This window comes from Triticum aestivum, chromosome 1D (genome assembly GCF_018294505.1).
Source record: "Triticum aestivum cultivar Chinese Spring chromosome 1D, IWGSC CS RefSeq v2.1, whole genome shotgun sequence".
Classification (NCBI taxonomy): Eukaryota; Viridiplantae; Streptophyta; class Magnoliopsida; order Poales; family Poaceae; genus Triticum; species Triticum aestivum.
Window position 1 is genome coordinate 100,043,428 of NC_057796.1, and position 72,089 is coordinate 100,115,516.

The 72,089-nt window shown below is 47.0% G+C and overlaps 2 protein-coding genes across 2 annotated transcripts; both read left to right on the forward strand.

The window, feature by feature from the left end:
* Window positions 1-42,883: 42,883 nt before the first annotated feature.
* Window positions 42,884-48,223, forward strand: LOC123180562 (U1 small nuclear ribonucleoprotein A). The gene is made up of 5 exons (XM_044592629.1): window positions 42,884-43,114; window positions 43,683-43,855; window positions 44,562-44,655; window positions 45,499-45,590; window positions 47,773-48,223. Exons 1-5 carry the CDS (start codon window positions 43,012-43,014, stop codon window positions 48,058-48,060), a joined length of 750 nt encoding a protein of 249 aa, XP_044448564.1. The 5' UTR covers window positions 42,884-43,011; the 3' UTR covers window positions 48,061-48,223.
* Window positions 48,224-48,404: 181 nt separating this feature from the next.
* On the forward strand, window positions 48,405-51,098 carry LOC123180563 (mediator of RNA polymerase II transcription subunit 28). Its single transcript, XM_044592630.1, has 3 exons — window positions 48,405-48,709; window positions 49,143-49,255; window positions 50,642-51,098. The coding sequence occupies exons 1-3, from the start codon at window positions 48,517-48,519 to the stop codon at window positions 50,774-50,776; spliced, it is 441 nt and encodes a 146-aa protein (XP_044448565.1). The 5' UTR covers window positions 48,405-48,516; the 3' UTR covers window positions 50,777-51,098.
* Window positions 51,099-72,089: the final 20,991 nt, after the last annotated feature.

The following is a 72,089-nucleotide window of genomic DNA, read 5'->3' on the forward strand; positions in this document are numbered from 1 at the left end:
CAAATAACAAAGAGTCTCTTGTGTCCCCAACACACCCAATACAATGGTAAATTGTATAGGTGCACTAGTTCGGTGAAGAAATGGTGATACAAGTGCAATATGGATGGTAGGTATAGGTTTTTGTAATCTGAAAATATAAAAATAGCAAGGTAGCAAGTAGTAAAAGTGAGCATAAACGGTATTGCAATGCTAGGAAACAAGGCCTGGGGTTCATACTTTCACCAGTGCAAGTTCTCTCAACAATAATAAAATAATTAGGTCATATAACTATCCCTCAACATGCAACAAAGAGTCACTCCAAAGTCACTAATAGCGGAGAACAAATGAAGAGATTATTGTAGGGTACGAAACCACCTCAAAGTTATTCTTTCGGATCGATCTATTCAAGAGTTCGTACTAGAATAACACCTTAAGACACATATCAATCAACACCCTAATGTCACCTAGATACTCCAATGTCACCTCAAGTATCCGTGGGTATGATTATACGATATGCATCACACAATCTCAGATTCATCTATTCAACCAACACAAAGAACTTCAAAGAGTGCCCCAAAGTTTCTACCGGAGAGTCAAGACAAAAACGTGTGCCAACCCCTATGCATAAGTTCACAATGTTACGGAACCCGCAAGTTGATCACCAAAACATACATCAAGTAGATCACGTGAATATCCCATTGTCACCACAGATAAGCACATGCAAGACATACATCAAGTGTTCTCAAATCCTTAAAGACTCAATCCGATAAGATAACTTCAAAGGGAAAACTCAACCCATTACAAGAGAGTAGAGGAGGGGAAACATCATAAGATCCAACTATAATAGCAAAGCTCGCGATACATCAAGATCGTGCCAAATCAAGAACATGAGAGAGAGAGATCAAACACATAGCTACTGGTACATACCCTCAGCCCCGAGGGTGAACTACTCCCTCGTTGTCATGGAGAGCGCCGGGATGATGAAGATGGCCACCGGTGAGGGATCCCCCCTCCGGCAGGGTGCCGGAACAGGGTCCCGATTGGTTTTTGGTGGCTATAGAGGCTTGCGGCGGTGGAACTCCCGATCTATTGTGTTCCCCGATGTTTTTAGGGTATATGGACATATATGGGCGAAAGAAGTCGGTCAGGGGAGCCACGAGGGGCCCACGAGGGTGGGGGCGCGGCCAGGGGGTAGGGCACGCCTCCCTGCCTCGTGGCTTCCTCGAAGCTTCCCTGACGTCTACTCCAAGTCTCCTGGATTGCTTCCGTTCCAAAAATAACTCTCCCAAAGGTTTTATTCCGTTTGGACTCCGTTTGATATTCCTTTTCTTCGAAACACTGAAATAGGCAAGAAAACAGCAATTTGGGCTGGGACTCCGGTTAATAGGTTAGTCCCAAAAATAATATGAAAGTGTTTAGTAAAGCCCATAAACATCCAAAACAGATAATATAATAGCATGAATACTTCATAAATTATAGATATGTTGGAGACGTATCAGCATCCCCAAGCTTAATTCCTGCTCGTCCTCGAGTAGGTAAATGATAAAAGAAATAATTTATGAAGTGTGAATGCTAGCAAGTGCATAAGTTTGATCAATGATAGTTCCAATCACTTTTTCTAGCATTATTATATATCATAACAGTAGCTCATATCATAAAGCTTCTCATGATCAAGTAACAAGCTATTCACATGTTAAAGTATAGATCATAAACTTTCTTGAAAACTAACAAACAGTTCTCAGTCATCAAACAATTGCAATTCATCTTATTTTCAGGAAGGGTCTATGTAAGAGCTTTGATTTAGCAAATCCCACAAACTCAACTATCATATGGTCTTCCATGATTGCTACCACTCAAAGCATATTTTTAGAACAAATAGCATCCATCGAACACAGAGAAAGATAGGGGCTTAATGTTTCGCCTCCCAACTTATTTATCATATAGATAATTGTCAACAATAATAATTCATGATCAAATATATTTGAATGGCCATATATGCTTAGATCTTTCTCCACCACATGATGCTTTCCAACTAAAAAGTAGGTTGGAATGAGAAGGAATACTACTGACTCTTGCATAAAAGTAAAAGATGGGCCCTTCACGGAGGGAAGCAGGGATTTGCAGAGGTGCCAGAGCTCGAAGCTAAAACAGAGATGAAAATAATTTTGAGAGGTATGCATTCATTGTCAACATAACGATCAAGAGTTCCCAATGTCTTCCATACTAGATACATTATAGGCAGTTCCCAAACAGAAAGGTAAAGATATTACTCCCCCTCCACCAACAATCACACTCCACGGCTTGTCCGAAACAACGGGTGCCGTCCAACTATCAACAATCCTGGGGGAGTTTGTTTTAATTATTTGCGAATTTGTTTTTGGTCTTTTGATCATAGGACTGGGCAACCCAGTTACCAGCCATTTTTGCATGAATGATGAGCGGAGTCCACTCATCGTGAGAATAACCCACCTAGCATGGAAGATACTGACAGCCCCTAGTCGCTACATGAGCGATTCGGGCATACAAAACAGATTGTTATTTGAAGGTTTAGAGTTTGGCACATGCAAATTTACTTGGAACGGCAGGTAAATACCGCATATAGGTAGATATGGTGGACACTCGTGGAAGGAATTTGGATGCACAAGCAGTATTCCCGCTTAGTACAGATATTTTGGCTAGCAAAGGATTCTAAATAGCAAGCACCACATGTTAGAGGATCCATAATAATATAACTTCTATACAAATATACCCAAGCATAACTCATTATGTTGTCTTCCTTGTCCAACTTCAACTAATTTGCTCAGGTTTGAAAATAATTAATGGGGCTCGCAATCATAGAAGATGTCCAAGATAGTATATTTATATGTGAAATCTCTCTTCCTTCAATATTCTTTCATGAGTTGTTCAAGTGACCAATACAATGTTTGCTAACCTTCAAAAAATTTACCACCTCTACTTATTATATGTGAAGGCATTACTCCCCATGGGAAAGGCATATGAAACATATATAATTTCAGATTTATGATATTCAAATCATTCAACTATTACTCATAGGATATAAGTGAAACACACGAGTAAATGACAAACTACGCCAAAAAGATATAAGTGAAGATCAATGAGTAGTTAAATAATTATGTAGCTATGTGAAGACTCTCTCTCATTTAAGAATTTCAGATCTTGGGATATTATTCAAAAAGCAAGCAAAACAAAATAAAATGACATTTCAAGGATAGCACTCATCATGTGAAGAAGCAAAAACTTAGGCTCAACTGATACTAACCGATAATTGTTGAAGAAGAAAGGTGGGATGCCTACCGGGGCATCCCCAAGCTTAGATGCTTGAGACTTCTTGAAATATTATCTTGGGGTGCCTTGGGCATCCCCAAGCTTGAGCTTTTGTGTCTTCTTAATTCCTCTCATATCACGGTTTCCAAAATCTCGAAAGCTTCATCCACACCAAACTCAACAAGAACTCATGAGATAAGTTAGTATAAACCAATGCAAAAACCTTATCATTTTCTACTGTAACAAATCACTAAAATTATTATTCAACATTGCATACTAAATGCCTCTGCATATTTAATACTCCTATCCTCAAATAGAATCATTAAACAAGCAAACATATGCAAACAATGCAAACATAACAGCAATCTGCCAAAACAGTATAGTCTGTAAAGAATGCAAGATTCATCATACTTCCCTAAATCCAAACATTATGAAATTCTACCGCACTGTAGAAAATTTATCAGAGCTCAATATGCAAAAAGTTTCAACATTTTATCATATTCTGACTTTTCTAGGGAATTTTTGCAACAGAGGTAAACTTTCTGTTTTGAAACAGCAACATATATACTTGCAAAATAAGCATGGTAAAGGCTATCCTTGACATTTTTATTGAAAATAAAGATGCAAAACATTATTATAAATAACAGCAAGCAAATCCTAACAAAATAAATTGACGCTCCAAGCAAAACACATATCATGTGGTGAATAAAAATATAGCTCCAAGTAAAGTTACCGATGAACGAAGACGAAAGAGGGGATGCCATCCGGGGCATCCCCAAGCTTAGGCTCTTGGTTGTCCTTGAATATTACCTTGGGGTGCCTTGGTCATCCCCAAGCTTAGGATCTTGCCACTCCTTATTCCATAGTCCATCGAATCTTTACCCAAAACTTGAAAACTTCACAACACAAAACTCAACGGAAAATCTCATGAGCTCCGTTAGCAAAAGAAAACAAATGACCACTTAAAGGTACTGTAATGAACTCATTCTTTATTTATATTGGTGTTAAACCTACTGTATTCCAACTTCTCTATGGTTCATACCCTCCGATACTAGCCATAGATTCATCAAAATAAGCAAACAACACACGAAAAACAGAATCTGTCAAAAACAGAACAGTCTGTAGTAATCTGTATCTAACGCAAACTTCTGTAACTCAGAAAAATCTACCAAAATAGGAAGACCTAGATAATTTTTTTTATTGATCTACTGCAATTGGAATCAGTATTTTATCACGTTCTGGTAATTTTTAACAATTGTTTTCGTGAGCAGAAAGTTTCTGACTTTTTCAGCAAGATCAAATAACTATCATCCAAGAAGATCCTATAGGTTTTACTTGGCACTTTATTGAAACAAAAGATATAAAACATGATTACTACAGTAGCTTAATCATGTGAACACACAAAAACAGTAGGGGTAAATATTGGGTTGTCTCCCAACAAGCGCTTTTCTTTAATGCCTTTCTAGCTAGGCATGATGATTTCAATGATGCTCACATAAAAGATAAGAATTGAAACATAAAGAGAGCATCATGAAGAATATGACTAGCACATTTAAGTCTAACCCACTTGCTATGCATAGGGATTTTGTGATCAAACAACTTATGGGAACAATAATCAACTAGCATAGGAAAGCAAAACAAGCATAGCTTCAAGATTTTAAGCACATAGAGAGGAAACTTGATATTATTGCAATATGCAGAAGCATACGATCCTCTCTCATAATAATTTTCAGTAGCATCATGAATGAATTCAACAATATAACTATCACATAAAGCATTCTTTTCATGAGCCACAAGCATATAATTTTTACTACTCTCCACATAAGCAAATTTATTCTCATGAATAGTAGTGGGAGCAAACTCAACGAAATAACTATCATGTGATACTTAATTCACATAATCAATTTGAGCATTAAAATCATGATGACAAGTTTCATGGATATCATTACTCTTTATAGCATAAATTTCATCACAATAATCATCATAGATAGGAGGCATGCTATCATCATAATATAATAGCATGAATACTTCATAAATTATAGATACGTTGGAAACGTATCAATGAGAAAGATACACTCTACATAGTGTGTGTGCTTGGGAAAGAGAGATGCCGGGCCGGGAGACCTGGAGAGTGGGGGAAGAGATGTGTGCATGCCCGAGAGACAAAGTGATAAGAGACCTATATTGGGGTCCGGACTTTAGAAGAGAGGGGGTGTTAATGTGCTCGTGTGTTCGTGTCTGGGGGAGAGAACGGTGTGTGTGGGGGGTGGGCAGGGGGGCGACGGAGGGGCTGGGGGTGGGGGCGGTTGGCTTCAGATAATGAATTAGGTGTCTATATTTCAGGGACTTTAGCGTAATTGAGATATATATGGTAAATAGTGTGTGCACTCATGGTTGATCAATTTGTTTCACAGTTTGGACTATGAGATAACGATACTTTTGAACATGCGTGATATACCTTGATGTACCAGAATTACAAACCTAAGATTGGAATTTTGGAATTCGACTCCATCATTAGCTTTTATAATTCATTTAAACGGAGGTACATTTTTTAAGCCGGGATTTCGTGATTTCAAATTCATATATCAAACCTAGAGATATACACATACAGGCATGTTCAAACTTTATAATCATCCACTTTATTCATACACATACACATTTTTGCTTTTGTCATCATATTTAGGATAAAAACATTTGGAATTTCATTTGAATTGGACCTATGATGGTATTTACTTGTACTAGCTCAATGATCCATATTTGAATTGAATGGACAATCTAAGTTTCGAGTTGGAGACATTCAAAACTTGCACTTTTTTTGGGTGCAAAACAAATAAATTATCGGCCATGATATCATAGTCGGCCGTACAAGAGCAGAACACTTATTCAGGCGCCAAAAGCTTTCAAACTTCCCGCTCACATCAAAATATCTCGCGCCCGAAAGTTTAGCCCTGCGATATTCCTATTTTATCCCTGCCACATGAACGGAAAAGGACTGCTTTGGTAACTCCATTGTTTTCCCCTCTTTGCCCCCAACATTCTTCCCCAGAGCCCCTCCCCTTCCCCTCCCCGACCCCCCCCCCCCAACCACGGCAAGCCGCTGAATCTAGTCCTCCGCCGCAGCGGTGGACCTCTCACCCCGCCGGATCTACCTTCCGCACCTTGGAACCCCCAACTGCCAACTCGCCACTTCACCGGAGCCGCTTCACCGGCTGGCTTGTCCACCGCTCCAGATCTCCTTGACCGCCATCATGGTCCACCACACTGGATCTGCTTAACCGGTGCCCTACTCCACCACAGTGTAGGCCCTTCACTGACTCCCTCGTCCGCCCCATCGCTGGCCCTTCATACAAGCCCTCGTCCGCCGCAACAGATCCACCTCACCGAAAGCACTGTACACCGCGCCCGCTGAAGCCTTCGTCCACTGCACCGGACCCGCTCCACGGATGCCATATTCAACTCCACCGGCCCTGCTTTACTGACTCCGCAGCCTCATCAGGTTATTTCCATTTGTACTCCTTTGGTTTTTCTCTTCTTTATCGTGCAACTGTTCACTTAACACAGATGAGCTTTCTTGTATGTCGACAGGCGCCGCAACCGAAGCACCGGAGCCGCTTCAGCGACGGCGACAGTCGGCCCAAACTCAACCGCAACACAAGCACCATCGACGATCCTTAGCTATCAAGTATGATAACGATACCCATATGCCGCCGAGAATCAGGTACTATTATCCAATGGCCGGCGCCTACGTTCACTTTCTTAGCATAAGCACCGCACCTTTGAATTTCTTCAGGGATCATTCAATTTTTCATGAGACGCGTTATTCTGCTTGCACCTGTAGGGCCATACTTCTGGCAGTGAACATGTTACATGTGCTAAATTACATACTAGTGCACATATAGTTAATATGCTTTAGTTTTGTCCTAAGTATTACTGTACTTCCTAGATATCACTGCCTACTATTTTACTTCTTGCATGCTATATTTATGATAATGGTGTTGTTTTGATGCCACCTGTTGGTTCCATCAGACTGCTTCATGTTCTCTATGCTTAATTACACATCCGCAAACTAGCATGTGGTCCTGCTGCTTTTAGTTTGTTTTACCCTACATTTTCTGATGCTAGCTATTACATCACTGCTCCGAGCCTTTGTTCGTTACTTTTTTGTGTGTTCTTGATCTTCCCAAGTTGCATGACTAGTTAAAAACCAGCCAGTCTTTTTGGTATGAAAACCATTTGGGCGAGGGTAGTACTAGGATGGGTGACCTCCTGGGAAGTTCTCGTGAAAGGGTTTCATATCTAGCCTACTCCAACTTGTTTGGGATAATAGGCTTCATAAGTAAGGATTAATTATGGAGCTGCCAACCCCATCAAGCAAAATATTTGTTCTTTTGGGGCTGGCACCTTGAACAAGCATAAAAATATAGTGAAGCAGATATATTGTCGTGTAAGCACACACCCTTCTTTCATTAGTTTAGATGAACCATTGATGATCAATTCGAACCAGTGCATGCGATTAAAATTAATTTTACCTAAATAGAGGGTGCAGAATAAACTACAATAACTAGATTTGCAACCACGGGATGTTGAAGATATCTTCAAAGAACATTGCAATAGCAGCAAGGCTTCACAGCAACATATGGTAAGCCTGTGTGCTTTAGTACATGTGAAATGTAATGCGTGTGGGCTGCTTTCTTGGTTTGTGCCCTCAACCTGTAATCCTACAGAATTACAAATAGTTCAGTTGTCTACTTTGCTGTATTGCTTGATTCGAATGCTTGTTTGTTACTTGTTAGGCTATACCTGAGTTAGCCAATATGTCAGTAGTGCCTGCTGTACTATCGTAAAGAAATGCATGCCTAGTTCATTTGAGTCCTTAACTTTTCCTCTGAACTTCATCACAAGACTGTCTTCGTAGTTTATATGAGGCCACACTGTTAAGTGCTTTCTCAGATTATTTGAACTGCTTAGATGCCTTGGCAACTTAAATATAGCGGTGGTACACTCCCTTTCAAGTTTCATCTTACCATTTTAATTTATTTTCGGCTGATGCTGCTTTGAACCATTTAAATATAGCTTGCCATGCTCGACAATAATTCGTATGTCGTTTACCATGTAAGCTTACTGCCTTAATCATGCGATAACTATCTCTTACTTATGTCCAGCGGAAACCTTTCAGGATGCCGTTCACACTAGGACACAATTCACAACCCCAGAATCTATTTGTGGAAGCAGTGCGCCATCCATGTTACTAGATGGTAGCAGTTCAGAGGCAACACCGCCGGAGAGCAGTCTGAGCACAGATATTATAGTTCTTGAGGCTCTACTAGAGGCAGAAAGAGATGGTGTGGCTGCCATGAATGAGGTAATATTGATCTTGAGGCTAGAAATTATGCAATTAGCTGCACACATTATGCAAGCAACCCAAGAATTGGAGGAAGTAAGAATGCTGCATTTGAAGACGGAGGAGGTCCTGCTGTTTCTGCTATCTGAAGCCCAGGGTAATCCCAGTTCTTCTTTAGATACCAGTTGAAATTGTCAATAGATTATTGTACTTGCATGTTGTGTCATGTCTCTGAATGGATTATGTTGTAATACCCCCTATGTTGTCCATGTGTTGTAATGATCCGAATTTTTTAGGCGAGGTAATCCTCGGTACTTGTATGATTGACATAAGGTGAACTGTTTTTCGTGTGAGCATATTGTATTGGATGAAATAGTTGTTTGACTCAAAGGGTATCCAACCTACTGAATTCGAAAATCACGGCATTTATAAATCATAATCATATATAAAGGTGGAATAAATCTTTGTTGTGGTTTTGAAGAAATAAATAACAAAATAGAATTATCGGTGGATATTCATAATTGAATACAAATTGGATTTGAATTTAGTTCCCACGGCCCAGGGGAAACGTGAATGCTAATTCTCCAAGTTTTGAACGAAATGGCTAAACACCCACTATCATTTGTGGGCTGCCTGAAGCAAGTGTTTACGAGATGGAAAGTATTGTCTACCCCTGACACTTTGACATCCTTATCGACCGGATTTACACTGCTGTCGATAGGGGTAGACTAGTAACTTCAATCAGACATGACATGACCGCCTCTGAGCCCATTCCGACATGGTGGGCGCCAAACGTGGGCGGCAAAACACATTTGATTCAAGCTCGTCCGAAAGACATGTGTCTCTCCCTCCATGTAGGCAAATATTTTAAATAAGGCCAGATGTGTAACTTCCTTAGACGTGACACAACCGCCCTACCTGTCAGCCCCGTTCATACACCGTGGGCGCCAACCATGGGCAGCAAAACACCCTCTCCTCGCCCGAAATCGCTACCGGCAAATATTTGGGAGATGCGAGATTACCGTCCTATCCCCAACCGACGTGATGTCCGAAATTTTAAACGGGGGATAAGTTTGTAACTTTCCCACATTTCGGACAAGCACGTCCCAAAGTTTGAGATCCCCCCTCCCCCTTCATTTCTCCATTCATACACCATCGACGCCACAACAACCTCCCCATTGCGACCATCCTCCTCCGTCCGCCACCCCATCCTCCACCTTGCCGGAGCCGCTACCCCGTCATCCACTGCAAGAGATGGGCGTCTCTCATCCACGGCGCCGGACTAGGATCCTTTCATCGCGTCCTCTTGCTTCATCGGCGCCGTCATCCACCTTGCCGTTGCCGCTCCTATGACCGCCTCATCCATGGCAACAGGATTTATCCCCCGACCCGGCCGTCTGCCGTCTAAAGTCTTCTTCCCCGCCGCCGATAGCCATCGCACCCGTAGCACCCTCAATGTATCAGCAGGGGCCTACACCGCGTTGCAAGAGAGGTGGTACTCTTCCATATGTGCTTAAGTAATTGATCTCACCCGGAAAATAGATCGTAAATTGTTTACTGTACTTTTCTTGTCCGTACCAAATCGTAGTGGCTAGTTGAAAGCAAACATTGGTTGCGAAGTAGCTTTGTCTGGTTTGCACCTTCAGATCCGCCATGGCACGGTCACTATACTCGTAAAGCTTATGGTTTTCCCCCTTTATATTCACTACCATCATCGTAGGTGCTTCGTGTCGTGCTAGCACTGCTCCTCAAGACCTCAACCCATCAAGCAAAACAACATGCCACTCATAATTCCAAAGCTTAGGTGTTGAAATACGAATCTGATATGATGCTCATATTACTAAAACAGAGAACGTTTAATTGGTCACCTAATGTTCCTATATTCGTTTCGAAAAGCATGTGCGCCACCCACTGGTCCAGCTAGTTCCACTTTCCTGATTTTACTCTTGATGCTTAGGGTTTTCCCCTTTTATCTACTCTACTATGATCTGCGTAGGTGCTTTCTGTCGTACTAGCATGATTCCACCCATCAAGCTAAACAACACAGGGCTTAGTTGTTCAAATATGATTGTGATATGATACTGATATTAGTTAATAGACACATTTAATTGGTTACCTAAAGGTCCCACTTGAGTTTCCAAATGCATGTCGCGACATATAGAGAGACAGCAGAATTGCATTTCTTTGTCACTTGTTGACTGTACTTTCTTGTCCATACCAAATCTTAGTTGTTATTTCAAAGCAAAGATCGGTTGCTAACTACCCTTTGCGCGGTTTGCAGCTTCAGATCTGCCATCCCACTGCCACGGTCAACACTATACTCATCATGCTTACGGTTTCCCCATTTTATGATGACCACGATCAGCCTACGTGGTTCATGTCGTAATAGCACTTCTCCACCCATCGAGCTAAACAAGCTTACTTGTACAAAGTCAAATATGATATTAGGCTGATATTAGTAAAACTGAGAGATGTTTAATTGGTCAGCTAAATGTTCCTACTTTAGTTTCGAAATGCATGTGAGCCACATATGGAGAGACCGGAAGGAATACTATTTCTCTGTTGCGCTCTGGTTCATCATGGGTGGGCAACCGACATTGTATAGAAAGACTTGTAATATCTTCAATCTGCTTGCTCTTCTGCTCTTCTTTAAGATGATCCTCTTCTCTTCTTTAATAAGTATGTTCCTTGTTGGGAAGAGTAGCAGAGACATTTGCGGTCGACTGGTCAGGTCGAGTTGTTCTCCCTTAGTATATTTTGAATCTGTCAGGTCAGGCCGACTAGTTCTTCTTTACTATATGTTGAAGCTGTCATCTGCGAAGTATCATCACTTCTGGAGCTCTCATATTTTGAGTAGTAGGCCACATTATATTAATGCACACACCAAGTTACAGCATGCATGGCATCTCTCAGAAGAATTGCAGAGATAGCACAAAGGGGTTTACAGGGAGGCAGTATTGGATTAGAATCACTTCTGCATTACAAAGATAATCTCACTTGTTTTTATGTTTTCATGCATGTCAGGTACTGAACATTATCAAAATGAATATGAGAATGGGCGCACGAGAGGAATATTGCGGAACAATCCACTGGCTAACAAACTTGGCATGGTGGAGGATGGCCTATCTTATTCACCCATCAAGGTGCTTGCTCTAACTTGGCAAGGTTGTATTGGTCGCACATATTTTGCATCTGACCTCTTGCATTACTTCTACTTTGTTACACCATCTGCTTAGTTTAAGCATCATATATGAGTATATGCCATACCTATCCATTTTCTGTACCTATTCCATGTGTCGTCATACTATGTTTTTCCAGTCAAATGTTGTTCTTTCGTAATAGATGTCCAAAAGGAAGAGGGTGAGTGCAGATCCTCAAGGAGTACAAACTAGGTATTTGGAAAAGGTAGTGATACCTGATAAATCAGATAGATCAGCAGCCACAGAAAACACAGGCCCAACTGTACCACACTCTACCCCTACTCCACTGGCCAAACCCCTATTAGAACTGCTGACAGCCCAGCGTCAGGTACTGTCTATGATATCAATTCAAAATTTGAACTCCTAAATTTCTGCATGTGCCTTACCTTCTCTCTTGTATGAAAACTAATTTCAGATGAAGCTCCTTGCTCAAAGGATCATAGGATCTCACAACAATACTGGGCTCTGCATTGCTCTTGTCAGTACCTCTTGCCCTTTGTCAGCATACGTACACTCATTGCTGTTTGATTATGTAGCATCACTGTAAATGTTCGCTTCTTTATCCTCCCTTTGCTTGAAATTATAAGATCTATATTTACTCTTAGATAAATGTAGAATTAACACAATGGTTATGAAGTTTTGGATTGCTCATGTATGTACCTGTTGTCATGTACTCCCTCTGTATCGAATTAATTGTTGATCAATTGGATGTATTTAGAACTTAATAGTGCTAGATACATCCATTTGAGCGACAAGTAATAACGGACGGTGGTGGTATTACTGTACTTGCATCGCGAGATAGTTGATTGTCTAGCATTACTCTGCATCTTATCTGCCCTGCCCTCCACTTTCTCCAAATTATCATATCTACATTTACTCTTACCAAAATGTTGAATAAAGCCAATGCCACTGCACACGTTGATGTCTGCATTCCTCTTGTCAGTACCTTTTGCCTTGTAACCCTGTACTTAATTAATTGCTATTTGATTATGTATCATCAGTCTGCACCTGAGCTTCATTATCCTCTGTTTCTTCCAATATTATTTGATCTATATTTACTCTTTGCAAAATGTAGAAAAATGGCAACGCTTATAAAGAATTTTCTTTGGGGAATTTATTGAATTATCCTTCCATCAACATGGAGATGGGCTTTGTCCAGCCCGTGTTAACATGTAATGTAAGTTCATCCTTCTCAAGCCTTCAAACTTTGTTCTAGTATAGAGTTGGATAGGCATCATTTCCTCCACTGTTGTTTACTTTGCTGTTTACATCTGATTGGATGTTTGCAACAACTACCAGTTTTAAATTGTAGTTGTAAAAACATGTCCCTTATGCAGAACAGATCCATTTATTTGCTTATATAATTGTGAAACCTGTTACGTGTCTCCTTGTTTCTCTTTCAGAGTCGTATCTCTTATGCCATGCAGAACTTTAGGGAAGATAGTGAGCCAAATCATATTGAGGACAGCGAGATGACCCCAAGGTCCTGTCTTGATGAAGACAGTGAGTTGAAGCTACTCACAAGCAGGTGTGAGACAACCTCTGTGCAGTCGCTGCCTCAATCAATTCTACTGCTTCAGTCTCAACTTAAAGCGGAAAGGCTTGCTTCAGCTCAGCTCCGACTTGAAGTCAAAGATGCAAAGAAGATGTCAGAGGACTGCCATGCGCACTATCGTGCCATACAGCTAGGGATGGAGCATCTATCGTTGACACAACTGAGGTCTCATCAGCTTGTTCGGCTTCTTGCGGGGCCCGTCCTGTAAAGGCCTAGTGCCTTCTGAAGTCCTCTCAGTTTGTATATTCTTTTGTTGGCGCATTTATATGCACTTGTGGCGACCTTTGATGCCCAGTGTATGTAATCCGCGGTCATGTTGCGCTTTATTATCACCGGTAGTGAACTTTGATTCCCAGTGGATGTAATATGCCGTAATTTCTTTATTGTATAGTCTAGGTTTATTCTTTGGTCGGTATGCTATAATTTGGGCCAGAAGGTTCAGTGTATCTCAGTGTTGTCGGTCTTCAGGCCGGCCCGTTACTCATATGGGCGAAAACGTGGGCCTATAATCATCTTGGGCCATTAGCAGGTCTACCTATAGTAGTTTCCCGCCTTTAACAGGCCGAGTAAAGTTCTAGCCAGCTGGGCCAGAGAATACCATGGGCTTTTAACAGGCTAAAACCTAGATTGGGCCAGCGTTGGGCTGAAAAATTCACGGGCCAATACAGGCCGAAACTGCCTAAGGCCCATGTTTGGCCCAAATTGGACGAGCAGTTAACAGGCCAAAATATATCTCAGGCCAGTTTGGCCCAATAAAATTATGGGCTTTAAGCAAGCCGGTATCCACGCGGGCCAAAGGCCCAAAAGTGTCATGGGCCATTATCAGATGGGTTGTAAGCAGGCCTGATTCAACGCGGGCTGTAATTAGGCCCAACTGTTCCACGAGCCATTAACAGGCCGATAGGCCTGTTGGGCTGAAATTTATCCACGAAGACTACGGGCCGTTAAGAGGCCTAAAGTTACTTCGGGCAAGAAATAGCCCAGTTTCTGTCGGATCTCGGGTTCCGGCAAAACCCTTAAGGTTCGAACTCTGGGGTGCGCGTGAAGTTCTTTCCCTCCTACCGATCCACGCCCTAGCTCGCTAAGATCTCGCGGACGAACTCGACGAACTCACAACACAAGGACACAAGATTTATACTGGTTCGGGCCACCGTTGCGGTGTAATACCCTACTCCAGTGTGGTGGTGGTGGATTGCTTCTTGGGCTGATGATGAACAGTACAAGGGGAAGAACAGCCTCCTGAGGTTGAGGTGTTCTTGTATTTTGTGTGTGGCTAGGGATTGGCTCAAGATCCGACCAGATGCCCCTACTGTGGTGGCTAGTTCTACTTATATAGGCCCTGGTCCTCTTCCCAAATATTGAGCGGGAAGGGAGCCAACAACGGCGGCCAATTTGAAAGGGGACAGCTAGTACAAGCTATCCTGACAAAAGTGGTCTTTGCCTGCAAAAGGCTCTGGTGATGACGCCATCTTGGGCTCCATGGTGACCTCCGTCTTGCCGTCCTGCTGGTCTTCGGTCTCGTTGCACCGATATGGAAACCTTTGCTTGATGCCTTGGTACTCCGCGCCTGCGCCTGCCTCCTTGCACCAAAGAGGTAACAAGGACGCTGCGCGCACTGGTGCCCGCCTGGTGTCGATCGTCATGGCTCACGTCACGAGAGCCTCGCGAGGTTTCCCCCGCCTTGATATCTCTGCTCCTCGCGAGCCTGCCTGGCGAGGCCGCTCCGGAGGAGGTCTTGGGTCGTCCGCCCCACGAGGCTTGGCCCCTCGCGAGGGTCTTGAATGCCTTGTCGATGAAGATGGGCCGTAAGGCCTGCTAGCATAGCCATGCCGTGGGCCGCAGGCAGGCAAGTCTGGGGACCCCCGTTCCCAGAACGCCGACAGTAGCCCCTGGGCCCAAGGTGCGCTTGGGCTTGGCTTTGAGGCGAAGCCAAAGGTCAAGCACGGAGCGCCGCGGGCCCCAAAAGCCTGCGGCCTCGGTTGACGCGTGGCGGTTGATTGGACGTGGGCGTCTCCGCTTCCCCACGCTGCCTTGGCAACTGCTCGACTTAACAAGTCCCTGCGACATGCAAGGAAAACCATCATTACCTGTGATCGTGGGAGGCGCCGGTTGGCCTTCTTTCGCTATAAATGGGAGGGGGCAGAGCCCCCGTCGCCCATCTCTTCTCGGTTCACTCGCTTCTTCCTCCTTGCTCCACCGCTAGCAGCAATGGCGCCCATCCGAAGGTTCTCCGTTGAAGAGAAAGGAAAGGCTCCCCGCGATGATCCAGGGCCGCTTCCACCGAAGAAGAGGCCGGTTCACCGTCGTGACGAAGCATCGATGCAGGTGGTGACGAGGCCTTGGTGCGAGCGGCCTCCTCCGGGGTATCCACTACCCCTGTACGCCCAAGCCGGGGGCGCTGGAGGAGGGAGTGACGAGCGGCGCCGCCCGCACCGCGTCCATGGTCGCCGCGCAATGGCGATGCGTGCCGTTGCTCCTGGAATCCACGCCGCGGATTCCTCGCGCGAGCTTGTGCTATGGGCGTCGATGCCTCCAAGCTCTTGGATCTGCTTCCCGCGGTTCTTCTCTGACGTAATGCCGCTGAGGGGGCCTCTCGAGCTCTGGCTGCAGCATGCTGACTGCGATGCTCCGGCGACCAGAGCAGAAATTGAAGCGGTCCCCACCGGTAAGATCTTCATGACACGCGGCTGAGGCGAGGTCGCGCGGGTTTGCCATGCGGAAGGCGCCCTCGCGATCCACTTTGAGTACGATGGCGCCTCCACGCTCTTCTTCAAGGTCTTCGACGCGAAGGGCCGCCGCCTGGAGTGTTGCCCTGGAGGGGAGCGCCAGGCTGACGCGCGCTCCGCTCATGGCTACTCAAGCAGCAGCAGCCTCTGGGAGTCTAGCGGTTCTCCTGAGCTTTACGAGACTCCGGAGACGAGCGACGATAGCTACGTGCCCCCGAGCTCTCGCCGGGCTCAGAGCATGGCCGCGGCGTCCAGCCGCCCCCGCCGATGATCTGGATGGGGTCGGCGCCGGCCTCCCGTGGCCCACTGTTGATGATGGCGTCCGCCACGGGAGGGTGTAGATAGAATTCCCTTAAGTTCTCATTTTTGGTTTCCTGCGAGGAATCAAGTAGTACCCCGTGGGGGCGTGTAAAGGGTATGTATTGCCTTTTTGTGTATATCTTCCTTATTATGAAAATCTGTGAAATGCATGTCCTGTTAAGGCTCGGTCTCCCCTTTCCAACCTCGCGACAGCTTATTACTCTACGCAGATAGGTCCCGGTCCCCAGGCAGACTGCAGCCGTCGCTGGTATGCTAGGTCGTGTGCCGTGGTCAAGGCCAGGAGGTGAGTGGCCCGAGGTCCAGTAAGAGCCCCTGAGGCGCGATGCTCAGGAGGTCCCCTTTAGAGCTCAAGCAGCTATGGTAAGGCAAGAAAGGGATGCGACGTGGCCGCAACAGGGATGCGGCGAGCGTAACGCCTAGGTTCCAACAACTTAGTTGTTCTGAGCTCGTGACTTATCTTGGCGGTTCGGGTCAATTCTTCGCGCTACGCCAGACCTGTGCGCAATCATCCGCAGCGTAGCTAGGTTAGGCCTGTACGGGTCCTCCCCTTCCAATGCTTTCCTTCGTGCTCTACGTCCTCAGGTCCCGGCCCTCGAGCAAGCTCAGCCACCGCTGGTATGCCAGGTCGTGATGCCGTGGACAAGGCCAGGGGGTGAGGGCTGGAGATCCAGTAAGAGCTCCTGAGTCGCGATGCTCAAGAGCCCCCCCTTTAACGTGCAAGCGGACTACTTGGAAGAGGTGTGAGCTCGCGGTGCCGCCTGGTGCTATCCTCGTGATATTCCTGCGAGCCAGCACAAGGAGAAACACGGTTTTGCCGTTATGGTTGTCAGCCTGCCACTAGTTGCTCCGTGAGGAGATGAAGGCACTGAGGGCCTGATGAGGTGACGTGCGCGGGGCGTGCCGTGAGCCAGAACTCGACCGCTCAGGTTTGTCGACGTGGCAGGGACGGACCCATGCACCAGCGTCGTGCCAGTGTGAGGAGGCCCCGTGGGGGGCGACGATCGAGCAGGTGGTAATCGGGCAGGTGACAATCATAGGTAGATGAAACATGAGAGCAGCAGGCTTAAGCAAATGCAAGGGAGATACATGTCACTGGGTCAGGCCCGAGCGGCTTGGGGATAATGCAGCCCGAGGGGCGCCCCCAGCAAGGTAAGCTAAAGACATAAGAAAAGGATACAAGCCACAGGGACGGACCCACGCGGCCTGGGAATAATGCAGCCCGAGGGGCGCTCCCAGCTAAACGAACTTGGAAAATGTCACCTGGTTCTATCGACGAAGGAGAGTTGGTGCAACTGAAGGCGTGCCGCGAAGGGGTAGCTCCTCACGAGCCACCAGGGCCCTGAGCCTCGGGAGGCTCTGGGGGCTCAGGTGGTTCCCTGAGGACCATCTCCATCTCTGCCAGGACGGCGTGGTGCCTGGCCTCCTGAGCTGCCAGGACACGCTGCAGGTTGCGCTGATAGGCTGACGACACGTTCGGCAGGCCGAAAGGCATGCGAGCGTAGCTGTGCGGTGGACCCTCGCAGCGGCCCACGCGTGAAGGCCAGAAAGGCTCTTGAGAGGCGGCCCTGTTGAGCCCTGGAACGTCGATGTAGACGCGCAACCTGGCATCCTCGCCTGGATGGGGAGCTACGCCTCGTGAGCGGCGGTCGCCGTGCATGGCCCTTACGTCTTGCAGTTCCTGAGTGGTCTTGGTGATGAACTCCTGAGCGGTGGGCGCTCCTTGACCTGTGTTCTCTTGAGGGAAACGTGCCGCGAAGCACGCCTCCAAGTGGTGCCCAAGTGCCTCCCTCGTGATGTTGGCAAGGTCTGAGGCCCTCCAGAAGAGAGCCCCCGAGCCCTGCCCGAGGAGGGCGCCGGGCGCGCCTTCCTATGCGATGGAGGGAGGCGCCCCTGGAGCGGGCGCTGTACGCCATCCTCCTAAGATCCTGCATGGCGCAACTGCTTCTTCTTCTTGGGGAGGGCCTCAGGAGGGCCCTCGCCTTTGCTGTCGGGGTCGTCGATTGCTGCATCTTGAAAAGTGCGCTCGAGGGAGCACACTGCGTCTCTTTCTTAGCACGGGACTGTGATGATTCAGCCACTTCCTGGCATCTTGAGGACGTTGTAGCCGTGGTGCGTCACCACCATGAACTTGGCCAGGGCTGGATACCCAAGGATGGCGTTGTATGGCAGACGGATGTGCACGACGTCGAAGTCGATGAGCTCGGTGCGGTAGTTCTTGCGTTCCCCGAAGGTGACAGGGAGGCGGACCTGCCCTATCGGTGTGGTGGAACCGTCGGTCACTCCTGAGAAAGGCTTGGTAGGCTGAAGCTGGTCATATGGCACTTGGAGGTTGTCGAACGTGTCGACGGACAGGACGTTAAGCCCAGCGCCGCCGTCGATGAGGGTCTTGGTAACTTGCACGTTGCCGATAACTGGTGAACAAAGCATCAGGACGGCGCCAGCGGTGGCTGCACACTTGAGCTGATCTGCCGAGTTGAAGGTGATGGCGCACTGGGACCACCTGAGCGGACGCGTGGCCTCGAGCTTGGGGAGGACTGCGTTCACTTCACGAGCAAACTGTTTGAAGATGCGTTGCGAAGCTGGGGCCTGGGCTCCGCCCAGGATGCAGGCGATAGCACGCGGCTCCTGGAAGCCCCCAGCCCCCTCGTCTTGATGGTGGTCGTCGTTCCTTCTTGGCGGTGGCGGCAGCGGGGGAAGACCGGCGTTGCCCTAAGGTCGATCCTCACGAGGCTGGTCTCTCCAGGCACCCTCGCGAGGATGATCCTGCCAGCAGTCCTCACGAGGCCTGTCACGCCACTCCGGATTTGGGCCGCGGTCGTCCCAGCGTCCGCCACCACGTCCTCCTCCTCGGCCGTAGCCCCGGTCGCTGCGTTCGGGGCGCCGACCGAAACGTCCTTCACGAATGGCTCTGAGCTCTTGACAGTCATTGGTGTTGTGGGTGTTCAGGTTGTGGAAGGCGCAGAACTGTCAGCTGTTCTTGGATGACTCGGGCTGATATCTGCCTCGCTTGGTGTCCGGCTCCGCTGCGAGCACAGTTGCTTCCTTGCGCTTCACGTCCTTGGCCTTGGCCTTCTTCTCCTCTGCGCCCGTAGCTGGCAGCTCGAGGAGGGAAAGGTGCCCCTCCTCCGCTCTTGCGCACTTGGTCGCCAGGTTGAACAGCTCCTGAGATGTGCACAACTCCTCGTGGATAGCAAGCTCTTCCTTCATATTGATGTCGCGGACGCCATCGGAGAACGCGGAGATGATGGCCTCATCCATCACCTTGGGGATCTTGAGGCGAGTGTTGTTGAAGCGCTGGATGTACTTCTGGAGGGTCTCTCCTGGTTGTTGCTTGATGCGGCGCAGGTCACCCGCGGCCGGCCGGCGGTCGCGGGTGCCCTAGAAGTTGGCGACGAAGCGGTAGTGCATCTCGTCCCAGGAGGAGATCGAGCCTTGTGGCAGGTTCAGGAGCCAGGAGCGGGCACCATCCTTGAGAGCCATAGGAAACCAGTTCGCCATGACTTTCTCGTCGCCGTTGGCCGCTTCGATGCTCAGCTCGTAGAGTTGCAGGAACTCCGCAGGGTCGAGGGTGCCGTCGTAGCGAGGAGGCAGATCCGGCTTGAACTTGCCCGGCCAGGCGACGCTACGCAGCTCGGGGGTGAAGGCGCGGCAGCCGGCCATGGTTGCCGGCGCCCGTCTCGAAGGTGGGGCTTGGTCTTGATGAGGCCCGCGTGCCGCCACCGCAGGTAGCGCGCGGTCTTGGCGAGGCGGCGCGGGGAGCGCAGGTGCAGCTTCTCGCGGCCGAGGAATTTCTTAGCAGCTTCTCTCTTCGCGCGCGGGCACCGGGCGTGGTGGGTCGCGCCGTGGGGCCGCGCGCCTTGGCGCCAAGGCACGGCCTTCGGGCAGAGGTGGTGGAGGCGCTACATGAGCCACGTCGCCCGTGGCTGGCGGAGGGCGAGGCAGAGAGAGGGACGGCGCCGGGGAGCCCCCTGCGGCGCGGACGAGCTCGGCGACGCGGTCGAGCCAGTCCTCGTGGAGGTCGTCGACCGGGCGGTAGCGCAGGAGCTCGCTCGCCATGAGGAGCGCGACGTGCATGGGACGAGGAACCGGCCGGGGTCAGCGATGGAGTGGCGGTGCGGTCGTCCTGCCGCACCGATGGGTGCAGCGAGGACGCTTGCTGCTCGTTCCCCGCCGGGCCGGTGGCGGCGTTAGCGGCAGGAGACGGAGAACGACGAGGTGGCCCGCCGATGGGGGCCGTCTGAGCAACACGGGTGGTGAGGGCGGCCCGGCGCTCAGCTCGAGCGCGGCGAGCGTCCGCCATGGAGATGACGGAGCGACGGAGCGCCGATAGACGGAAGGGAAGCTACGGCACACCCCTACTTGGCGCGCCAAATGTCGGATCTCGGGTTCCGGCAAAACCCTTAAGGTTCGAACTCTGGGGTGCGTGCGAAGTTCTTTCCCTCCTACCGATCCACGCCCTAGCTCGCTAAGATCTCGCGGACGAACTCCACGAACTCACAACACAAGGACACAAGATTTATACTGGTTCAGGCCACCGTTGCGGTGTAATACTCTACTCCAGTGTGGTGGTGGTGGATTGCCTCTTGGGCTGATGATGAACAGTACAAGGGGAAGAACAGCCTCCTGAGGTTGAGGTGTTCTTGTGTTTTGTGTGTGGCTAGGGATTGGCTCAAGATCCGACCAGATGCCCCTACTGTGGTGGCTAGTTCTACTTATATAGGCCCTGGTCCTCTTCCCAAATATTGAGCGGGAAGGGAGCCAACAACGGCGGCCAATTTGAAAGGGGACAGCTAGTACAAGCTTCCTGACAAAAGCGGTCTTCTCCTGCAAAAGGCTCTGGTGATGACGCCGTCTTGGGCTCATGGTGACCTCCGTCTTGCCGTCCTGCTGGTCTTTGGTCTCGTTGCACCGATATGGAAACCTTTGCTTGATGCCTTGGTACTCCGCGCCTGCGCCTGCCTCCTTGCACTAAAGAGGTAACAAGGACGCTGCGCGCGCTGGCGCCCGCCTGGTGTCGATCGTCATGGCTCACGTCACTAGAGCCTTGCGAGGTTTCCCCCGCCTTGATATCTCTGCTCCTCGCGAGCCTGCCTGGCGAGGCCGCTCCGGAGGAGGTCTTGGGTCGTCCGCCCCGCGAGGCCTGGCCCCTCGCGAGGGTCTTGAATGCCTTGTCGATGAAGATGGGCCGTACGGCCTGCTAGCATAGCCACGCCGCGGGCCGCAGGCAGGCAAGTCTGGGGACCCCCGTTCCCAGAATGCCGACAGTTTCTACATGGGCCGTTAAAGGGCCTAAAGTTAAACCGGGCGGATAGCGTCCCAGATGCACCACGGGCCGCTAACACGCCGAAACTATTATCGGGCCGAACTGGTTAACGGGCATTTAACAGGCTAAAATACAAACCTGTCTTAGAATGGACCCAAAAGAACAGTGGCCTGTTAACGGGCCTGATCCGACATGGGCCGTAATTTGGCCCAAAACACGGCAGGATGTGAACGGGCCTGATCTGCTATGGGCCTCAATTTCGCCCAAAAGATGGCAGGCTGTTAACGGGCCAGCCCACTGTTGGGGAACGTAGTAATTTCAAAAAAATTCCTGCGCACACGCAAGATCATGGTGATGCATAGCAATGAGAGGGGAAAGTGTGTCCATGTACCCTCGTAGACCGAAAGCGGAAGCGTTAGCACAACGCGGTTTATGTAGTCGTACGTCTTCACGATCCGACCGATCAAGTACCGAACGCACGGCACCTCCGAGTTCAGCACACGTTCAGCCCGATGACGTCCCTCGAACTCCGATCCAGCTGAGTGTTGAGGGAGAGTTTCGTCAGCACGACGGCGTGGTGACGATGATGATGTTCTACCAACGCAGGGCTTCGCCTAAGCACCGCTACAGTATTATCGAGGTGGACTATGGTGGAGGGGGGCACCGCACACGGCTAAAAGATCAAACGATCAATTGTTGTGTCTCTAGGGTGCCCCCCTGCCCCCGTATATAAAGGAGCAAGGGGGAAGGTGCGGCCGGCCAGGAGGAGGCGCGCCAGGAGGAGTCCTACTCCCACCGGGAGTAGGACTCCCTCCCTTCCTTGTTGGACTAGGAGAGGAGAGGGAAGGAGATAGGGGGAAAGGAAAGGGGGGCGCCGCCCCCCTCCTAGTCCAGTTCGGACTTGGGGGGAGGGGCGCGCGGCTGCCCCTTGGCCTCCTCTCCTCTTCCACCAATTGGGCCCATGAGGCCCAATAGCCTCCGGGGGGTTCCGGTAACCCCCCGGTACTCCGGTATATATCCGATAACCCCCGGAACCGTTCCGGTGTCCGAATATAGTCATCCAATATATCAATCTTCATGTCTCGACCATTTCGAGACTCCTCGTCATGTCCGTGATCACATCCGGGACTCCAAACAACCTTCGGTACATCAAAACATATAAACTCATAATATAACTGTCATCCAAACGTTAAGCGTGCGGACCCTACGGGTTCGAGAACTATGTAGACATGACCGAGAGATGTCTCCGGTCAATAACCAATAGCGGAACCTGGATGCTCATATTGGCTCCCACATATTCTATGAAGATCTTTATCGGTCAGACCGCATAACAACATACGTTGTTCCCTTTGTCATCGGTATGTTACTTGCCCGAGATTCGATCGTCGGTATCTCAATACCTAGTTCAATCTCGTTACCGGCAAGTCTCTTTACTCGTTCCGTAATACATCATCCCACAACTAACTCATTAGTTGCAATGCTTGCAAGGCTTAAGTGATGTGCATTACCGAGAGGGCCCAGAGATACCTCTCCGACAATCGGAGTGACAAATCCTAATCTCGAAATACGCCAACCCAACAAGTACCTTCGGAGACACCTGTAGAGCACCTTTATAATCACCCAGTTACGTTGTGACGTTTGGTAGCACACAAAGTGTTCCTCCGGTAAACGGGAGTTGCATAATCTCATAGTCATAGGAACATGTATAAGTCATGAAGAAAGCAATAGCAACATACTAAACGATCGAGTGCTAAGCTAACGGAATGGGTCAAGTCAATCACATCATTCTCCTAATGATGTGATCCCGTTAATCAAATGACAACTCATGTCTATGGCTAGGAAACATAACCATCTTTGATCAACGAGCTAGTCAAGTAGAGGCATACTAGTGACACTCTGTTTGTCTATGTATTCACACATGTATTATGTTTCCGGTTAATACAATTCTAGCATGAATAATAAACATTTATCATGATATAAGGAAATAAATAATAACTTTATTATTGCCTCTAGGGCATATTTCCTTCAGTCTCCCACTTGCACTAGAGTCAATAATCTAGTTCACATCGCCATGTGATTTAACACCAATAGTTCACATCACCATGTGATTAACACCCATAGTTCACATCGTCATGTGACCAACACCCAAAGGGTTTACTAGAGTCAATAATCTAGTTCACATCGCTATGTGATTAACACCCAAAGAGTACTAAGGTGTGATCATGTTTTGCTTGTGAGAGAATTTAGTCAACGGGTCTGCCACATTCAGATCCGTATGTATTTTGCAAATTTCTATGTCTACAATGCTCTGCACGGAGCTACTCTAGCTAATTGCTCCCACTTTCAATATGTATCCAGATTGAGACTTAGAGTCATCTGGATCAGTGTCAAAATTTGCATCGACGTAACCCTTTACGACGAACCTTTTGTCACCTCCATAATCGAGAAACATATCCTTATTCCACTAAGGATAATTTTGACCGCTGTCCAGTGATCTACTCCTAGATCACTATTGTACTCCCTTGCCAAAATCAGTGTAGGGTATACAATAGATCTGGTACACAGCATGGCATACTTTATAGAACCTATGGCCAAGGCATAGGGAATGACTTTCATTCTCTTTCTATCTTCTGCCGTGGTCGGGCTTTGAGTCTTACTCAATTTCACACCTTGTAACACAGGCAAGAACTCTTTCTTTGACTGTTCCATTTTGAACTACTTCAAAATCTTGTCAAGGTATGTACTCATTGAAAAAACTTATCAAGCGTCTTGATCTATCTCTATAGATCTTGATGCTCAATATGTAAGCAGCTTCACCGAGGTCTTTCTTTGAAAAACTCCTTTCAAACACTCCTTTATGCTTTGCAGAATAATTCTACATTATTTCCGATCAACAATATGTCATTCACATATACTTATCAGAAATGCTGTAGTGCTCCCACTCACTTTCTTGTAAATACAGGCTTCGCCGCAAGTCTGTATAAAACTATATCCTTTGATCAACTTATCAAAGCGTATATTCCAACTCCGAGATGCTTGCACCAGTCCATAGATGGATCGCTGGAGCTTGCATATTTTGTTAGCACCTTTAGGATTGACAAAACCTTCTGGTTGCATCATATACAACTCTTCTTTAATAAATCCATTAAGGAATGCAGTTTTGTTTATCCATTTGCCAGATTTCATAAAATGCGGCAATTGCTAACATGATTCGGACAGACTTAAGCATAGATATGAGTGAGAAACTCTCATCGTAGTCAACACCTTGAACTTGTCGAAAACCTTTTTGCGACAATTCTAGCTTTGTAGATAGTAACACTACTATCAGCATCCGTCTTCCTCTTGAAGATCCATTTAATCTCAATGGCTCGCCGATCATTGGGCAAGTCAATCAAAGTCCATACTTTGTTCTCATACATGGATCTCATCTCAGATTTCATGGCCTCAAGCCATTTCGCGAAATCTGGGCTCATCATCGCTTCCTCATAGTTCGTAGGTTCGTCATGGTCAAGTAACATGACCTCCAGAACAGGATTACTGTACCACTTTGTTGTGGATCTCACTCTGGTTTACCTACGAGGTTCGGTAGTAACTTGATCTGAAGTTACATGATCATCATCATTAGCTTCCTCACTAATTGGTGTAGGAGTCACAGGAACAAATTTCTTTCCAATAAAGGAGCAGGTACAGTTACCTGATCAAGTTCTACTTTCCTCCCACTCACTTCTTTCAAGAGAAACTCCTTCTCTAGAAAGGATCCATTCTTAGCAATGAATATCTTGCCTTCGGATCTGTGATAGAAGGTGTACCCAATTGTCTCCTTTGGGTATCCTATGAAGACACATTTCTCCGATTTGGGTTTGTGCTTATCAGGATGAAACTTTTTCTTATAAGCATCGCAACCCCAAATTTTAACAAATGACAACTTTGGTTCCTTGCCAAACCACAGTTCATACGGTGTCGTCTCAAACGGATTTAGATGGTGCCCTTTTTTTACGTGAATGCAGCTGTCTCTAATGCATAACCCCAAAACTATAGTGGTAAATCGGTAAGAAACATCATAGATTGCACTATATCCAATAAAGTACGGTTATGATGTTCGGACACACCATTAAGCTGTGGTGTTCCATGTGGCACGAATTTGTGAAACTATTCCACATTGTTTTAATTGAAGACCAAACACGTAACTCAAATATTTGTCTCCGCGATCAGATCGTAGAAACCTTATTTTCTTGTCACGATGATTTTCCACTTCACTCTAAAATTCTTTGAACTTTTCAAATGTTTCAGACTTATGTTTCATCAAGTAGATATACCCATCTCTGCTCAAATCATCTGTGAAGGTCAGAAAATAACGATACCCGCCGCGAGCCTCAACACTCATCGGATCGCATACATCAGTATGTATTATTTCCAATAAGTCAGTTGCTCGCTCCATTGTTCCGGAGAACGGAGTCTTAGTCATCTTGCCCATAAGGCATGGTTCGCAAGCATCAAGTGATTCATAATCAAGTGATTCCAAAAGCCCATCAGCATGGAGTTTCTTCATGCGCTTTACACCAATATGACCTAAACGGCAGTGCCACAAATAAGTTGCACTATCATTATTAACTTTGCATCTTTTGGCTTCAATATTATGAATATGTGTATCACTACGATCGAGATCCAACGAACCATTTTCATTGGGTGTGTAACCATATAAGGTTTTATTCATGTAAACAGAACAACAATTATTCTCTAACTTAAATGAATAACCGTATTGCAATAAACATGATCAAATCATATTCATGCTCAACGCAAACACCAAATAACACTTATTTAGGTTCAACACTAATCCCGAAAGTATAGGGAGTGTGCGATGATGATCATATCAATCTTGGAACCACTTCCAATACACATCGTCACTTCATCCTTAACTAGTTTCTGTTCATTATGCAACTCCCGTTTCGAGTTACTACTCTTTAGCAACTGAACCAGTATCAAATACCGAGGGGTTGCTACGAACACTAGTAAAATACACATCAATAATCTGTATATCAAATATACCTTTGTTCACTTTGCCATCCTTCTTATCCACCAAATACTTGGGGCAGTTCCGCTTCCAGTGACCAGTCCCTTTGCAGTAGAAGCACTTAGTCTCAGGCTTAGGTCCAGACTTGGGCTTCTTCACTTGAGCAGCAACTTGCTTGCCGTTCTTCTTGAAGTTCCCCTTCTATCCCTTTGCCCTTTTCTTGAAACTAGTGGTCTTGTTAACCATCAACACTTGATGCTCTTTCTTGATTTCTACCTTCGTCGATTTCAGCATCGCGAAGAGCTCGGGAATTACTTTCGTCATCCCTTGCATACTATAGTTCATCACGAAGTTCTACTAACTTGGTGATGGTGACTAGAGAATTCTGTCAATCACTATTTTATCTGGAAGATTAACTCCCACTTGATTCAAGCGATTGTAGTACCCAGACAATCTGAGCACATGCTCACTGCTTGAGCTATTCTCCTCCATCTTTTAGCTATAGAACTTGTTGGAGACTTCATATCTCTCAACTCGGGTATTTGCTTGAAATATTAACTTCAACTCCTGGAACATCTCATATGGTCCATGACGTTCAAAACGTCTTTGAAGTCCCGATTCTAAGCCGTTAAGCATGGTGCACTAAACTATCAAGTAGTCATCATATTGAGCTAGCCAAACGTTCATAACGTCTGCATCTGCTCCTGCAATAGGTCTGTCACCTAGCGGTGCATCAAGGACATAATTCTTCTGTGCAGCAATGAGGATAATCCTCAGATCACGGATCCAATCCGCATCATTGCTACTAACATCTTTCAACATAATTTTTCTCTAGGAACATATCAAAATAAACATAGGGAAGCAACAACGCGAGCTATTGATCTACAACATAATTTGCAAAATACTATCAGGACTAAGTTCATGATAAATTTAAGTTCAATTAATCATATTACTTAAGAACTCCCACTTAGATAGACATCCCTCTAATCTTCTAAGTGATCACGTGATCCATATCAACTAAACCATGTCCGATCATCACGTGAGATGGAGTAGTTTCAATGGTGAACATCACTATGTTGATCATATCTACTATATGATTCACGCTCGACCTTTCGGTCTCCGTGTTCCGAGGCCATATCTGTTATATGCTAGGCTCGTCAAGCTTAACCTGAGTATTCCGCGTGTGCAACTGTTTTGCACCCGTTGTATTTGAACGTAGAGCCTATCACACCCGATCATCACGTGGTGTCTCAGCACGAAGAACTTTCGCAACGGTGCATACTCAGGGAGAACACTTATACTTTGATAATTTAGTGAGGGATCATCTTATAATGCTACCGTCAATCAAAGCAAGATAAGATGCATAAAAGATAAACATCACATGCAATCAATATAAGTGATATGATATGGCCATCATCATCTTGTGCTTGTGATCTCCATCTCCGAAGCACCGTCATGATCACCATCGTCACCGGCGCGACACCTTGATCTTCATCGTAGCATCGTTGTCGTCTCGCCAATCTTATGCTTCTACGACTATCGCTACCGCTTAGTGATAAAGTAAACATTACAGGGCGATTGCATTGCATACAATAAAGCGACAACCATATGGCTCCTGCCAGTTGCCGATAACTCGGTTACAAAACATGATCATCTCATACAATAAAATTTAGCATCATGTCTTGACCATATCACATCACAACATGCCCTGCAAAAACAAGTTAGACGTACTCTACTTTGTTGTTGCAAATTTTACGTGGCTGCTACGGGCTTAGCAAGAACCGTTCTTACCTACGCATCAAAACCACAACGATAGTTTGTCAAGTTGGTGTTGTTATTAACCTTCGCAAGGACCGGGCGTAGCCACACTCGGTTCAACTAAAGTTGGAGAAACTGACACCCGCCAGCCACCTGTGTGCAAAGCACGTCGGTAGAACCAGTCTCGCGTAAGCGTACGCGTAATGTCGGTCCAGGCCGCTTCATCCAACAATACCGCCGAACCAAAGTATGACATGCTGGTAAGCAGTATGACTTATATCGCCCACAACTCACTTGTGTTCTACTCGTGCATATAACATCAACGCATGAAACCAGGCTCGGATGCCACTGTTGGGGAACGTAGTAATTTCAAAAAAATTCCTACGCACACGCAAGATCATGGTGATGCATAGCAACGAGAGGGGAGAGTGTGTCCACGTACCCTCGTAGACCGAAAGCGGAAGCGTTAGCACAACGCGGTTGATGTAGTCGTACGTCTTCACGATCCGACCGATCAAGTACCGAACGCACGGCACCTCCGAGTTCAGCACACGTTCAGCCCGATGACGTCCCTCGAACTCCGATCCAGCCGAGTGTTGAGGGAGAGTTTCGTCAGCACGACGGCGTGGTGACGATGATGATGTTCTACCGACGCAGGGCTTCGCCTAAGCACCGCTACAGTATTATCGAGGTGGACTATGGTGGAGGGGGCACCGCACACGGCTAAAAGATCAAACGATCAATTGTTGTGTCTCTAGGGTGCCCCCCTGCCCCCGTATATAAAGGAGCAAGGGGGGAGGTGCGGCCGGCCAGGACGAGGCGCGCCAGGAGGAGTCCTACTCCCACCGGGAGTAGGACTCCCTCCCTTCCTTATTGGACTAGGAGAGGAGAGGGAAGGAGAGAGGGGGAAAGGAAGGGGGCGCCCCCCCTCCTTGTCCAATTCGGACTTGGGGGGAGGGGCGCGCGGCTGCCCCTTGACCTCCTCTCCTCTTCCACCAATTGGGCCCATGAGGCCCAATAGCCTCCGGGGGGTTCTGGTAACCCCCCGGTACTCCGGTATATATCCGATAACCCCCGGAACCATTCCGGTGTTCGAATATAGTCATCCAATATATCAATCTTCATGTCTCGACCATTTCGAGACTCCTCGTCATGTCCGTGATCACATCCGGGACTCCGAACAACCTTCGGTACATCAAAACATATAAACTCATAATATAACTGTCATCGAAACGTTAAGCGTGCCGACCCTATGGGTTCGTGAACTATGTAGACATGACCGAGACACGTCTCCGGTCAATAACCAATAGCGGAACCTGGATGCTCATATTGGCTCCCACATATTCTACGAAGATCTTTATCGGTCAGACCGCATAAGAACATACGTTGTTCCCTTTGTCATCGGTATGTTACTTGCCCGAGATTCGATCGTCGGTATCTCAATACCTAGTTCAATCTCGTTACCGGCAATTCTCTTTACTCGTTCCGTAATACATCATCCCACAACTAACTCGTTAGTTGCAATGCTTGCAAGGCTTAAGTGATGTGCATTACCGAGAGGGCCCAGAGATACCTCTCCGATAATCGGAGTGACAAATCCTAATCTCGAAATACGCCAACCCAACAAGTACCTTCGGAGATACCTGTAGAGCACCGTTATAATCACCCAGTTACGTTGTGACGTTTGGTAGCACACAAAGTGTTCCTCCGGTAAACGGGAGTTGCATAATCTCATAGTCATAGGAACATGTATAAGTCATGAAGAAAGCAATAGCAACATACTAAATGATCAAGTGCTAAGCTAACGGAATGGGTCAAGTCAATCACATCATTCTCCTAATGATGTGATCCCGATAATCAAATGACAGCTCATGTCTATGGTTAGGAAACATAACCATCTTTAATTAACGAGCTAGTCAAGTAGAGGCATACTAGTGACACTCTGTTTGTCTATGTATTCACACATGTATTATGTTTCCGGTTAATACAATTCTAGCATGAATAATAAACATTTATCATGATATAAGGAAATAAATAATAACTTTATTATTGCCTCTAGGGCATATTTCCTTCACCCACTAGTGTCTAAAAAAACATGGTGGGCCTTTAACTGGGCTGGCCTTTTCACCGAAATGGGCCTCTCTTGGGCCGTGTCACGTGTCGACGTATCATAGGCGCCTCCTGTCCAATGAGTGGATGACATCTATCCGAACGTTGAGCCAACACGTGTTTCCTCCGGCCAATGAGAATTTTACACGTGGAAAATCCCCATTGGTCCGGGTTGTTAACGGGTTATCGGATCCAAAACCGGACCCGATAACTTAACGACGACCCGTTACGGTCGATGCCACGTGTTGGTCACCCTTGACGAAAGCACTTCTATGACGCGCGATTTATCGTCATGGAAGTGGACACTTCCGTGATGATAATTTTGGTAATGTCATGGAACACTTATATGACAGCACAGGTATGACTATCTTGATTCTGTCATAAAATTGTCATGGATGTACATGCATGACAGAAAATGTGACCTACTGTGACAAACACGTATCATCACGGAAGTGCCTTTTTTTGTAGTGCATTGGCTCACGTCCGTGTCCTCCTCCCAGTCGTAGACTTTCTTTCTTATCCTTTTTTTAAACTAAGACAAAACCGATCCCAGGTTGACTGCGGAGATTCGGTGATTGGTCGGGTTTGGATTGATCGCTTCATCACATCTGGACTTCTCAGAACTTGGCGGATCTAGCCGTAACCTGGGAACAATTTGTACGCATATGTGCAGCAGATCAACTCCTTGTCGACCTCGGACTTGGCGTAGAAAACGGTTTCGACGGATCACTTCGTCACATCCAGCGGAGCGGACGACGGAACCCTAACCTCTTGATTTCAAACCTTGTGCTGTAAACTCCAAAGCTAATCATGATTCTGATCGCCAAACCATCTTTTCTTCATCTGAACAATCGCGAGCTTCTCGATCCATGAAGAGCTCCCTCCAAGAACAACACCACCGTGCGCAGGTCCCACGGTGGGCACCAACTGTCGTGGAATTGTCACGGCAGATGTCCTAGCAGAAGGACTTAGTCGTGGAGCCATCGCAACTATGCGGTAGCTTGAGAGGGGTTGATCGGGGTGAAAGACGCGAGGCGGATTAACACACAAGACAACGGTTTAGACAGCTTCGGGTCCCGGGAAACATCATCCGGTAATAACCCTACATGCTGTTTGTGGTTAGGTCTCATTATGCTCATGAGGGAGTCGCCGCATAAACCGGCTCTCCTCTAGTTGTGTCTAGCCTTCAAGATTATTTTGCCCCTCCTCGGGGTGCCCTGCCCCTCCTTTATATAAGTTGGAGGGGCGAGTTACATGTGGAGTCCCAATAGGATTAAGACTAGTCTATCTCTTAATACAAACCGGATACAAGTCCGGGTCTTGTTTCCTTGTAAGGGAAATATTCCTCATGCCTTTCCTCTTAAGCCGTCCCACCATAACACGAGCCGACCTTCTAGGCCTTGGGCCTTGTCGTCCGTCTGACTCGCCCGCCGGGTTACCAGTGAGTCACTAGCTCCTGCCGGGTCATACATCCGGAGGGTTACACCGCGGGGTATATCCCCGACATCGGTGAGACCAAATTGATTAGGGTTTCTGGCAGTGGCTATGTCAAGTGAACTCGGTGGCACCGGATAGATGAAATCGGTGGGGAAGAGTTTGACTATAGGTTTGGGACATATGTGGAAATGAGAAAGTGGTTGAGGGCTGGAGCATATCACTAAGCACTTTGAGCAAGCAAGCCATTAAGCAACACCTCATCCCCTTTTAATAGTATTGGCTTTTTCTATGGACTCAATGTGATCTTGGATCACTAAAATGAAAATGTAGAATCTTGAGCTTTTGAGCTTTTGCCAATCTTCTGTCCTTGGTATCTTGAAGGGGTTCCACATCCTCTTGTCCATGCCACTCCACTGTTGAACTCATCTGAAATATACTAGATGAAACTATTAGTCCAACAAGAGATATGTTGACATTAATTACCAAAATCACCCAGGGAGCACTTGTGCTTTCAAGCTTTTCTTCGGTCACTCTCCCTACCACTGGCACTCGCCGGTGGCCAAGGTGGCCCCGACTTTGCTCCCTTCCCCATCCCCTTCTTTCTTCCTAGGAATAAAATCTCTGATGAGGTCTCGATATATGGATTTGAGGCAACATGGCGACCTCATCCTTAGCAGAGCTTGGAGAGAAGCTAAATCCCCTCCTTTCGTCGTCCACCTTTGTAGTGAATTTGACCTTTAAAGTCGAAAGGCGGTCTACTCTACATTGAATCTTCTGGATGAAGGGTGACCCTCAGAGTTATTTCCTTTTTCTTTGAGTCCTTCTAAAAGTTTATTGTCCATTAGCTACATGCTTTTATGTCTTTTAGTGTATCCCAATCTTCATATCCGACCCCATACCAATGCCAGCTCAACTCTACGACGCGTGGGTAGCGACATGTCCATCTGTCTACCATGTGTCTATCTTGGTAGAGTGCTACAAGCAATCTAATATTGTTAGCTAGGGTCCTATTTGCAAAAAGAAGAGTTGTTATGTAACTTATATTATCTTTTGAATCCTTGTAGATGTCTAAATAGGTGCTTTTCTTGGTCCTTCGGGGCCCCTCTTACATTAAAAATGAGAAAACAAGGATACAGGCATAGTTTTTGAAAGCATATAAGGAAGGAAGGGAAATTAATTGGCGCAGGCCCACAGTAGTCATCCTGTGACAAAAGGAAGACTCCTCCCAACTTCTAGATCTAAGATTGCGAGCCTCCAACATTTTCACCACCATGGGAACCCGGTGTTGGTCCTCGCTCATGCCCGAACTCATCGACCGCATCGGCGGCTGCCTACTGGACACCGCTGACCTTGATTGTTACATGGCCCTCCGCGCCGTCTGCCACAACTGGCGCGGTGCCACCGCCGACCCCAAGAATACTCTACACACCCGCTTCCGCCCACACCATTGGGTTATGCTCGACTATTCATCCCACGGTGAGCACATCCGCCTTCTAGTGAACACCGTCTCTGGCCGGTACCATGGCAGGGATATGCCACTACTCTGCAAGTACTACATCATCTCCATCACCATCGACGGGCTCCTGGTCCTGATGGCCAAGATCCCGCCCCACGCCGTGTGTGTCCTCAACCCGTTCACGGGTCACATGGTCCACTTTGTGGCGCGCATGCGCCCCAACGTGCTCGCGGCAGCTGTCTCCGACTCATCCCCACCCCGCCTTGTCCTCTACTGCCACGACACTAGGAAGCTATACATGGGCGGCCCTAACAGTGTGAGCTTCATCAGGTACATAACTAATTATGCTTGCCCTTTCGTCAGGAAGGTTGTCCAAGGTTGTGTCGCCGTCGACGGCCACCAAGGACTGATGCCACCACTTCCTGCGATGGTTGTCGCCAAGATCGCCGATCTAATGACTCCACTCATCGTCGGGTTTCCCGCTGACGATCAGTTGGATTCTCGGAAAAGTTGTTTCCTCGTGGAATCTGCTGGAGAAATTCTGGTCATCTTCAAGCTTGGGAATCATGTGGAGGTCTTCAAGATGGATGGCATGGGTGGAAACATGCTGGTGCGCGTGAAGAACATCGGCAGTCGTTCCATATTCATCGGTCGCTCTCAAAGGTGCCTCTCCCTCGACGCCGATAAGTTCCCGTCCATCGAAGCCAATTGCATCTACTTCACGGAGTGTCTAAGTTCACCATCGACGGACATATACCACCTCAAGGACGGAGAACAAGTTAAGAACGTCATGAGCGCTGCCGGTGGAGCCGGTCCTTCAGTGAACCTAAACATGCCCACCTTTTTGTGTCATCCTATGACTGAACATCCCTGCACCATCATTCAGCTTCTCTCCCTCTACACTTTCAACTGGCAATCTGGTCAAGCATCACAGGTGTTAAAGTATCAAGATAGTTCTTGAGAGGCTCCATACTGGCCAAATATTGTTTGGTGACCTTCTTGAGGCCTATGAAGCATATTCTGATGGCGACGATTGAACAATTGATTCGGCATCCCTGTGTTGTGTTAAGCTTTATATGGCTGATCTATTAATGTACTTTTATTTTTCTGTCATGCTTTCTTGATGCTCTGTTCTGTGCAACAAACAACTGGCAGGGTCTTGATAGTTTTATCAATGCAGTTCTTTATGTATTTTGGTATGAAGCTTTATCATAGAGATTCGTTCTAGTGCTTTGGTGGTGCTAGTTTATGTATCATGTCCATGTCTGTTTTATAAGTGACCCTCTGTAAAGGGAGTGCTAAATTAGTTACATGAAGTGGTAACTTGTTTCCATTTTTCTTTTTATGTGCGCCTACGTACATATATGTTATCAATCTTTGTCTATTATCTCTCTAAATCCGCATCATATTCTCTCGGTTAAGTAGTTTATTATTTGTCTACCTTTCTTTCTTTTCTCTACCCATGTCAATTATCTCATTCTCTGTCCAATAATACGATTCAAGTGTTTAACGGCTTGCACAATTAATTGGTTGCCTCCCAAACTTACGAATTAAGACCAAACCTTCTTCTAGGGTTCCAGCTTAGTATACTAAATTAGCACTAGAAGGATCGGACGCGCTTCGCGGATTTCATAAAAGAATTGGTTTGGTTTGTGGGGGAGCTCATGGAGTGTGTTTTCTTTTATTATAATGTGATATTTTGAAGGTCTCTTTTCTGCGGCTATAATGTTATATTTTGATGGTCTCTTTCTGTTGTAAGCTGCAAGCAAACCGATGAGAGAGATGGGGCTAGGTTTTGGTCTAGCGCCGACTATTGGGGATCTCACGAGGGGAGATGTGGGTAAACAACCATTGATTTTTCCTTATTTTTCACCCCACGGGTCTCCTGCATGGTGCGTACGGGATTGAGGGGCATGTGGGGTATCGATTTAGAAAAAAATCAATGGGGTGAGGGAGATTGTACGATAGGTGGAGAGACGAAATGATGTACAAAATCCTTTTTTTGCGAACGTACAAAATCCCTTTTAATAGTAGAGATATTAGAGGATTTGAATCCTAAGATCTCCTTGATTCACATGATTCTTAAACGCAGAAATCAAAAAGTGTAAAAATAGAGTGACACTTCATCTTCAACACTACGTTATTATGGATGTGTGCATGGAAAACATTAATAAGGCAGTGTTGTTCTTATTTTTTTCACTCTGATGATCACATGGTTTCATCATGTTGATATGGGTTTATTTATTAGTGAACAGTCAAATTTTGTTTTTGAGGGTGTTACGATGTTTTTTGAGATCATAGTGGACTGTCACTATTTCCTTTTGAGAATCTAGTGAAGTGTCATCAAATCTTGTTTCTTATGGGTTGTCATCAAATCTAGTGTTTGTCGCAAATGAGGCAATGGTGGCCAAACCAACAAGTCCAAACAACAAGCCTCTTTTGAAGCGAGATTAAGACATTAAGGCCCAATGTGAAGAAATAGCAGAGAAGACGTCCCTTAGAAGAAAGACAAGAACAAGAGAGGACACGAAGAAACCCAGAGGCTAGAGAAAGAAGAAGGCTCTCAAGCAGCGGCTGCGCAACGAGGATATGAGTGAGGAGGCGACGACGGGGAGGCGAACAACGCCCAGCCGAACGTGAGCATCTAGATCAATAACCTCAACGAGAAGATCAAACTAGAAGGTATTGCTTATAGCGAGATGTATGCTCCCCTCACGTGAAGCGTTTCTCCTCTCGCTACAGTACTGGGTCGGCTCGTTATTCTAGCATTGTATTCGCCATTCTTTTGGAATGGTTTATTTTTTTGGATTTCTTCAATTTTCTCTGGCTTTCATTGTTTCCACTATTTTGATTTGGTTTTCTTTGATTTTCACTATTTCTTTTGTTTTGCGGCGGTTTTACTTTGCTTTTCTTTGTTTTTTCTTTCTTATTGTTCCTTTCTCTTTTTTCGGTTTCCTTCATTTCTATCTCGGTTTCATTGATTTTTATTCTATGATTCTTTGGTTCCTTTGTTTCGTTCTTGTTTTTTATTGGGTTTCTTTTTTGTTTGTTGGTTTTCTCCATTTTTCTTTGCTTATTTTTTGCTTTTCATTGTTTTTATTGGTTTTCTTTTCTTTTTCCCTTATTTGTTTTTTGGGTTTTATTGGTTTTCTTTTGTTTCTCCATGTATCTTTGTTGGTTTTCACAGGTTTCTTTTTTGTTCAATATATGTTTACTTTTTTCAGCACACAATGTACATTTCTAGTGTACACATGAAACATATTGTTGAACATTAAACATTTTCTAAATACACGAAGTACATTATTTCTTAAATACATGTTTTGAACACAAGGTCAACATTTTTTTAATGGCAAAAATTTGTTTTGCACACAATGTACATTTTTCGTATACATCGGGATTTTTTTTATATAAAAGCTTAAATTTTTTAAATACATAATTAATATTTTTCTAAATATATTTCATTAAAGCTTAGTTTTATTTAATGTACATTGTACATTTTTTTGCATAAAACAGGAACATGTTTTATATATCCTTATTATTTTTAAAATACATGAATAAGATTTTTTATATATGTTTTGAGGTCTACTTTTTTCATGTATATTGTACATTTTTTGCATATTGTAAGGACTTTTTATACTTGTTAAATGTTTTCAAATACATTGCTATCATTTCTTTTCAGCTATATGTTTTGATGTCTACTTTTTTCATATTGATTGCCCATTTTTTGTATACATAAATAACATTTTTTACACATGTTTAAGATTTTTTAAGTATATAATTAATATTTTTTTCAGACATATATTTTAATGTCTACTTTTTTCATAAAGATTGTACATTTTTTGAATACATGTTTACAGTTTTTTAAATTTATTTTTTGATGTCAACATTTTTTGTACATATTGTACATTTTTCTTATACATCAGGGACATATTTTATACACGTTCAACATTTTTAAATACATGTTTAATATATTTTTAACACAGTACAAACGCAGATACTCATACGCGCATACGCTCATCTCTATAAACGCACGCATGCACACCTACCCTATGAGCATCTTCGAGAGACTGAACTGACATATCATCTTGAGATTGATGAAATCGTTACAGATACCTTCGTAGGCGATGGGAATGTCTTCTCCCAGTGAATGCACATCGCAAGAAGGCTTGGAATACATTTAGAAAAACATGAGCACCCACGTCAAGTCAGAATTTGAACCCTGGTGGGTTGGGGGTAACATTGTTCTCCTAACCATCCAATCACAAGTTGGTTCCCCTAAAAAAAATCACAAGTTGGTTCACACATGATTAACATTTTTAATATATATTTTGATGTATAATTTTTCCATACACCATGTATATTTTTTGTATACATATTTTTTATACATGTTTACCTTTTTTCATATATATTTTTTGATGTCTATTTTTTCATATACATTGCACATTTTTTGTATATTCTATACACGTTTATGCATAACATTTATTCAAATGCAATTTCATTTTTACAATATATATGTTTAGAATATTTTGAAACATGAATAAAATTTAAAAAGAAAAGCAAAAAAAGAACAAATGTGAAAGAAAGACAGCACTTAAGGCTTGTGTACCTCCAGCGCGCTTGGCCGGCCCATTGTCGCCCGTTTCAGGCGAGAGTTCCGGTCTCCCTATAAGCGACATAGTCGCGCCCCCAGATGTTTCAGAGTAGCGACTTCAGGGATGTTACTTTCAAATTTGAGCATAGAGAATGTAATTTGAAGCTCGTGATTTAGTTAAGGCAGTTGTTTCACTTGCCAATGGGTCGCCACATGTGGCTAGGGTGCTTACTACACATTATTTGTATTCCGAACGTCATTGAGTTCTAATCTTTCCCTAATAATAAAGCGCTATTGCTTCTGCCCGCCAACGTTGTGGCGTTTTTGCAAAAAAACTCATCTTTTCCGGAATAAACCCATAGTGCAAAAAAGTGAGAAAAACAATTCAACGATTCGCTTGTGTTTTGGTCGCCCGGCCGGGCCTTCGCAGGCGCCCCGCAGCCCTGTCGCCCCCAGCCGCTCGGCCCTGATGGCTCAGGACAAGGGGAACCACGATGGGCGGGGTCGAGCGGGTCCGGGAGGGTGGCCCGCGAGGAGGGCACGGTGTTCCTCTCTTCCCTGCCGGGGCTACGACGTGAGGGAGACGAGGAATATCGAGAGGATGGGGGTGGGTAAAGGCCACCGATCTGGCTGCGGTTGGCCAGCGGGCATGGCCGAGGCGAGGCGGAGCTTGCAGCAGCGCGCCATGGGAGACGGTCGCGAGGAACAGAGGAGGAGCAAGGGGAGCCCCGAACCTCACGGGCGAAGCTGCAACCGACGAGGAGGATGTTTTCGCGGGAGGTCAACGCGACAGAGAAGGTCGCGCATGGGCTACCCAGCGGCCGCCCATGGTGGTTGCGGCCATGAGACGCGTAGCTCACATCGCGACGCACGAGGCGCGGGCAAGAAGAGGTAGGGGTTCCAATCGGCAAGGTCCGACAGAAGGCAAATGCGGGCGCCATGGGAGGAGGGAGTCGGGGGAGATGGGGATCGAGCGGGGCTCTCCCCTGGCAGTGCGAGGTGGAGGAGACGAGGGGGAGTGGAATTGAGAGAGAGAGAGTGGAGGGGATCGGGCTACGTCAGGGGATTATGAGTGGACACGTCTGGGCCTTTGGTAGGCGTGATAGGCTGTGCACTACTGTTGTTATTGTTGTTGTTGTTGTTGCTGCTGCTGCTGCTCCTCTCTCTCTCTAAATTCCTTTATCTTTATCTTTATCTAATAATAAAGCAAATTGGGTTTCTTTCGTCCGTCATGGCATTTTTCAGAAAAATCCCTCTATTTCAGATAATTCAACCCGCAGTCCTTTTTAAGTTAAAACGAATCGTTATTTTCGTGTTTTACATAAAAGTCCTTGTCTTTTCCTGAAATCAACCCGACGTCCGTATTTAAGTCACACCCGAACCGTTATTTTACATTTTTTGAAGCCCCCCGATGTTTTAGGTAATTCATCCGCGGATCATATTTAAGTCAAACAAATGTTTTTTAAAATCATCCATATCTTTTAAACCGTAACTCCGATTTGAACATGTTATATATGAAATTTGATTTAAAAATATGTAGAATATGAATATGAGATTATTTTTACATGTTAAGTATATTTAAATATTATTTTGGAATATATTTGAGTCAAACCAAATGATTTTCTAAATTATATATATCTTTTAAACCATAACTTCGATTTTAACATATTATATATGAAGTTTTATTAGAAAAATGTGTGGAATCTAAATATGATGTTAATTTTACCTGTTAAATATTTTTAAAATATTGTTATGGAAGCAAACTTATAATTTATAGCGTAAGATTCTTTTTTTTCATACCGGCGGCGATCCCGATTGCAAATAAACACCCCACTATAACCATATATGGAAAAGAAAACATCGATAACTACACATGCATACCTCTGAAAAATGTCGCAGGTGAAAACAACAGATTTCTCATCGCGAGAGTGAGAGAAAGCGAGCGAGAGAGAGAGAGGGAGAGAGAGACGCCTTAGGATTAACCATATTCAATACACGTTTTTTTGTTGTTTTGTGTGAACACCGAGGCCATCGCCGGCGAGAGTGGAAAGGAGGATAAGCGGCAACGCAAATATGATGCCTCGCAAAAATAAAGGAGATGGACCTATTGTGCTCTTGAGTGATGGTTGTTGAGTTAAGAACGTGTGTTATGTTTTCTCTCCCGTTGCAACGCACGAGCTCTTTTGCTAGTAATAATAAAGAAAATTGGGTTTCTGGTCGTCCGTCGTTGCTAGCAATTTTGCATAAAAGTCCCTCTATTTCTAAGAAATCAACCCGCAGTCCTATTTTAACATGAGGAAACGCTTCGTTTTTGCAAAAAAAACCTCCATTAGTTAGAAATCTACCCCGTGATATTTAATTAAACTGATTCACCACCAGGAACGACCGCCGCTTATCCATTTGCGTTCTCCACCGTCGGGCACGCGTCGCCGCTTGCCGCCGACGTCCACGCCGCAAGAGCCAAGGAAGGGGTGATGCGTCGTGGCGGGCGTCCGCGCCGCCCGAGCCCAGGAATGGGACGAGCCGTCGTGGCGCTCAAGATGGGCGTGCTGCTCGGGCAGCACAGCAGCAGCAGGGCCCTTCTCGCGGACCACGAACCGGCGGTGACGCTCTTCGGGCACCGCCGCGGCCGGCTGAGCCTGGCCATCCACGAGGGCATGCGGGCGCCGCCGGCGTTCCTCATCGAGCTGCCCATGTTAGCGGCCGCGCTGCACAGGTAGATGGGCGCGGGGACCGTGAACTGGCACTCGAGAGCGACACCCGCAGCGCCATTGTTGTGCGGTGGAGCTGCTGCTTCCTGTTCGAGAGGTAAGAGAGAGGGTGAGGAGAGGTAGTACACCGGTGGTAGAAGGGGGTGAGGGAGGAGGTAGCTCACCGGCGGTGGGAGCCAATCTTAAGATACAGAAAAAAAATTCATGCAGCCATGATGGGCCACGATCCAAGCCGCCCCAGAATCCTTGAGTCACCGGCAAACAAGCAGGCAAGCAGCACCACCAGACCGCCTCCTTCCGCCACAGGCCCCGCAACCGCCGTCGCCACCAGCCAAGGGGGGTCCCGGCAGGTGGCGGAGCATTGTGGGGGTGGGGATGGGATGGGGCAGGATCCCGGCGGCGGTGGGCGTAGACGGCAGCGGCGTCGCATCCCAAGTCGGGGGATGCGGATAACTGAGCGGAGCCTCGTGGTAGAGAAAACGGAGGAGCGCCAGCGAGGCGCGCTGGATTCTTCTAGCCAGTCGACGTGTTGTTACGTAGCTAGCGTGGCACGCATGGCAATAGAGTCTTTAGTTGATCTACATCCAGACGAAGTATACCACATTTTTAATGTCTGATGGTAGCTTAAAATAAGCATTGTGTGATATTTTTATTATCGGTACGGTTGTCTAAAGATAAAGTTGTTTCACTCGGTTAGCTGACTAGGATTCATGTCCCATATTTCAAACTAGCGCCCCAAAGAATTTTGTAGTTAATCGAATCATAATTTTGGTCATCATCAAATTTATTCTGTACCTACCAACTTGATTAATGATAATTGGTGTTTTGCTTTGCAGTGAAGCATATTATTTTCTTTTCTTCTGTTGCAACGCATGGACTGCAAAGGACATATGAAAGGCTCAGTATTTGAAAGCAATGAGACAACGAACAAAGCGGTTTTGTATAGAACAAATCAAGGTCTGTAGTTATGTTTTTGTTACCTTTGAAACTTGTACCAACAGCATAGGCCTTCAACATGACAACTTATGTTAAGTCAGCACCATCAAACTTTGTGTCCAACATCAAAGCCGCGGATAGAGTCTTGCCTTTCAGTTTATCTTTATCGTTTGCGAAATTGTAAACCGGAGATGGTGCTACACGCCTACATCCCAGTTGCTTGACCAATTGTGTTGCCAAAAAATCCAGCCTCGCGTCTCTTTGGATTCGTTGATGGTAGAGGCAACCTCCAACAACCAAAGCAATCAGGGAATAATGTTACGTCAGAAAATATTTTCTATTAGACAAACTCATGATCTCTCATATAGTAGCTCGGATGGTTAAATTGGAGCCACAAATTGCTGCCCAGCAACTTTAGGTTCAACTATTGTTCAATGTTCAGTAGTATGTATGCAAGTCGGTTCAGAAACTTCGTGTTTCAATATGATACTTTTTACTACATCTTTGAATTGACTTGAGATATTCTATTAGTGTAATCAAATGTGATATTTTGTTCAAGCATACCCACAAAAGCATGCACTTCTGATTTTTTTTCCTAAGCGGACGGCTTTTCTTTTGATATTACGTGACCAAGTGAAAATGGAACATAATTATACATTTTACTTGGACTCTAGCATTTTCTCCGTAGCGTTGCGCTACACATTACTGTATTCTCCCGTTGCAACGCACGGGCACTTTTCCTAGTAGAAATTAGAAAGAAGAAGAAGAAAAAGAGAAGGATGGAAAAGAAATGGCTAGGGTGCATGAAAAATGTTGAAAAATTTAATGTAGAGCGTAAGATTTATACTTAGCTCAACAAAAGAAGTTCCACCCAATATGAAAGAGTTGAATTCAAACTCACAAGTTAGGGCACACACAGCGGACTCAAAAAATGTATTTCATGTCCTACCTTATAAATTATTCTTTTGATTACACCTTTTCTAGTATATAAATTATTGCAATGTCAATTTAATTTGTTAGGATAAAATGGGTGTTTTTTTTCTTCCATTGCAACTCACGGACTCTTTTATACTACTAGTAACTAGTAAAGTCTCTAACCTAAAAAAGAATAACCTAAAAAAGAAGTCGCGCCCCCAGATCTGATGTTTGCCGAACCAACGAGCCCAGACGGCAAGCATCTTTTGAAGCGATATTAAGACATGAAGGCCCAACCCGAGAAAATAGAAGAGAAGGCGTCCCTCAGGAAAAAAAAAGAGAGCGAGAGAGGACACGGAGGGGTCCGGAGGCTAGAAAGAGAAGAAGGCTCTCGAGCGGCGGCTGCGCGACGAGGATATGAGCGGCGAGGCGGGGGCCGGCGGCGGCGGGGAGGCGAACGGCGTCCAGCCGAACGTGACCATCTACATCAATAACCTCAACGAGAAGATCAAACTCGAAGGTATCGCTCCCCTGCTTGAGCCCTCTCGCCTTCCTCCGCGCCCCCCTTGTCTAAACCCTAGGGAGATTCTCGCTGACTTCTTCTTTCCCGTGTAATGTATTTGCTACCTCTGGTTCTCCGTTGCTCCTCTGCGGTGGCCCGGTGGAAATCTCGGCGCTTCTCCAGGACCTAAAACACCTATAGGCCGTTTTGTCAGACACGTTGGTGCCCGCTAATGAAATTCCGTGTGTCATGCCCGGCTGGTTACTGGCGGGGGTAGTCGTTGTCTCGTGGAGTAGCGCCGCAGATATCTCGCGGATTAGTGGTTTAGCGTGTGCTCGTGTTAGAGATCTGGCGGTCTGCTTAATCCGAGGATAGTCCTCTTTGTTTGATGTACCGAGCTAATAGAGTTGAATCTGGGTCATGAAAGTAAGATTACGTTCTGGTTTACCGAACAAAAACATCAATTGCATACCCTGTACTGCATCTCTAAATTTTGAAGTCGTTACAGATTTCTGTTAAGCCTTATTTAGTTTTACCTTTTGGAACTGATGCAGCCAGCTAATATAATTTGCTCAATTCTTTACAGCGCTTAAGAAGTCCCTGAATGCCGTTTTCTCCCAGTTTGGGAAAATCATTGAGGTGCTTGCTTTTAAGACTTTGAAGCATAAAGGGCAGGCATGGGTTGTGTTCGAAGATGTTGCATCAGCAACTGAGGCTTTGAAGAGGATGCAAGATTTTCCCTTCTATGACAAACCCATGGTGAGTTTAGAGCTGAATTGGTGTTACAGCTTTGGTTGTCCCGTAAATTGATCTGATCTGATTGTTACTATATCCTTTTTCTTTTTAGATAGATATGTTACTATATCCTGTTGTTTGTAGTGTTGTTAGCCAAGCGTATTGGGTTTATGAATACCATCTCAACAGAAAAAAGAGCATCTGTACTGCTTGCAACTATGTCCTAATATTATGGTTTCTCTAATATAATCTACTCCCTCCGTCCGAAAATACTTGTCATCAAAATGGACAAAAAATGATGTATCTAAAACTAAAATACATCTAGATACATCTCCTTTTATTCATTTTGATGACAAGTATTTCCAGACGGAGGGAGTAGCATTTAAGCTTATTCAATTCTTTCTATTGAAGCAAGGTTTGTTCTAAACAACATTACTGCCTAGGTGGTCTATATCTAGCTTGTTTGTGCTTAGATGATACTCCGTACCAAAATACAAGCTTGTTGTGCTTAGTGTCAAAAAACGTCTTATATTTTGATACAGTTGTATATACTAGGTCTCTTACTGGGCATGTCTAGTCAATACCAAACTACGCTTGAGTTGTTCAAATTGCTTAACTAACTATTATTCACATGCACATATGTTCTTTCATCTGCTCCTTTGTATTGCATTTTGACTCCTGAAGCTGTACTATTTTTGTCACTCATAAAATCTTGTCTATTTGATTTCAGAAAATTCAATATGCCAAGACCAAGTCAGATGTTATAGCAAAAGCTGATGGCACCTTCGTACCTCGAGAAAAAAGGAAGAGGAATGATGAGAAACGTAAGATTCCGGTTAATGTGCATACCCCTTTACATTCGCGGTTTTACTTTGGCCCCTCGGAACTCTATCTTGATTTGCACTTCTTTATTTTGTTTGGATACGTGGCTTGTCATTTGTTAGCATATATTTTGTAAAACTTAACTGAAATATGTGCTGGAGATGGACTCTCTTGCACGTGGCCATGGATTGTTGTTTAACAGGTTAATAAATTGACTTGAGGAGGTATTGGTGTCACTACTAATACATTATCATAGTTTTCACTTTTCCTCTGCACATGTAGTGGGGCATACATTACTGCTAAAATGTTTAAAACAGCAAGAATCATACCTTTTGTGGTCCTTGATTCCAGTCTTCAGTCCCCCATTTAAACATTTTTCTTAGGTGGTATATGCAGATTTTGCAACTAAGCTCAATAGATGCACTCATTCGCCTAAAGAATTCCAGATTATCTAAAAGCAAAATTTCTTTTACTCTGTTCTTGCACTTCTACGAGAGTACCAGTATTAATTTGAATAGAAGCAAAAGATCAATAAAGCAGTCGTTGCCAGGTCTAAATATCAGATATCTGTTCAATTCACTGTATTTAGCTTTACACACTTTGACTCTTTGTTGATAGAGTTGCTTTGTACCGGGAGGTACTCCCTCCGTCCGAAAATACTTGTCATCAAAATGAATAAAAGAAGTATTTCCAGACGATACATCTTCTTTTATTCATTTTGATGACAAGTATTTTCGGACGGAGGGAGTACTTGTTTTGCTGTTTTTCTATACGAGCTTATGGCAACTTGGCATCCTTTTAAATTCACGAGCAAAACTTAGTTGCCTTATTCTTTGATAATGCAGCTGAAAAGAAGCAGAAGCGTGAGCAGCACCACGATGTTAACCAGGCTGGCGTGGGCATGCATGCCTATCCTGGTGCTTATGGGGCTCCGCCGGTAAGTGCTGTAGAATTGATTAGAAATGTTCTTATTTATTCATTTTCTGTTGCGTGGAGGTTTTTGTTGTTGCATATGGACGGTGGAATATGTTATCGTGACCATGTTTTTCAAGCTCCATTCTTCCTTGCTTTGTGTTCACATACACAATTTCCTTCTTTTAACTTCTTTGCCAGACATCCTGCCTGCTGTTTTGTCATTCTATTTTGGGGATGGAGTTTGTATTTCTGTGCAAGCCAGTGACTCCTGCTTGCATAACTAGATCATACCCCGCGCGTTGCTGCGGCATTCATAGTGTGAGCAATTTGGATTGAATATTAATGAACATAATTCAAATATAATATCAATAATAGATGTGTATGTATATGTACATTCGCTAATCATATAAGGTCACAATTAGTGGAAAAGGTTAGGGATAGAATTGTTCTTATTTGAAAAAAAGAATAATCATGCTATGTTTATAATCTGTCCACCAGAAGCATATGCAAAAAAAATAATACAAATCATTGCAAGAATTCAGTAACTTCTTTTTAACTTGGGGTTTCAGTGAATCCAGTGCCACTTTTTTGTGTGTATGCATCAAGATCTCTTAACAAAAATATATCGAAAGAGATAGAGGTTACTTACAGATGGTGCCGTAGCAGGGCACATCAAGTTAACAATCCATCGGATTACCGCATTCCTTGTTAACCTGAGACATGGAACTATGGATATATGCACAATGTTATCAGAATTTGCAGAATAGTATGGCGGTAAAGCAGCAAGACAATAGTTGGGGGAATCTGGACTAACCTGATACAAGAGAGAATGTAAATAAGCACCGGCGAACACTGAGGGCTCTATGAGACGGGATGACCTGCCAGCATGTTGACTTCATATGGTGGCACTTACAAATCAAAAACTAAGCTCACGTTGGAGATAGGTGTCACAGAGAAGGTGGTGAAGACGAAAGGGATGGCTCACCCATGGCGTTGAGATTAAGATCGGAAGAACAGGCAGGCTAACCAGCTATAGTGGAGACAATGAACATGGAGTACCTCTGCTGATTAATGGCAAGAGCCGCTCGCCTCCGTTGTTTCCTGGAGAATGGAGAAGGCAGTCCACTAATCCTTTAGTCACCGTACTCCAAAGTTCACCATCCCAACTTGCAAACTTCATCATCCAAAGAAAGCAGTAACCTGGTCGGCTTCCCTCCCTAGCTGGAAGGAACTGAGCTTGGAAAAAAAGGGCTACCGTTGCTGCAGTAATCAGCCGAGGCGAGACATCATTGAACGCTGGAGGATGAAGCGCTCCTCCAAACCGTCGCTGTCAACGGAGGCCCTGCCCAGCCCTTCCGGCCGAAAATAAAGCCAGCTCCGGACTCCAATCTCCCTAGCGACTGGTCCGGTTCTGGTGGATAGAACCAACTACCCCAGCGGTGATGCCACTACCTTGGCTGGGAAAGATGCAGAGATGGAGAGGACGACCAGGGCACCACGCCCGCCGTCTCGATGATGCAGGGCACATGCCAGCAACGTGAACATAGCCCGATAGAATACCGGAGGGTCGCGGAGGCCTGCTGGATCATGCCGGAGGAGCGCCCTGACGCACAGATCGGCGCCCATCCGCGCGGCGCCCTGCTGCTGTAGACAGGGGAATATATTGGGGTTTGAGGGAGCGAGGGATCGTCGTTTTTTTAGGGATAAATAAAGTCCGTGGTTTACTACTGGAAACTGGTGAGGGTCCATAACAGAGCATCGTGCATTCACTTCGTTGTAGCGGAGTCCGTGATTTACGGCTGAAAACAGATGAGGGCTGGTAACGGAAGATATTGCTTTTTTTAGGGAAACGGAAGATAGAGCTTCGAATGTGTTGTACGCCGTTAAAACGTTCGATGTAGTTCCTGATGTGGCAGGTTGCTGAGTTGGATAGGCTGCTTGTTGAGATAATTACCTGTAGTGGGGATCAATCTCTTAGGTATATATGATTAGGTCAAGTAAAATTGCCATTCAACATATTAAGGCGATTCACTTTGCTTCGAGAAGTAGCTTGAGATTTAGCAGGGAATAGTCATGACTCAGACTTAGTTCAAAGTTCGCTTACTATCATATATACGCCCAGTACTAGGACTGGGCAGCTTTTCGCGTTTATTCTGCAACTAGTTTTCTTCACATCATTACTGGCTTAACTTTTTCTTGTGCAGCTCTCTCAGCTACCTTTTGGTGCGGGACCAAAGGTCATGATGCCAGAGATTATTGTACCAAACAACATTCTCTTCGTCCAAGAACTCCCACACGACGCCACGGCTTTGATGCTGCAGATGTTCTTCTGCCAGTACCCTGGGTTCAAGGAAGTGCGGATGATCGAAGCAAAGCCCGGAATCGCTTTCGTGGAGTATGGAGACGAGGGGCAGGCGACCGCAGCCATGAACCTTCTTCAAGGTTTCAAAATCAAAGAGAACCCAATGCGCATCACATATGCGAAGAAGTAACTTGATGAGCTGTATTGACTTGAATTAATGTTGTAGCCCTGGTTTTGCACCATTTGGTAGATTTTCTTCACATGTAAGGTAGACTACACCATGGATAATCCAGTAAATTAATGTATGGTTCAGCTGCATTTATGCGTCCATGCTTGGAAGCTATTTTCAGTCATGTATTTGGGTTTGGCATCGTTGTGATAATCTTAAGTCAAATCATATGTTGCCAATTTCGTCTAATAACCATTTCCTACTTTTGTCGCTATTTTTCCACAAGTTCCTCACAAACCATAAACTTGAGCTCCGAGTATTACGTTGATGTTTGTGATGACAATTGATTCTCTAGAACATGTGAAAAATTTCTTCATCGTCACAGCCGTCCATCCTCCAACGAACGGGCGATATCTTCGCCTAAGCGAACCGGAGTTCCAAAGGATTTCGCGATCCCCACCCATCTCCCCCTCTCCCATGGCAGAGCCGCCGCCGCCCCCGTCGCAGTCGCCGGCGCAGACGCCGCCGCCCACGCAGCAGCAGACGCCCGCGGCAACCGCGCGGGATGAAATGATGGCGTGCGTGGCTGCGCTGGAGGCAGCGCTGCTGCCGTGCCTCCCCGCGCGCGAGCTGCAGGCCGTCGACCGCTCCCTCCAGTCCTCCCACCAGAGTACGAACCCTCTCCCGCCGTCCTCCCTTCTCCTCCTCTTGTCGATCCGAGCGGCCATGTTTCGGGCCAAGATTCGTGATCTTGGTTGGTCACTGGCCCCGCTCTCCCCTCGCGCACGCCAGGTGTTCGTTTTAGGGATTATCTTGTGATTGGCCTGTTTGATTCCCGGTAGATTAGATATCAGGTGCTTAGACTACAAGCGTTATAGTATAATTTTGAATACTATAAAAAAGTAAGACGGGAGGTGGGGGAGATAAAAACTTTTGGATATATGATTCGGATTGAATTGCAAATACATCAAGGATAGAATCAATTCAGTTCTGAATTGCAATAAGCAAGCGGGGTCTGAGCAATTTGTGTATCTCTCGTTCCGATTGCTGTGTTACTTACTAGTGCCAAATTGGAGATGATGACTGGCTTTGTTGTCTGACAGTTGATGTGGAGAGGCACGCGAGGGATTTCATGGAGGCCGCCAAGAAGCTTCAGTCTTACTTCATCACCATGCAGCGCGAGGACCAACCAACAGACGAAGAACTGCTTCGTAAGGTGTGATTCTTCAGCTAGATTCTTCACTTGGGATCACTTCATTGCTTTCTGTAGATATGTACATGATTCTGTGTGTTAGGGGAGAGACAGTGGTGACTGGAGTTGTCCTGGGATCTCTAGGAATAAACCTATAGCGTTCTCTTGCATTGCTGCTACTAGGCTGAGGGTGGGCGAGGTTTGGTACACCATAGTGGCGTGATGGGTGGGGTGGTGACTCGTGAGTTGGAATGGCTAGGGAGAGGGTGGTAAAAGGAATCCAGTCAATTTTGGTATAATTTCATTGGTAGTGTTCTTGACACGAGTTGATCAACCCATAATCCAACCCTTATGATTGTTGGTGGTCCTTAAAAATAACTAATTTGAACGATAAACTTTTACTATTATCAACTAATATTAATGCCCTATTTGGGTAAGGCAGTAGTCTCAAGCACAGCATGGCAGGTGCTGAAGATACGCCGCAAGCGGGCTTTAAAAGCAAGGCGGCGAATTGAATTTTTAGAGAGGGGATTTTGAGTTTTTGTTATTTGGTACTACCTCTCTTGAACTGCAAAAACGTCTTACATTAAGTTACAGAGAGAGTAGTAGTTTCTTGCATGAGTTTATCAGCTACGAATTGATGGGGGAGTGATTATACAGTCGACATTGATAGCCGTCCGGTCAATATCTTCTCATCCCTTGGGACGAATTCTGATGTTCAGATCGGATGGTTCTAAGCATCGACTTACTGAGTTATTTCTCAGTTGCCCGAGAAACTGCAAAAGCATTTAATATTATCTTCTGGTAACATGTTTGTTTGAAGAAAATTACATTTGGTACTACGGGTACCATTGTAAAAGCAGCCCTAATTGTAATCTGACCTCACTTTCACTTCTATGAAAAAGCATAGGTATGCTTGAGGAGCTTGATGCAACGCTTTTGTGCTACTATTAGCCTCGATTGTGTACTGCAGAAGTATATAGTTTTTATGAAAAAAAAATCACATGTATGTTCGCAGGGAGCGTAATTTTTGTGATTGAGTGACTTGATGCAATGCTTTTGTGCTATTCAGCCTCAGTTCCATACTATTAAATGATATAAAAAGAAACACAGTCAGACAGATTCAGAAGTGAAGAATCTTAAGAAACCAGTAGCCTTCTTAAAAATCTTTTTTGCTTGAAGATAAAACAAAAAAGGTTTCCCACATGAATATGCAATTATGTTGACATGGGTACAATTAAAAGTTTCACAGGCCTTATTTATTTGTCCCCCTAAAAGGCAGGCTTTGTTTATTCTGTGTATTATCTTGTACTAAGTACCTGGAAGTTGAGAAAAGTGATATGCAGTATGGCCTTGAAGCTTAATAAGTAAATTGCCAGCTCTGAATGTATTTTCATGTTTGAGCTGCAGGAGATTACTACAATGGAGGAAGAACTGAAGACCAAGTCTGAGCTCATTGCCAAGCACAAGAGTCTCATTGAAGGGTGGCAGAAAGAACTAAAGGTCCAGCTGGGCAAGCACAACACCGAGCTCGAAAGAGTTTGATTCTGCCATGTACATTTCCTATTTCGACCAGAATGACCATGAAATTCTGTGTGGCTGAATGTTACAGTTGTCCCTGGAAAAATTGTGTCAGCCTAGAGACAAGCCAGCATAACTAATGTTTAGGATCTAACCAGTCAATTGTTCATCGATATCTTGTTCCGTTGTGGAACATGTAATTTTTTCTATCTGTTTGGTTACCAAATGTCTTGATTCGGAGGTTGGGGCAAATTTATCATGCAAAACATGTACTCGAAAGTTGAAAACAATCTATACACTAGCTAATTGTCTGCGTTGCAGCGAGGCATATAACTTACACCCACCATATTCTAATGGTTCAACGCCAGTCATGTCCAACATATAATTTACACCCATCGTGTTCTAGATTTTTGGTAAAGATTTGATTTGAGTATGTGTAGGAAGGGCAAGGAAAATTTTGATTTAGTTATGTTTGGATAATATTTGAATTGATTTGAGTTTAACGTAGGGCATGGTTTTGTTTAGATTTGATTTGAGTTAACAGTATGACAAGGAAAGAAAATACCGATTTGATTTAGATTATTCCAAACCAAGGAGAGGGGGGAAGGGGTTGAGGAGAACATACCAACTCGCCTTTAGTAGAGAAGATATTGCAAGAATGCAAGTTTGTGCTAAAACAGCAGGAGCAGAGAAGAACTTTTGGGCCTTGTTTGGATGCGGGGCTAGCTATTTCCAGGTAAAATACGACCTGGGTGGAATATTTCTGGCAAAATTAAAACCCTTTGGAGACTCACCTGACAATTTGGGAGAGAAGGGGATGCTAGCGTCTTCTTTCCTAGCCGGAGCAGAGCAGGCCGCGAGACTGAGAGCAGCGCAAAACTTCGCGAGCGGCGCGACAAGGATAATTTTTCCGATGTGATGAGGCGAGGGTTTCTAGCCGGGGAATCGGGGTGGGTTGGGGATGGAAGGGCCTCACCCTCTCGACATCAAATGGGCCTGCGTAAAGACCTGGGCGAAATTAACTCGGGCTCCTCCCATCCAGGGAAACGACGGGGATCCCGGGGGATCCCTGGCTACCAAATTAGGCCCATATTTTTCTCCCAGTATAGTACAATACAAGTTTTACTGGAACTGATCTAGTTTCCTTAAAAAAACATGACAGTGAGGAGTCAAGACTCAAGAGCAACCGGCTCAAAAGAAAAAAGACTCAAGAGCAACTCCAACTTAATCTGCAAACCAAAATTTAAGAGAAACGATTCTAATCGGTCTTTGGTTGGTCGACTTGCTCCTCATGCGTGCGACCATCCACGCAATGGCTAGGTGTAACGCCCACGATGCGGCTATAGCTCCCACGTGTCGAGACACGACTTAGAGGCATAACCGCATTGTGGTTTTGTCGCAAGAAGGGTCATCTTCACACAATCCCATGTAATGAACAAGAATGGGATAACGAGAGTTGGCTTACAATCGCCACTTCACACAATACATAAATTAATTCATACATCATCCAAAATCCACACATAGACCGACTACGGTCAAAACCAAATGAAAATAAGATAACCCCAAATGCTAGATCCCCGATCGTCCCAACTGGGCTCCACTACTGATCATCAGGAAAAGAAACATAGTAACGACCACGTTCCTCGTCGAACTCCCACTTGAGCTCGGTTGCGTCACCTGCATTGGTATCGTCGGCACCTGCAACTGTTTTGGTAGAAACTGTGAGTCACGAGGACTCAGCAATCTCACACCCGCGAGATCAAGACTATTTAAGCTTGTAGGAAAGGAAGGTGTAATGAGGTGGAGCTGCAGCAGACACTAAGCATATATGGTGGCTAACATACGCAAGTGGGAGCGAGAAGAGAAACAACGCAACGGTCGCGAAGCTAGAAATGATCAAGAAGTGATTCTGAAACTACTTACGTTCATTCATAACTCAAACCGTGTTCACTTCCCGGACTCCGCCGAGAAGAGACCATCACGGCTACACACACGGTTGATGTATTTTAATTAAGTCAAGTGTCAAGTTCTCTACAACCGGACATTAACAAATTCCCATCTGCCTCATAACCGCGTGCACGGCTTTCGAAAGATAATACCCTGCAGGGGTGTCCCAACTTAGCCCATCATAAGCTCTCACGGTCAAGAAGGATAAACCTTCTCCCGGGAAGACCCGATCAGTCTCGGAATCCCGGTTTATAAGACATTTCGACAATGGTAAAACAAGACCAGCAAGACCACCCGCTGTGCCGACAAATCCCGATAGGAGCTGCACATATCTCGTTCTCAGGGCACACCGGATAAGCTAAGCGTACAGGTACCAACGTAACCCAAGTTGCCAAGGGACGGTCCCGCACGGTGCTCTAGTTTGGACCAACACTCGGAGGAGCACTGGCCCGGGGGTTAAAATAAAGATGACCATCGGGCTCGCGAAAACCCAAGGGAAAAGTCTTAGGTGGCAAATGGTAAAACCAAGGTTGGGCCTTGCTGGAGGAGTTTTATTCAAGGCGAACTGTCAAGGGGGTCCCATAAATCACCCAACCGCGTAAGGAACGCAAACTCAAGGAACATAATACCCGGTATGACGGAAACTAGGGCGGCAAGAGTGGAACAAAACACCAGGCATAAGGCCGAGCCTTCCACCCTTTACCAAATATATAGATGCATTAATTAAATAAGAGATATAGTGATATTCCAAAATATCCATGTTCCAACATGGAACCAACTTCAACTTCACCTGCAACTAGCAACACTATAAGAAGGGCTGAGCAAAAGCGGTAACTTAGCCAAACAACGGTTTGCTAGGAAAAGATGGGTAGAGGCTTGACATGGCAATATGGGAGGCATGATATAGCAAGTGGTAGGTAGCGCAGCATAGCAATAGAACGAACAATAGCAAAGCAAAGATAGAAATGATTTCGAGGGTATGGTCATCTTGCCTACACGGTTCTCAGAGTTGTCGAAAACTTGATCCTCGTAAGCGTACTCAACAGGTTCCTCGTTCACGAACTCGTCTCCCGGCTCTACCCACAGCAAGAACACAAGCAATGGAACCACAATCAATCACGGGAAATGCACAAGCAACATGATGCAAAACATGCATGATATGCGAGATATGATATGCGATGCGTATGCGTGCTCCGGAAGAAAAAGGATGAACAAGGCAGTAACTTGGAAAACCAAGTATGCCACTGGAAAGATGAGATGATTTCGGTCGAAATCGATATAAAGATCACCGGAAACGGATGCACGGTTTGCAAATGGCAAGCAAAACAAGAATGACATGATTCTGCGATTAACAACATGATAGCACTTAGAATACATCAGGAAACTATGCTACAGCACCCCAACATAGCAACAAAGCATATGGAAGTAATCTACAGGAGATGCTTGACAAAAGATGAACACTGAGCTACGGCTAGATCACAACATAACAGGATCAAACAAGCATGTTAAAAGTGCAAAAAATATCAAGTTCACAGACTTGGTGAAATTACTGGACATGGCTGAATCAGCATCAGGTAGCAATGTTCAGAGCAAGCAATCAACATGCTACAGGAACTTAACATAGCAAAACAAGGCATGGCATGAATTTAATAAAAGCATAGAACAAAAGTCCCTTACTGTCCATGAGCCAAAAAGGATCAGAAGATATGATGGCAACCATGTAAACATAGCAAGTTTCGTTAACAGGTTTCAGACTTAGCAGAAAACAGAGCATGGCAGAAACAGTATTATGAAGGCATCTTGGTGAGCTTGATTCACTCACCACAAAGCAATGCATGAAAAAACAAGCATACCTACAGCAAGATGGAATGTTTATTAAGCTAAACATGGCAAGAGCAAATACATTACATGAAAGGATCAACTACAACAAGCTTGGCAAAATTGAATAACACGTAAACAATCTGCCAGGAACATTTTATAGCAAAAGTAGAGCAAGATTAAGACATGCTATGGCATTCCATAATTGCAAACAGAGGCATGGATGGATAGAGCACAATTATATCTACAAAACATCCTTACTGAACATGCCTAAAAGAAGCATGGATCTCTCTGTATCCACATGGATACATGACAACAAAATAACAACAGTCACAGACTTGGCAAAATTCTAAGTCTCTGAAAACAGAAACATCACAAAGCCTAGTTTGCATGTTTGTTCTAGTCACCACATAGATCACAAAAATACATGGCATACACCTCTGTAAATATGGCATGGCATAGATCAAAACACCTGTAGAGTTCCTACTCATAAGATGCACACATTAAATGCAACAAAAATAACAAAACACCAAGTTCTGTTAAGTAACAGCAGTTAACAGCATATAGCACTCTTGCACCAGAGATTTGGGCATCAAGATGGACTCAAACGAATATGGCATAATGGAACAAAATGAAGAACATCTCAAGACAAACATTTCAATATATTACACGTACGAAACGGAGCAGTATGCACGGAGTTATGATGCGATGAACATGAGCACTTAAAGTGAAATATACGGGACTTGGAGAATTTCAGGGGAGGGAGAAGTCAACCGTGGATCTGGATCGGGCTCGAGGACGCCGGGGTCGGGGCGCACGGCGGCCGGAGCTCCTCGCCGGAGCAGAGGCGGTGGCCGGCCGGAGGAACTCGGGCGGCGTCGGGGAGGGACCGGATCCGGCGACGCGGGGTCGGGGAGAGGAGGCGCGCTCGGGGGAGGTGCGAGCGGAGCCGCGACGGGCGGCGGTCGGGCGGCGAGGCGCCGGCCGGCGACGATGGCGGCGGAGGGCGGCGAGACGGGGCGACGAGGCGGCGGGGACGGGATCCGGCGGCGGCAAGGGGATCCGCGGGAGGAGGCGCGGGCGGCGGCGGAGCGGGCCGGGGGGCCCCGCGCGGGCCTGGCGGGCCGGCGGCGGCGCGCGGTGGCTGGGCCACGTGGCGCCCTCTGGTTGGCCCGGGGCGGTGGCGGCTTTCGTCCGTCCGGACCGGACGTGTCCGGCAGCGCGGGGTGGAAGAAGACTAGGGTTTCGCCCGAATTTCAGAGGGGGAGGTGTTTTTATAGGTAGAGGGAGCTAGGAGACTCCAAATGGAGTGCGGTTTTTGCCCACACGATCGTGATCGAACGACCGAGAACATGGAGGAGGCTTAGATGGGTTTTGGGCTGTTTGGAGGGGGGTTTTGCTGCAACACACAAAAGGCTTTTGCGGTTACCCGGTTAACCGTTGGAGCATCAAACGACCTTCAAATGGAACGAAACTTGACAGGTGGTCTACCGGTGGTATACCAAGGCCACTTGGCAAGACTCGGTCCATTCCGAGAACGTTTAACAACCGCTCACGAAAAGAAACAAGAGGGACGCGCCGGTGCATGTGGGAGTGTGGGAGTGCCGGATTGCAAAACGGACAACGGGGAAAATGCTCGGATGCATAAGACGAACACGTATGCAACTGCAATGCACATGATGACATGATATGAAATACATGACATGAACAAAATGCAAAAACGAAAAAACAAAACCCGACCACGAAGGGAATATCATAACACATAGCCGAAAATGGCAGGAGTTGGAGTTACAAATATGGAAAGTTACATCCGGGGTGTTACACTAGGCCCATCAGCACACGCCCACACTTATCTATTCGCATGCCTTCATATCCCGTCTTCCTCCTTTGTATCTTCATTTTCTTGAGAAGCAAGACGTCGTTGCCGCACCACTCCCTCGCACTGTTGTCAAGGGGGGAGGGGGGGGGGAACCACCTGTGTTGCGAGCATCCTCTCTCACGGTACCTCAAACTGCTCCTCCCCAGTGTTGTGTGTGTGTGTGTGTGGGAGGGGGGGGACCGCGTGCTGAAACTAGCATCGTGGCGTGTTGGAACCCGCGAGAAGTTTTTCTACATCCATTTTTTCACAGTGGAGGTGCGACTTGTGACAGCCACAACGTCTTTTCCTGCAACCGCCGTCGGCTTTTGCTACAGCCAGTGAGGATTTTTGCTACATTCATCCATGGCTAAGCCGCGACCCGCAACAGCGGCTAAGATTTTTTGCTGCAACCGTCCACGGTTTCTGCTACGTCTTGTGATTTTCTTGGTATGTCCATTCACAACAGAGTTGCGACCTGTAACAGTGGGCGGCGATGATTTGCTGCAAGCGTCATATCTTTTTTGCTACGATCGGTGGGATTTTTTTGGTACATCCATTCACGACGGAGTTGCGGCCCGCGACAGCGGTGACGATGATTTGCTACAGCCATCTTTGCTTTTTGCTACGACTGGTGGGATTTTTTTGCTACAATCCATTCATGGTGTGACTGGTGGCTGTCATTCGCGGAAACTCATGCGTCGACGGCGAGCTCGGTGGATGCACCGGAGTGATGTAACCATGGAGCGTCGACGGGCAGGAGTTGCAACCGATTGATGAGGAAGTTGCAACCGATCGTCAACGGATCTGCAACCGAAATTGACGAGCGTGGGGAGGTTTTTCGGCGAGCACCGTGCCGAAGATGATGTGCGCCCCTGCCTTCGAGAGCGAGCGCGCCATGAACGGCGGCTTTTGTTCCTGCAATGAGCTATGGCGGGGACGATGCGCTCCTGGGGCAACGAGTTAACTTGTATCGAAGACGGGGAAGAAGACAATGATGCAGGGGCATAAATTAGACGTCTACACACTACTGGATCGCACAGCTGCACAGGAACCGACCCAAATTTGATCCGACCGCGCCTATCATGGCCCAAAATTTAATGACAGTTCTTTTTGGCGATTCTCACAGAATCGCCCCCCTCCCCAGCTTCTCCCAGAATCGCCACTCCATATTTTTTTACAATCCAAGCTAATTAGACCTTGACTAGATAGGATTGTAAAAAATATATGGAGTGGCGATTCTACGAGAAGCTGGGGAGGGGGGCGATTCTGGGAGAATCGCCCAAAAGAACTGGCCCTTAGGCAATAGCGCTGGGAGGATAGAAAAAAGTCCCACTTTACCTATTCCTGCAAACTTACACTAAAGTTCACATCACTAGCTCTATTAAGTTTACCCGAACTCTAAGATTCGTTCACAATGCCCTTTTCCTTCTCAATTGATTCAGCTTTTACTCATTTAACTCGATTTTATCCAAGTCAACGGTCTCATGTCAGATTTTCTCTTTCTTCTATCTGTCACACCATTTGTTTCTCTCCTCACACTTCAAACTAAAACACTAGGTTTCTTTCAAATTGTATGTTAATTTGAAATGAATTTTACCAGATTTATCAATGAATTATTGTCGATCTTTTTCAATTTTGTGTGTGTAGTTTCAATTTTGAAATGAAAAATTGAAATTGGAAGTAAAACGCTAGGTTTTTTTCACACACCATAGGTTCATTGTACCTGAAATTTTTACCACATTGGTCACTGAATTATTCTTGATGTACTGTAACGTAAGGAGAAAAGAACAACCTAAAGTGACTGAGGATTGATCCAGAGATCACATTGCCATCCATGTTGAGAAAACTCTGCCTTTGTTAATTGCCCACTCCACTTGCAATATACATTCCTTCACAAGTTTAGTCGAGCTTTTTTCAATAAATGTATTATATTTAGAACTAACCTACTAACATTTGTGAGAATGCAGCAATTCCCCGCTCAGTGCATGCTTTACGTGAATTTTATAGAAAAATAAAAGCATAAAAAAACATAGGAGATCAAGACATAGAGGAAACACCACATGAAAGCGCACCTGGAGTTGGAGGGGTGCCACAAGTGGCTTGCATGCCCTCGTGGCATGCCCCCCAGAGTTGTCATAGTTATCCCAATCAATTTCTAAGATTTGTTTGTACCAATTGGTAGGTTCATGACATGCATATCGTTGTGATCGGTTGTCTTAAGGCCACTAGACCTGCCACATACACATGTAACCAAATTAAAAAGGGTGGCAAGTAAATTGTGAATTAATAGTAAGGAAAAAAATCATCAATAAAGCGCATCTTAGCAAAGTAGCGGTTACTGTGATCTCCAGAAAAGATTGTTCACAATTTTTTTAGAAATGAGGGAGTGTCCGGACCACTACTTTGAGTGATGCACATGCATGCAACCGTCTTCTTAAATCCGTGATGGTTCTTAACAAAGGTATAATGTTAATACAAGCAAATTAAAATGGGTCACACAGTATAATTAACTCGACACGTCACATAGATCACACATCTTATTAGTAGACTGTCATCCAAGTTAACTGAACAACACCTAGGCTACCAACCCCAAATGGATACATCCAGTAATCAAAGTGTCCTGCACCTCAAGTCCCTATTTAACCCCTTCCACTTCCCCTCAGAAAGCTAATCCTTGAACATGTTTATGTACATTTTGTTGAGGGAGTAGACCAAGGTTAAATGCACAAATACCACTCACCACATTGGTGGCAAAAGGATATTCGAACAACAAATGTTTGATTGTTTTTTCTTTGTGCTTATTCAATAAGGGAGTTTTTGTTCACTCAAAGCGCCACTTAAAGGTGATGCAACTGAAAATGAGGTCACATTTTGTCTCCACATAACAATCACACATAGCCCAAGATCGTACAAAAATAAAGGTTCATCGATAACGATGAAAAGTCTCGAGAAACATGAGAAAAAATGTCCCAAGATGATGGAAGACCGATCCGAAAGAGTTTGATAAGCCACAAGTGCTCAACCATACGGTCCAAATAAACTAATAGTCCAAATAAAATATGATAAGCCACAAGTGCTCAACCAGATTATCTTGGAGTCGGTTGTGAGTTTTCCGTTTCTCGACCCTTCAATGTGCGGCAAGGAATGCTTGGATCCGGTTTGGATGATGGTACGGTCCACCATGACACCATTGTTGATAAACCAGTAGTTGTACTTCAGCTCTTCTTTCTCATCTTCAATGATCATGCTGTGTCCAATAAGAACTGTGGCTAGAGCTAAATTCCCCCCACCCACACCTGTCAAACCTCTGACTCGCCTTCGCTTACGACACTACAGTCAGCGGCGTCATCGCCGGCTCCGTTTCGCTGTTAGGGAGCCCTCGCCATGGAAGGAACTTTGCTGCTCCTCTCTCGAAGGATGAATCGACTTATCCAAATCTTAGTTCCAAGCAGCCGAGGAATGGCAAAAACGAAATTAACAATGCCCCAAATACGAGAGCAGACTTTCTGACTTTGGGGGCTTGGGCTGCATGGTGCTTGCGGTCTAGGCAACTAGACGCCTAGTATAGCTTGGGACCTGTGTCTGTGTCATATCCTAATTTACGAAAAACAGGCTTTGAACTGAAAAAAGTCAGTGTGCCCGTAATACAATGGAGACGGAGTCCGCTCGAAAAACACGCGTAGCTCTGAAACTTACTTACACTTGGTTCTAACATTGTTGTGTGATACTCATATAAGTCACGAATATCTCTAGATGTAGTATCTGTTTTACAAGTTTCAAATCACCCCAACCCCTCTCGCGACCCCGCGTCGCCTCCCCCGGCGGCGGCTGGGGAACCCTAGCCGCGCCGCCGCGACCCCCTTCCCACCTCGCCCTACCTCCTCGCCGCCGCCTGAGGCAGCCGCCGGGCAAGCCCGGGGCGCCAAGAATGGTGATTGCGGGGTCTCGGCTGCCCTGCCCCTGCGTGAGGAGTCCCGGATCTGGAGCGGCGGCTCCTTTGGCGAGGCACGACAGGCTCCGGCGAGCAGCCCTGTGGGCGGTGGATCTGGTGTCCTGGTCGCGCGGGCGGCGGGATCCCGGTGGTCGTTGGCGGCTGGCGGCCGCGGCGGTCGGTGCGCGCGATCTGGCGCTTCCCCTTCTCCCCTGTTCGGCGTGCGGGCCAACCTGGTCGGGCCGCGCTTCCCTTGGTCGCCGGTTTTGTACAAGAGGCGTTGCTGGTGGCGGGGATCTAGTTTGGGCAAAATCCCTGGCCAGCCATGGCCGGCCGCGCCGACGGCGACGCCTAGGGCGCCGTTCTCCTCCTTGAAGGCGTCGGTATGGACTGATCTCCTCACTTCCCCTTCCCCTAGGTCTCCCGGGCGAAAGCCCTTACTTTGTTGGGCGGCGGCGGCGCTCACGGCGTCGTTTCCTTCTTGAAGGCGCCGCTTTGGGAACCTTGGGGTTGGGTGGCGCTTGTGGGTGGTGGGGGACGGCGGTGGTGCGGACCTATCCTTGCATGGATCTACGTCCGTTGCTTGGAGATGGACTCGTGTAGGTGGAGGTCGTCGTTTGGCGTCGTGGTGGCGTCCATGGCGGAGGACCTGCCGAGGTTGACACCTCAATCTGCTATGAAGATGGACCAGTGAAAGATGGCGACGACGACACATGTGAGTGCGTCGGACCGGTTTGTGCCCCGAACCCGGTAGATGGCTCGGTCGGGGCCTCCGGCTTTAGATGTTAGGCTTAGGTGAGAGGTCTGGGTATGTGACCCGGCTTGCACCCCTTCATCATATGGATAGGAGTAGCGGCAGATGTTGCCAAGATGGCAGATTAAGACATATTGTTGTTCTACTTTGTAAGGTCCTCGAGAATAATCAATAAAATGGCCGCATGCATCTCCCAGATGCAGAGGCCGAGGATCATCCTCCTTTTCAAAAAAAAAACAAGTTTCAAATCACAAACAACATGGATCATGCAAGGATTTAACTTAAACAGTCACTTCAACACATGATAGACAAGCAATTGCGCCTCCGTTAACAATCTGTGTCAATTCGTGTGCATTCACCTTCACCATCTAATAGAAGCCAAGCCATTAGTCATGCATGCATCAGGCAATTCAGAACTTCAAATAATGGCACAGCCGCACAGGTTTAGCTTGGATGAATATTTTTCTTTCAGAAAAAGGAACCAGGGGATGAATCTAATCTGAAGTCTTGCATTAGCCCCGCTACCTCTACAGAGCGTGTGCCAAAACTTGCAAATAACCGGTAAAACAGGGATTTAAACGAAGTTCTATGGAGAGATACTCAAGAGCACCACGAGCGCTCTATTTTGATTTTGCCCATACTCTCAGACCAGGCATTTCTACACCGTAGGAGACAGAACCGAACGGTTTACTCTATTTGAGTCCGATTCCAGGGAGTGGAACTAGTAGCACTCATCGGACCAGTGCTTGTTTCTCTTCTCTGCTACAGCCTTGCGTTCACCGGCTACACTAAGTAAACTAGCTACTCGTTGTACTACGAGATACATACAACGATTGGATTACCAATGCCTCTCAATCCTACTCGAACTACCTATACCACAACCACAACATGCATGCTTCGATGCTAATACGTACACATGACTTTGGCAATCCTTTTTGACGATTCATTCGATGGGACTAACTTTGGGAGTATATATTTCATCATCATGATGTACTACGGAGTACTTGCTACGATTGTGTCATTACGTCAATCAATTTCCAACATTTGGTTGTACTAGTTGGTAGGTGCATGGAATGCATATATTAAGTTCAAAAGAAAAGAATGCATAAATTGATATGATCGGTAATCATAAAGCCATGGAACCAAAAAAAAACATGGTAGAAAATGCAAGTCTTAGGGAAAAATAATTGTTGATGTGGGTGAACCACAGGGCGTCAACCATGAGTAATTATTGATCGTGAGATATATAGATTATTAATATTGAATGGTCACATGGTTTATATAATTAATGATATTTATATTGCTACTCCCTCCGCCCCCATTTACATGGCGTTAATATATTTCAAGGTTCAACCTTGACCATCAGTTTTACCAATAAAACATGCGTTATGTGTCACAAAAATTATACACTTCAATTTGTATTAGCGATATAACATTCGGGGGCGTGCAATTCATATATTATTGGTCAAACTTGTTGTCAAATTTTAATTATGAAATACTAAGACCATTTCGGTAGATTGTTCATTTGCTTTTGTGAGTTATCAAGAAAAGTTGATTTGCCCGCATCAAGTAGCTAACACTGTTCAAAGAGAAGGAATTAGAAAAGAGCGAAGCGATCGTCAGTAGGTCTTTGGAAGGAAAGAGTTCCTAGACAAACATGTTATCAGCAAATAAGACATGTGATAGAGGCAAGGGTGCCCCGATCTTTCGATGAGATGATAACTATCGATTTGGTGGAGACGACTTTGACGATCCGACTACAAACGTGCACGACATTGCGCCTTAGCAATCGCTAAACCAATCTCCTGAGGTCACTGACGATGCCGGAAGCACGGTCAGCCTGACCACAAAGGTCTATTCCTGCAAGCAATCGAAGAATGAGCAAGAATATGATAAGCAATCTGAATATTGCGAATATATATGAAGTATTGATAATGGTGAGGATCCGTAAGCGGTCTTGGTCTGGTCGTTGGACACAAACGAAGTACACAAAGTTGCAATGCCTAACTTTTAACTAAACAAATCCCAAGGAAAAAACTACTAGATGGATCTACTTATATAGGAGCAAAGAGTGGCGGCCAAGGAGGTGGGAGGACGTCCCAAGGCAGCCTAAAACTAACCCTAGGTCGTACAAGACTCATGGGCCCAAGTGGAGGTGATGCAACACCTTTGGACTTGTAGTTTGACTCGGATTCTGCTGTAGCGTCAGTTTTTTGTCGATATCTCAATGCTCCGGACGAATTTGAAGGTGAATCCAATTGGGTTGGAAAGAGCATGAAATCTGCTTTCCAACAAAAAAAGAATCACCTAATTCGGAGTTCGTATGAAAAAGTTGTTGGCGTTTTGAGTCAGGTATGTCTGTGCAGTCCGAATCTGAATCCAGAACGTGAGAGACTTGGACTCTATCTTCTCTTGGCCCAAAAGTGACGTGAGAGGACTTTTTGAACAGAACCTAAACTTCTCCTTTTCCCTTATCTTCATATGTGGATTGTACAAATGTCCCATACACCTGCAATTAGACAAAACACAAAAGTGTGTGAAATATTTTTGTTCTGGATAACATAAATAGATTATTGAATAGTTTGCACTAGAAATCACCTGACAAATATGCATGTATGCAATATTTTTGGTCGTATCTAAGGTAGTCATGTCCTCATTATCCTCCCCTTTTTGAAAACAAAGCTGTCCTAGGCGTTGCTTAATCTGAAATGTGGCTAACAAAAGAGACAAGGTGTACATGTTGTATATGTATATGTCATCCATTTTTACTTCCCTTGATTTTTGCACATATGACACATATATACATGAGTAACTTTCATAGATCATAAAATATAAAGCCAAAATATTATCATAAGTAGAAGACATGCAAATATTGCAACTCAGTTTGCAGATATAAGTGAAGCTCTTATTCATATCAAAAGATTGACAATATTCATCATTAAACCATCCCAACATTGGTGAATAAACCTTACGTGCATCAAATTTACATGCTACAACATGCTTAAATAAGAAAACATGCAATAAGTCATTTGACACGGAATGATCACCAAGATTAGAGGTCATATCAAAATGATTAAACATTGGCACAATTATTTTAAAATGTATTTGATCCAAATCTGATTTATTTCCTGATTCACATGGTTCTTTGACATCAACAGTTAATTCAATGGGCGCACTCAAAATTGTTGGTATTTCAGTTGTTTGATCACATGATGCATTCATGACAGTAACATGATTATCTAAAATAGGTGGCGTGCTTAAATCAACAGGTAACTCAACACATGATGTCTTTTAAGTTAATTAGGCATGCATCATTCTGGTTGGCGGGGCGCGGGGTTGTGAGAAGAGCAGGTCTAACAGAAAGCACGCGGATCGTTTACCCAGGTTCGGGCCACGAGGATGCGTAATACCCTAGCTTTGGTGGATGTATTGAGTGTTCTTGTGTTCTTGAGCTAGCTACGGGGTGCAACTTGCCCAAAAGAGCCGAATCCCCCTCCAGTACGCCATGAGCCTCCTTTTATAGTCGAAAGGGGCTGCCACAGTGGCACATAGGAGGTGGAAAGGTCTACAGTGCTGCGAACTTATCGCCCGTATTACAGGACAAGACGCATTTAATGCATCGCTTAGGTGTCCCTTAGCTTTATCGGGGACGGGAACGAGGCCTGTCCCGTCCGTCGCCGCTCCGCCTCGCTTCGACACGCGCCCAGGCCAGCGGTGCGTGCGGTGCCATGTAGGCAGGCAGGCAGCTGAGGTGGCGCGGTGGTGGAGCCTTCACGAAGATCTGCATGCCACCACGCAGGTGCTTGCTGAGTTGGCGTGGAAGCCGCCCGTCGCCACGCAGGTGCCTGCCCAGCTGGTTGAGCTAGCAGCTGCCTGGGGACGGCGGTGGAGTATTGGCTGGTGCGCGCCTGGCAGCGGCCTCGCTGATGCCCTCGGCAAGGGCCTTGCTGGGGGCCTGACAAGGTTCTTGCCGCGGCGTTGCAGTCGTCCCCGGCAAGGCGCTTGCCGGGGGTCTTGTGGATTCCCTCGGCTGGGATCCCGCCGAGGGTCGCCGTCTTCTGGTCCTCATCTGATCTCATATGTTTATGATCTTGACAAAGATCTGCATGCCACCACAGAGGTGCCTCCCGAGCCTTGGTTCCAACGTAATTGGTTGAGTCGGAACCCGTGGGCTCAAGGGTGGCTCGCTCTGTTGGTGTTGGGCAAGTTGCCCCGGCAAGGCTCTTTCCGGGGCCGCGGAGGCCGCCCCGGCAAGGGCCTTGCTGGGGGGGGGGGTCCCCCTCGCCCTCTTGCTCTTTGGCGTTTCTGGTCTTGGCGTTGCCTTGTTTGTCCTGGGCTTCAGCTTCTCTCCGGCTTCCCTCCCTTGCCCTGCTAAGTGTGGCCGTGGCGCGTGGCTCCGACTGCCCGTGCACAAGTAAAGGGGTACAAAGGAGTGCCCCTACTTTTGTGCACCGACAGGAGCCCCGGGCCTGGGCCACACATAAGCGCGACACGTTGTTGGGCCAGGCCAAGAACGGTGCGCGGGCAGGTGGGGCGGATTTTACCGCAGTAACTGTTCCGTCCGCTGCGCTTCCCCACGACCCGCGTTGAACGCGCGACGTGGAGGGGCGTGCGTGACGTGGGGGTCATGCGTGATGCGGTTTCCGCATGCATGCGTCACATCGTGGTAAAGTGGCGGCTCGCGCCCTCCCCATAAAAAGAGGGAGGCGTGGAGGCGCGGCTCATTTACTGGATGGACTCGGGTCGCCGTCTTCAAGGCGCCCACGCCCCATGATCACGGGGCGGGGAACGGTCGCCCCACCCGTCCTTTCGATCCTGCTCGCTTGCCACGCGTCCCCCATGCAAGTGGCAGGCGGTGGAGGCGGGAAACCGGGCCATCGCTGATTGGGGCAGCGGGTCGGTCCTGATTCCCTGCGCCTCCGATGGCTGGATTGGCTGAGTGGGGCGGCCAAGCCTCAACCCCGCCCCTTTATAAGGAGGAGGGAGGGGGCGTCGTCCCACATTCCTTCAGTATCCGTCCTCCTCCACCCCCGCTCCTTTCTTCCACCTGTCATGGCGAGAGGAGGTGCTGGGCCTTCGACGGTGGCGGCGAGGGTTGCTGCCCGTCAGCGCGTCCCTCCTTTCCCCGAGCCCGCGGCGGCGGAGCCGGTCACGAGAGGAAGGGGGAAGGGGCGTGGCCGAGGTCGCCGCGGCGGTCGGGGGAGAGGGGGACGAGGCGGCGCGATGGCCGTGCCTCCGCCAGCGGTGCCTCCCGCGACGGAGGGTCACGTCGTGGACCAGCCCCGCGAGTTCTTCATCAGGCTGCGCCGGCCACCGCATCGTCGTCTCCGTCTCCCCACCCCCTTCGCTCAGGAGATGGAGCTTGATCCGCCCCAAACCCTCAGATTGCACATGAGGGGCTGCGGGACCGGCGGCACGCGGGTCGACGTTGACTTCCCCGCTCCTCATGTCATGTACCTTCGTCGCGGATGGAAGACGTTCGCTCGCATCCACAGCCTGACGGCGGGGCTCGTCCTCTACTTCAAGTTAATGGAGGACGGCTTGCTCTCCGTCAAGGTCTTCGGAGATCTTGGAACTCGTCTATAGTGCTGCGTGGAGAGCTCCTCTGACAATGAAGATTCCTCCTCGAGCGAGAGCGACGAGGAGGACAGCGGCAGTGGTGAAGAGGGTAGTAGGCGGGAGGATGACGGGTCCGACTAGGTGTCGGACGCGTCGTCCAAGGCGATGCCGGCGGCATCTCCATTTGCATCGCCAGCTCCTTGAACTTCTCGGGGTCGCCTCCTTGGGCGGCTGGCTTGGGAGGCCGGAGAAGACGAGGAAGGCGGGCGGCGGGCCGTCAAATCGGAGTACGCGGGCACCGACGCCTTCGTCGCGTATTGCCGGTCCTGCCGCCTCGTCTTCCAGCTCTTCCTCGTCATCATCATCACCAGCCTCTCTTCGGGGTGGCCACCGGGATGTTCTCCTGGTGCCTTCTGCTGCTCGTGCCTCGCCCAGGCGCTCTTTTTGCCCTCCCGTTATCTCGTTCCATTTCCTGAGGAGAGGGACAAGAAAGGGATTACGAGCACCTTGCTGTTTTTCAGTCTTTAAGCCTACGGGCCTTTGTAAACTTTAAATCTTGTAATCCCCTTGCTCATGTTTTTAATTCCGTACGAACTGTACCTATATGGGACGTTTTTAATGAAAAAGGGTGTTTGCCAGGTTTCTTTGTGCGCGGGCAAGGCCCATGCCAAGTGGTGAATCCTTGTTATTTTAAAGATAAACATCGTCGCCCGGCAACAGGCCTTGCCGTCCCCCCACTTTGGTCGACCGTTCTCACGCTCTTGGCGGAGGCAGGGGCGAATTAGAGTTAGGCCCCTCGTTTATTTCCTTGCCACCGCGACTACGGCCAAGCTCCGACCCAGGGGTTAGCTCTTGGGTACAGGAGAATGGGAGCACGGTGGTTTAAGAATATAAACGAGGTTTCATATGTCCCAGTCCCATAGGAAAATGCATAACAGGGGATGAAAGACTTATCTGAATCCGCAGCCCCCGGCAACCTTGGCTTGCCGTGGTTGGATCCTTGTGTCTTCAGCCCCCGGCAGCCTTGGCTTGCTGGGGCCGGAGCGCCAGTTCGTTCTCTTTCTTCCAAGTGGCTCAGCAGAAGTGTCCATGTGCCCTGCGAACCAAAGAGGACAGAAAGACGTACACTCGACCTCTAGGCTAGGGGTTAGTCGCCGCTAAGCACTATCAACCCTAAATGAGGGAGAGACTCAACCTAGCATGCATGCTATAACTTAGGGCGCTAGCGCTTCATTTATTTATGCCCAGGGTCTGCGCCTGGCTTTGTACAGAGGGTTACATGCCTTGTCGGCAAAGCTTGTACAAAAGGTGACTTGCCGGGAGGCCCGACAAGCCGCGCCTTATGGGTAAAACTTGCGAAGATGCTCGATGTTCCAGGAATTGCTCACTGGGATAGCATCTTCGGCCTCCAAGCGGACTGCACCGGGCCTGGTGACTCGTATTACCCGATAAGGGCCTTCCCACTTTGGCGTCAACTTGTTGGAATTCTTGGCCGACTGAACGCGCCGAAGAACAAGGTCGCCTTCCTCAAAGCTTCTGGCATGAACCTTGTGGCTATGGTAGCGGCGCAAGGCTTGCTGGTAGCGTGCTGCTCTCACAGCCGCTCGAAGACGATCTTCCTCAAGGAGCGTTGCGTCATCTTGCCGCAACTGCTCTTGCTCAAGCTCGTCATAAGCGAGCACTCGAGGTGACCCGTATATGAGTTCCGTGGGGAGAACTGCTTCTGCCCCGTATACCAGGGCAAAGGGTGTCTGGCCGGTGGCTCGATTTGGTGTCGTCCTGATCGACCAAAGAACTGCCGACAACTCATCAATCCAGCGCCTTCCGCTCTTGTGCAGCCTGTCAAAAGTCTTCATCCTCAGGCCACGCAACACTTCAACATTTGCCCTCTCTGCCTGGCCGTTGCCCCGTGGGTGTGCCACGGAAGCGAAACAGACCTTGCTGCCGAGGTCTTGGATGTATTGCATGAAGGTGTGGTTCATGAACTGCGTGCCATTGTCGGTGATGACTCTGTTTGGCACACCAAAACGGCAGACTAGTCCTTTGAAGAACTTGACGGCTGACTGTGCTATCACCTTCCTCACTGCTTCCACATCCGGCCACTTTTTGAACTTGTCGATTGCGACGTACAAGTACTCAAAGCTCCCGACAGCACAGGGGAAGGGGCCCAGTATGTCGAGCCCCCAGACCGAGAATGGCCAGGAGAGAGGGATTGTTTGAAGGGCTTGAGCTGGTTGATGAAACTTCTTTGAATGGAACTGACGCGCTTCACACTTGGTTACTAGTGCCATTGCATCCTGGAGGGCAGTGGGCCAGAAGAAACCCTGCCGGAACGCCTTGCCGGCAAGGGCCCTCGACCCTGTGTGGGAGCCACATATACCTCCCTGTATCTCCGCCAACAGCTCCAGTCCTTCCTCCCGGGGAATGCACTTCAATTTCACACCGTTCGGTCTCCTCCTGTACAGGACGTCATCGACGAACTGATACATGGCAGACCAACGGGCTACTCTCTCCGCCTCTTCCTGCTCCTCAGGAAGCTCCCCTGGTTGGAGGAATCGGACGGTATGCTATGCCCATGCCGGAGCCTGGGGCTCGACGGCAAGGACCAAAGGCACTTCTTCTGCCATGGGAGCGGCTGTCTCTACGGCCAGGGCTTGACGGCCTGCCGGAGTCGGTCGCCCCTCGGCAGGCTCGGCGTCCTCGGCAACACCCTTGCCGGCGGCCCCTAGGGGCTCAGCGGGAAAGTACTTGCCGGGGCCTGATTTCCTCCCCTTGTTCTGCTCCGTTGATGGTTCGACGGATGGTTGAGTTAACCGAAGTAAAAAGGTACCTGGTTCCACAGGTAGCTTGAATGCAGCACACTTTGACAGGTAATCGGCGATGTCGTTCTCCGCTTGTATACCGTCAAAGCGCTCCTCCAGTTTCCTCACCTCATCTACGTAGGCCTCCATCAATGGGCTCTGATAATCTTTGTTGACTTGCCTGACGACAAGCTACGAATCACCCCTGACGATGAGCTTTTTAACTCTGAGGTCTGTCGCGATCCTGAGACCGGCAAGCAACCCCTCGTACTCAGCAGTGTTGTTGGTGGACATCTCCCTGGGAAAGTGCATCTGGATTACATACTTGAGGTGCTCCCCGGTGGGTGCGACGAGCAGCACACCAGCACCGGCGCCTTGCAGCGAGAAAGCCCCGTCAAAGTACATAATCCAGTCGCGAGCTGTTTCCTTGCCGGGGAGAGTGGTCTCCTGGATCTCGTCATCAGGCGTCGAGGTCCATTCTGCAATGAACTCCGCCAGGACTCTACTCTGGATGGTTGAAGTACTTTCAAACTTCAGCCCAAAGCTTGACAACTCCAGGGCCCACTCCACAATCCTTCTAGTTGCGTCTGGGTTGTGCAGTATCCGTTGCAACGGGAGGCGGGTGATGACAGTGATCTCGTGGGCTTGGAAGTAATGGCGCAGCTTCCTCGAGGCCATAAGGAGGCCGAAGAGCAATTTCTGCACACCGGAATACCTTGACCTAGCCCCCTGCAAGAGGGAGCTGACAAAGTAAACCGGGTGCTGCATCATCTTCTTCTTCTGCACCACTCCACTTGATTGTGCGGGCTCTGTCCTGATGGCATCAGAGTCTGCCGGGAGCCTCGCCTTGCCGGCACCAGGCCCTGCCGGGGGAGTCTCTGACTTGCCGTCTGCTGGTCCTGCCGTTGCCACTGCCTCTTCGTCAACCTCCCTCTGCGCCACTAGCGCGGCACTGACCACTTGATTCGTCGCTGCTAGATACAGCAGCAACGGCTCTTGTGGTTTAGGCGCAACTAGTATCGGTGTAGAGGAAAGGTATCTCTTCAGGTCTTGCAACGCCGCCTCAGCCTCTGGGGTCCACTCCATTGGGCCCGCCTTCTTCAAGATCTTGAAAAAGGGAAGGGCGCGCTTGGCAGACTTGGAGATGAATCGGCTCATGGCGGCAACGCAACCAGTGAGCCGGCGCACATCCTTGATCCGCTTGGGCGCCTCAATCTGCTCGATAGCCTTGATCTTGTCTGGGTTTGCCTCAATCCCACGCTGTGACACAAAGAACCCGAGAAGCTCGCCGGACGGAACGCCAAAGACACACTTCTCAGGGTTCAGCTTGAGGTTGATCTTGCGCAGGTTGGCAAACGTCTCTTCTAAATCTTGTACAAGAGTTGCCCTGTCCTTGGTTTTGACCACTATGTCATCCATATAGGCTTCCATATTTCTATGTAGCTGGGGTTCAAAACCAATTTGGACTGCCCTTGCAAATGTTGAACCAACACTCTTCAACCCGAAAGGCATCCGTAAAAAGCAATACGTACCACATGGGGAGATGAATGCTGTCTTCTCTTCGTCTTCTCTTGTCATGTAGATCTGGTGGTAGCCCGAGTAGGCGTCGAGGAATGATAGCAGATCACACCCAGCCGTGGAGTCAACAATCTGGTCGATGCGCGGCAATGGGAAGGGGTCCTTAGGACAAGCCTTATTGATATTTGTGTAGTCAATACACAATCTCCACTTCCCGTTTGCCTTGCGCACCACCACCGGATTGGCCAACCACGTCGGATGGAGCACTCCCCTCACCAAGCCTGCCGCTTCCAACGATCATTATCTCCTCTGTGATGAATTCCTGCCGTTCCAAAGCTTGCTTCCTAACCTTCTGCTTGACGGGTCGCGCATGGGGACAGACAGCAAGATGGTGCTCAATCACTTCCCTGGGAACGCCGGGGATGTCAGATGCTTGCCACGCAAACACATCGACATTCGCCCGCAGGAAAGTGACAAGCGCGCTTTCCTATTTGCTGTCAAGGGTGGAGATTATGGTGAAAGCCCCTCCCGTGCCATCCTCCCTGACGGACACCTTCTTGGTCTCTGGTGGAGCAGCTCTGGATTTCTTGCTCTTGCCGGTGGAGCTCTTTGGCACGTCCTCGACGGTAGCACAACACTTCGAAGAGGTGCTCTTGCCGGAGTGGGTGCAAGAGGTTTGGCCGGTCTTCTTCTTCCCTCCCGGGGCTTCAACGGCAGGAGCAAGTGCCTTGGTGGCAGCTGCTGCAATTGCTTCCCGGTAGAGTAGATCGGCGCAGATCAGCGCGTCCTTCTTGTCGGAGGGGACGGTGATGATGTTCATCGGCCCAGGCATCTTCAGCGTGTTGTAGGCGTAATGCGACGCAACCATGAACTTGGCTAGTGCCGGGCGGCCGAGAATCCCGTTGTAGGGCAAGGGGATCTCGGCTACATCGAAGACAATCCTCTCCGTCCTGTAGTTCAACTCGCCTCCAAACATCACAGGCAATGTGACCTTTCCCTTTGGCTGGCTCCTTCCCGGGTTGATCCCTTGAAACGTGCCTGTTTCCTCGAGGTCTCCATCAGGAATTTGCAGCCTCTTGATCACAACGGGTGAGATCAAGTTCAGACCGGCCCCGCCGTCAACCAGCATCTTGTTCACCTTGAGGTTGCGT

Excerpts from the sequence above, each read along its gene's own strand:
- LOC123180562 (XM_044592629.1), top strand. The coding sequence starts at position 43,012 with ATGAGCGGCGAGGCGGGGGCCGGCGGCGGCGGGGAGGCGAACGGCGTC. Across the intron at positions 43,856-44,561 it reads CCTTCTATGACAAACCCATG|AAAATTCAATATGCCAAGAC; the intron begins GTGAGTTTAGAG and ends ATTTGATTTCAG. Across the intron at positions 44,656-45,498 it reads GAAGAGGAATGATGAGAAAC|CTGAAAAGAAGCAGAAGCGT; the intron begins GTAAGATTCCGG and ends TTGATAATGCAG.
- LOC123180563 (XM_044592630.1), top strand. The coding sequence starts at position 48,517 with ATGGCAGAGCCGCCGCCGCCCCCGTCGCAGTCGCCGGCGCAGACGCCG. Across the intron at positions 48,710-49,142 it reads CCTCCAGTCCTCCCACCAGA|TTGATGTGGAGAGGCACGCG; the intron begins GTACGAACCCTC and ends GTTGTCTGACAG. Across the intron at positions 49,256-50,641 it reads ACGAAGAACTGCTTCGTAAG|GAGATTACTACAATGGAGGA; the intron begins GTGTGATTCTTC and ends TTTGAGCTGCAG.